The following is a 72,089-nucleotide window of genomic DNA, read 5'->3' as shown; positions in this document are numbered from 1 at the left end:
AAGCGCTGGGGAGGTTACAAGGTAATCGGGAAGTCCCACGGGGGGCTCACAGTCTTAATCCCCATTTTACAGATGAGGTAACTGAGGCCCAGAGAAGTGAAGTGACTTGCCCAAAGTCACTCAGCTGACAAGTGGCGGAGCCGGGATTTGAACCCCTGACCTCTGACTCCAAAGCCCGGGCTCTTTCCACTGAGCCACGCTGCTTTCTCGGGGGGAATGCCCCCCTTCTTTGTGTCCATCAGGCAATGACTCTCCCTACATTCAAAGTCTTATTGGAGGGATATCTCCTCCAGGAGGCCTTCTCTTGCCGCATTTCTTCTTCTCTCACTCCCTTCTCTGTCACCCTGATTTGCTCCCTTTAATAATAATAATAGTATTTGTTAAGCACTTACTATGTGCAACACACTGTTCTAAGCGCTGGGGAGGTTACAAGATGATCAGGTTGTCCCACGTGGGGCTCACGGTTTTAATCCCCATTTTTTACAGATGAGGGAACTGAGGCCCAGAGAATTGAAGTGACTTGCCCAAAGCCACCCAGCTGACAGTTGGCGGAGCCAGGATTTGAACCCATGACTCCAAAGCCCGGGCTCTTTCCACTGAGCCATGCTGCTTCTCATCACCCCTTTATTTATTCTTTATTCACCCCTCCCTCAGTCCCACAGCTCTTATGTCCATAGCCTCAATTTATTTATTTCTATTAAGTCTGTCTCCCCTCCAGATTGAAAGCTCACTGTGTGAAGGGAATGTGTCTACCAACTCTGTATTGTTGTTATATTGTACTCTTCCAAGAGCTTAGTACAGTGCTCTGCACACAGTAAGTGCTCAATTCATTGTCAGTCATATTTATTGAGCGCTTACAGTGTGTAGAGCACTGTACTAAGCGCTTGGGAAGTACAAGTGGGTGACATATAGAGACGGTCCCTACCCAACAGCGGGCTCACGGTCTACAAGGGGGAGACAGACAACAAAACAAAACATGGAGACAGGTGTCAAAATCATCAGAACAAATAGAATTAAAGCTAAATGCACATCATTAACAAAATAAATCGAATAGTAAATATGTACAGGTAAAATAAATAAATAAATCTGTACAAATATATAGAAGTGCCGTGGGGAGGGGAAGGAGGTAGGGTGGAGGGGATGGGGAGGAGGAGAGGAAAAAGGGGGCTCAGTCTGGGAAGGCCTCCTGGAGGAGGTGAGCTCTCAGTAGGGCTTTGAAGGGAGGAAGAGAGTTGGGGGCTAGTTTATCATCCCTAAACAGGAGCTGAGACGCCACTAGTTCTCTGGGCTATTTTTGAGTTACCCATTCATTCATTCAATCGTATTTATTGAGCGCTTACTGTGTGCAGAGCACTGTACTAAGCACTTGGGAAGTACAAGTTGGCAACATATAGAGACGGTCCCTACCCAACAGTGGGCTCACAGTCTAGAAGACCCATCACCATTCACACCCAGAGAGCACATAAAGCTTTGGAGTTTAAAGAGTTCAGTAGTTCAGACAACTCTGGCTGTCTTGTTTTTGTCAGTATTACAATTCCCCTGGGATGATAAAAGGATGTATAGACACCGTGAATGTCTTTCTGAGCCCTAATGCATCAATCAATCCTATTTATTGAGCGCTTACTATGTGTAGAGCATTGTACTAAGCACTTGGGAGAGTATGGTATATTCCCTGCCCACAGTGAGCTTATAGCGGTGGAGAAATCACCCCAAATCAAGAACCTGAGAACAACAGGTTTCAGATGAAAATCAACTACAGTCAGCCAAGCAATCAATCCTATTTTTTGAGCCCTTTCTGTGCGCACAGAATGTACTAAGCGTTGGGCGAGTACAATACAACAGAGTTGGTAGACATTCCCTACACAAAAGGAGCTTGCGGTCTAGAGGTAGGGAATAGAGCGGGATTTATTGATTGCTTTATGTGCAGACAGTTTTAGGTCTATTTCTTGAAAGCTGTTTTCTTGTTTAGAATAGGCACCACGTCAGTGGTCAGTGGTATTTATTGAGTACTTACTGTGTGCAGAGCGTGGTACTTAGAACTTGAACATGAAGAATACCTTCAGTGGTATTTATTGAGTACTTACAGTGTGCAGAGCATTGTACTTAGAACTTGAACATGAAGAATACCCATATCAGTTGGACTCCCAGATGGCTTGGTGGCCAAAAATCCCCAAATCTAGAAACCCCAAATCCCAAGAAATCTAGAATCTGGGACCTGAAAGAATTACTGTGCATCTCCGGGCTTCTACAACTTCAGCTGGCAAAATGGGATTAATCATTTTTCTCTCTACGCCATAGAGAAGTTTGAAAGCGAGAGACTTCTAATCTTGGAGTTTCTTTCAGGTTCACTGGCTAAACTTCTTGCAATTTCCTTTGGTTCACTAGCCAAAAAAGATGACAGTAATTGGGCGAGAGACTTTCTGGCCTTTGAGAATGCCGGTTTCAGTATCCACGGCTCAATGGGACAGTGGTAAAGCTCATGTCACACCTAAATTCTTTCCCAAGTTTTCCTAAAGAGTGACCACAATTGAATTTCCCAGTTTCTCTTGGTCTTCTCCAAAGGCTCCAGTTTCTTTCGGCCCAACTCTTTTAATGGTTTTTGTTAAGCTCTTACTACACGAAGTGACCCAACCGAGGTCACACAGCGGATGAGCGGTGGAGACGGGATTAGAACCCAGGTCCTTCTGGCTCCCAAGCCCATGCTCTATCCACTAGGCTATGCTGCTTCTCAATGATAGTAATGGTCGCTATTAAGCGCTTACTATGTGCCAAGCTCCGTACTAGATGCTGGGATCGAGGCAAGATAATCAGGTTGTATCGTACTCTCCCAAGCACTCAGCAGTACAGTCCTTTGCATATAGTAAGAAATCGACAAACACCACTGATGCTGCTGCTGCTGAGATGGTGATGAGGCTTGGCACAGCCCCTGTCCCATGTGAGTCTCACAGTCTAGGGAGTAGGTAGTAGATGAGGAAGGTGAAGCCCAGGGAAGTGACTTGTCCAAGGTCACACAGCTGGCAAACGGCAGAACCAGAAGTAGAACCCAAGTCCCGTGGCTCCCAGGATCTTGCTCTTTCCACTAGGTCATATTGCTTCCTAGTCACGCACTGGGGTCCATTCATTCATTCATTCAATCGTATTTATTGAGTGCTTACTGTGTGCAGAGTACTGTACTAAGCGCTTGGGAAGTCCAAGTTGGCAACATATAGAGATGGTCCCTACCCAACAGCGGGCTCACAGTCTAGAAGGGGGAGACAGACAACAAAACATCTTAACAAAATAAAATAAATATGTATAAATAAAATAGAGTAATAAATACATACAAACATATATACATATATACAGGTGCTGTGGGGAGGGGAAGGAGGTAAGGCAGGGGGGATGGGAAGGGGGAGGAGGGAGAGAGGAAGGAGGGGGCAGTTCAGAACAACCAAGTGCAGACCTAGAATTTATGCACTTAAGTATCCTCAATCCATCAATCAATCAATCAGTGGTATTTATTGAGCGTTTACTGTGTGCAGAGCACTTAGGAGGGTGCAGTGCAACAGAGTTGATAGCTACATTCCCTGTCCACAAGGAGCTTATTGTCTAAAGATACAGTCTACCCTCCTCCTTAGCATCCATAGCACCCAATCAGTCAATCAGTGATATCTATTGAGTGCTTGCTTTGTGCAGAGCACTGTACTAAGTGCTTGGGAGAGTACAACGGAATTAGCAGACACATTCCCTGCCCATAAGAGCGTACAGTCTTGAAGGGGAGTTTGGCCACTCAATTTATTCTTGGGGATCTTGCACCCAACTTCCTAGAGAGATTCTGAGGGAATATTCCACTTGGCTTCAGAGGTCTTTAGAGAAGCAGCGTGGCTCAAAGGGAAAGAGCCCGGGCTTTGGAGTCAGAGGTCATGGGTTCGAATCCCGGCTCTGCCAATTGTCAGCTGTGTGGCTTCGGGCAAGTCACTTAACTTCTCTGTGCCTCAGTTACCTCATCTGTAAAATGGGGATGAAGACTGTGAGCCCCACGGGGGACAACCTGATTACCTTGAAACCTCCCCAGCGCTTAGAACAGTGCTTTGCACATAGTAAGCGCTTAATAAATGCCATTATTATTATTATTATTATTATTATTATTATTATTATTATTATGTCTGTGGGAAAGGTGATCTTGAGGTAAAACGGAGCATGAACCACTTGGATTGTTTGGGAGAGTGAGGAGATGACAGCAAGAGATGTTCCCTGATGAAGTGAGAGATGGGAGGTAATCCTGGCTATCCCAAGCCTCTCTAGTTACCCCAATAATAATAATGATGGCATTTATTAGGCACTTACTATGTGCAAAGCACTGTTCTAAGCGCTGAGTTAGATACAAGGTCATCAGGTGGTCCCACGGGGGCTCACTGTCTTAAATCCCCAATTTACAGATGAGGTAACTGAGGCATAGAGAAGTGAAGTGACTTGCCCAAAGTCACACAGCTGACAATTGGCGGAGCAGGGATTTGAACTCACAACTTCTGACTCCAAAGCCCAGGCTTTTTCCACTAAGCCACGCTGCTTCCCCAAGCCTCAGCGACCTGATCCCCTCTTTCCTCTCCCATCCGAAGCCAAATATCCCGGTTTCCTACTAATGCATCGGCTGCATTATCCCAATTCTACATTTCTGAGGCGCGGATTATGTCAGCTCCCTTCTTGCCAAGCCAAATAGTCTCCCTTTCCTCTGGGTTTGGAGCTTCTAGCATTGATATAAAGACGCAGTGTTTATTCCCAACCATGCAGACGTTATTGTATTTGCCCCATTTAGCTCGAGTCCGGCCTTTTCTTGGACCCAAGCCTACCCTTCATTGTCCTCAGCCACTGGGAATTCAATACTGCACCGAAGTACCGTGGAAATCCATCTCCGAAGGGAGCGCAAACCGATGAAGGATTTTGAGTTTTCCGTGATTCTGTGGTTGGAATTTTTCAGTCGGCTGCAGAACCCATTATGAAACGTGGTCGGTGAAAGGAATCGGAATCTCTCAATTGGCTTCGAGCAGCCAGGGGTGGATATTTACATGCTCACCGTGGTATCTGGGTTTTATGGCGGGCTGGAGAGGGACACGGATGACTCTTACTACTGCTTCCGCAGCAGGAGGAAAGATGAGAATGAGTTCCAACGCGACGAGACTCTCTGGTGGATGACGGAGAAAAGCTTCAGAACGAGAGAAATGACCGAAGGTTGAAATTGTTGAATTAAGGCTCTCTTCCCCAGACAAAAAAGATCCCAATCGACCGATCGATCAGTGGTATTTACTGGGCACATACTATGTGCAGAGCACTGGACTAAGTGCTTGAAAGAGTAGAATAGCAGAAAAATTAGATCCCCCCCCCCCCTTAATGGTATTTGTTAAGCGCTTTACTATGTGCCAGGCCCTGTACTAAGCGCTGGGGTAAATCCAAGCTAATCAGGTTGGACAAAGTTCGTGTCCATTCATTTATTTATTCAATCGTATTTAATGGGTGCTTACTGTGTGAAGAGCGCTTGGGAGAGTACAACATAACAATAAAAAGACACATTCCCTGCCCACAATGAGCTCACAGTCTAGAGGGGGAGACAGACATTAATAGACATAAAGAAATAAATAAAATACAAAGCTAAACGTAAGTGCCATAGGACTGGAAGGGGAGATGAATAATAATGATGGCATTTATTAAGTGCTTACTATGTGTATATCTGTATATATGTTTGTATGTATTTATTACTCTGTTTTATTTGTACATATTCTATTTATTTTGTTAATATGTTTTGTTCTCTGTCTCCCCCTCCTAGACTGTGAGCCCACTGTTGGGTAGGGACCATCTCTATATGTTGCCAACTTGGACTTCCCAAGCGCTTAGTACAGTGCTCTGCACACAGTAAGCGCTCAATAAATATGATTGAACGAATGAATGAATGTGCAAAGCGGGAGCATTACTATGTGCCAGACACTGTTCTAAGCGCCGAGGTAGATACAACTTAATCAGTTTGGACACGGTCCCTGTCCCACACGGGGCTCACAGCCTTCACCCCCATTTTACAGATGAGGTAACTGAGGTCCAGAGAAGTGAAGAGACTTGCCCAAGGTCACACAGCAGATAAGTGGTAGAGCCAGGGTTAGAACCCAGGTTCTTCTGAATCCCAGGCCCGCACTCTAGTCATTAGGCCATGCTGCTTCCAACCCTAAACATGAGGAAATCTGTCTGGTGGGCATCCATCCAACAGGTCCTTCAAGCCTTCCGACTCCACTGTCTGAGTTGGAATTTACTACAAGACCAGATGAAGCATCAGGTTGTCCCTGCAATAATAATAATAATAATAATAATAATAATAATGGAATTTATTATGCCCTTACTATGTGCAAAGCACTGTTCTAAGCACTGGGTAATGGCACTGCTTACATTCTCACCATCTTACGAAAGCTCTTTCTTCCTCAAGCGTACAGGCTTTCTTAACAGTCTGAATATAATAATGATAATAATAATAATAACAATGGTATTTGTTAAGCACTTACTATGTGCCAAGCACAGTTCTAAGCGCTGGGGTAGATACAAGCTAATCAGGTTGTCCCCTGTGGGCCTCGCAGTCTTAATCCCCATTTTTCCAGATGAGATAACTGAGGCACAGAGAACTGAATTGACTTGCCCAAGGTCACACAGCAGACAGGTGGCAGAGGCGGCATTAGAACCCATGACTTCTGATTCCCAAGCCCGCACTTTTTCCACTTGTTCTCAGTGTCAAGCGCTTAGTACAGTGCTCTGCACACAGTAAGCGCTCAATAAATACGACTGAATGAATATCCCAGTCGATCTTTTTCAGTATTTTGCTGGATTCTTTCTTGAAAACCAATAGCACAGCAGCCCACCCCTCCAGACTAGATTTTTGAATCCCTTGATGTAAACTCTATGACATCTTTCCTGACATTTGGTCTTGGAAAAAAACAACAGAAGAAACCAAAGCAGATTTTCTGGGCCATTGCCAATGAAAATCGCCCTGTATGGATTTTTCCTGCCCTACAGTTTTCACTTCTTTCTGACGGATTCTTAAAATCATAGGTGCTCTCTGTGTCTGAGTCTCCCCCGGCCCCAGTGACTCGTTTGTTAGAGAGCCTGCCCGTTTCTTTAATATCTCATTAGGGGCTTAAATAGACATGACCCTTCTTCCAGCATTACAGCATATGAAGGAAAACTTCCATCCTCCAGCTGAATCCCGAATCCCCCATCCCAAGCCCCAACCACGCTAATTAGGAAGTGCTGGCGGCATCGCTCGGCTTGCTTTTCTGCTGCAGTAAAATGCCCATATGCCTTTGTTGCTCTCATTAGCAACATTTCCTCTTTCTGAGCTCCTAGTCACCCCCCTCCTATCCATAGATTTCCTTCTTGAGCAGACTTTTTCTATTTCCTTAGCTTTCGGATTTGTTTTCATCTCCCTCACTCCCCCTGTGATTTCCCTTTGATTTCTCCTTTTCCCCCTCAGTGTCATCTCAGTTGACGCTTTGTCGACCTAGTGGTTCTCATGCATTGGGAAGCAGCGTGGCTTAGTTGAAAAATAATAATAGTAGTTGTGGTATTTGTTACGCCCTTATGATGTGCCAAGCACTGTACTAAGCGCCAGGGTGATAATAATAATAATAATAATAATAATGGCATTTATTAAGCGCTTACTATGTGCAGAGCACTGTTCTAAGCGCTGGGGAATTTACAAGGTGATCAGGTTGTCCCACGTGGGGCTCACAGTCTTCATCCCCATTTTACAGATGAGGGAACTGAGGCCCAGAGAAGTTAAGTGGCTTGCCCAAAGTCACACAGTTGACAAGTGGTGGAGCAGGGATTTGAACCCATGACCTCTGACTCCAAAGCCCATGCTTTTTCCACTGAGCCACGCTGCTTCTCTTATACAAGTTAATTGGGCTGGACCCAGACAAAGCACTGATCTAGGTGTCAGGGGACGTGCGTTCTAATCCCGGCTTGACCACTTTTCTGCTGTGTGAAGTTGGGCACGTCACTTAGCTTCTCTATGCCTCAGTTTCCTCAGCTGTGAAATGGGGATTCGATACCTGTTCTCCCTCCTTAATTAGACTGTGGGCCCCTTATAAGACCTGATTAACTTGTATCTACCCAGCACATAGAACAGTGCTTCGCACACAGTAAGCACTTATTAATAATGATAATGATGGCATTTATTAAGCACTTACTATGTGAAAAGCACTGTTCTATAAGCACTGGAGAGGTTTCAAGGTGATCAGTTTGTCCGTCGGGGGGCTCACAGTCTTAATCCCCATTTTACAGATCAGGGAACCGAGGCACAGAGAAGTGAAGTGACTTGCCCAAAGTCACCCAGCTGACAACTGGTGGAGCCGGGATTTGAACCCCTGACCTCCGACTCCAAAGCCCGGGCTCTTTCCCCTGAGCCTCCCTGCTTCTCTGCACCATTACTATTATTATTATTATTATTTGATTAGGAGATAATACCCAGAGCCAAAGTGGCTTCCATATTTTAGTTGAGAAAGGCACCTCTGATACGATTAGCCCTGGGCCTCTCTGTGGATATGAGAGAAAAGAGTACCGAATCAACTGAGAAACAAAACCTGCAAGTACCGTATGAACTGAGAGACAAAACCTGCATGAATCATTTCCTGAGAAACATCCTTCTCTCTTTTTGGCCAGCAGTTAACTGGGAGAAATGCCAGTGGGTCTGCAGAAAAAAAGGTTTTCCATCCGTTCTTCCAAGCTGCCTCAGACTGCCTCAAAATGATATGTAATCCGCAGGCCGTATTTCTGATTGGGGAACCATTTGTAAACATCCCTCACGGATTCGTAAATACTATTCGGGCCAAAGTAGGGAGCCAACTCAAAGGGAGCGATTGGAGAATATTCTGCAAAATGGCTGCTCAATCCGACCCATTTCTCAGATGCGGTTGGTAGGCACGAGGAAAGTTAAAATCCGCCACCTGTCTGCCGCGTGACCTTGGTGAAGTCACTTCACTTGTCTGGGCCTCAGTTACCTCATCTGTAAAACAAGGATTAAGACTGTGGGACAGGGACTGTGTCCATCCTAATTAGCTTGTTTCTACCCCAGAGCTTAGTACAGTGCTTGCCACAGAGCACTTAACAAGCACCATAAAAAAAAAATAAAAATTGGAGAGCAGGTTGGGAAGCACTGCCCGGGAGTTGGTTCTGGGTTGCCGAGTCTGGCAATAAAAGGCGACCAGTTTGGAACAATGTTTCTCTTGTACTGGGGGAAAGGATTTTGCTGCTGAATTCCAGTCAGTAAGGCAGAATGGGGTCATTTGGCAGAATATTATCTGCAATTCTCCGACAACTTTCACCACCCTAGCAAAACCTGGCATTGAACAGGGCGATTTATAATTTACGGATTATAAATGAATCCATCATAAGCCCGATGCTGGGCTGTTTCAGGGGTGGATTCCTAGACTTCTTCCCAGGCTCCCCCATCTCCTGGTTGCTTTTCATTCATTTATAGATTCAATCGTATTTATTGAGCTCTTACTGTGTGCAGAGCACTGAACTAAGCACTGGGGAAGTATTTGTATTTGGGAAGTGCTTTGTCATTATACTTGTTTTTGAGGGAGATGGACAAAAATGGGGCACTTTACCCAAACCCCATTTTCTCCCCCTTCCCTCCTCTGCTCACCAAATCCCCGTCCCCCACAATCTCCGTCTCCAGGACATGGCATGGACTGGATTTGGAGGAGTCCCGCACTGTGTACCTGACTCCCAGATGGAGCAGCATGGCATAGTGGCTGGGAGTCAGAAGGTCATGAGTTCTAATCCTGGCTCTGCCACTTGTCTGCTGTGTGGCCTTGGGCAAGCCACTTCACTTCTCTGTGCCTCAGTGACCTCATATGTAAAATGGGGATGATGACTGTGCCCCCTATGCGGGATAGGGACTGTGTCCAACCCGATTTGCTCGTGTCTACCCCAGCGCTTAGTACAGTGCCTGGCACATAGTAAGCACTTAACAAATGCCATAATTATGCTCCCTGGACTGGACTTTCTGTGCTCCTTCCCTGCCCCTCTTTCTCTCACAATCCGTGATGTGGAAAGAAAAGGAAGGAGGAGAAAATAAGAAGGGAGAGAGAGAATAATTGTGGTACTTGTCAAGCACTTACTATGTGCCAAGCACTGTTCTAAGCTCTGGAGTAGATAAAACTTAATCAGGTTGGACACAGTCCCTGTCCCACATGGGGCTCACACTCATCCCCATTTTACAGATGGGATCACAGAGAAGTGAAGTGATTTGTCCAAGCTCACACAGCAGACGTGTAGCGGAGGCAGGATTAGAACCCAGGTCCTTCTGACTCCAGGCCCTTGCTCTATCCACTAAGCCACGGTAGGGATTGGAGGGAGAGGAAGGGAGGGAAGGAGGGAGAGAAGAAGGATGGGGAGAGGAGGAGGAAGGGAGAAAGGTCAGGAAAGAGTGGGAAGGGAGAAAAGTAGACCCGGAACTGAGCTTAAAGGGCGAGTCCACCATTCATTTATTCAATCGTATTTATTGAGCACATACTGTGTGCAGAGCATTGTACTAAGCGCTTGGGAAGTACAAGTCGGCAACCTATAGAGACGGTCCCTACCCAACAATGGGCTCACAGTCTGTACATCTTGCCCATCCAAGCCTTCCGGAGGAAGGAGCCAAACCCAAAACAGAATGAGCTGAGCGGAGACCTTGTTTCTATGACGACTGGTCCTTTTAACCTTCTCTAGAACAAACGGCACCTGGAAATAAAAGCGAATCCATTTTTTAAAGCAAGCGCTGTTAAAACACAGAGACTGAAAATTCGGCAACCAAATTCTGACCTCATCACTCACTGCGGAGGCTCCGAGTTCTGACAACTCGTTGCCACGACGAAGATATTCCCGGGCGGCGAAAGAAACTGTTACACCGACAAATAATACGACTGGACTGGAGAATGACATATTCCCTCACTGCCTTTCCTGTATATATGTATATATGTTTGTACATATTTATTACTCTATTTATTTTACTTGTACATATCTATTCTATTTATTTTATTTTGTTAGTATGTTTGGTTTTGTTCTTTGTCTCCCCCTTTTAGACTGTAAGCCCACTGTTGGGTAGGGACTGTCTCTATATGTTGCCAATTTGTACTTCCCAAGCGCTTAGTACAGTGCTCTGCACATAGTAAGCGCTCAATAAATACGATTGATGATGATGATGATATTATGAGAGTTGTCTTACAGACTGCGGCATTAATAATAGCCACAGACCGGCCTATCTAGCTCCCATCTCGGCCCTCAACGGAAACTTTCTTCTAGACTGTGAGCCCACTGTCGGGTAGGGACTGTCTCTATATGTTGCCAACTTGTCCTTCCCAAGCGCTTAGTACAGTGCTCTGCACACAGTAAGCGCTCAATAAATACGACTGAATGAATGTATCCCTGTGCCTCAGAGAGTAGCGACTGCAAAATCAGAGAAACAGATGAATTCAAGCCCAAACTACAGCCGGAAAAACAGGCCCTGCCGACAGTTGGGTGAGGGGAGATGAGAGCAAGAAATAGAAAGTCACTTAAGACGAGCAAAGATCCTGAGGCAGAGTGTGGTGGGAGATGGAAGGGAAGACAGGAAGAGGGAGATAAGAGGGATACCACTGGCTCTCTCCCTCCTATTTTACCTCACTGATCTCCTACCACCCTGAAGCCGCGTGGCTCAGTGGAAAGAGCCCGGGCTTTGGAGTCAGAGGTCATGGGTTCAAATCCCGGCTCCACCACTTGTCAGCTGTGTTATTCTTTTAGACTGTGAGCCCACTGTTGGGTAGGGACTGTCTCTATATGTTGCCAACTTGTACTTCCCAAGAGCTTAGTACAGTGCTCTGCACACAGTAAGCGCTCAATAAATACGATTGATTGATACTCCGCTTCTCTTACGCCAACCTACGCTCTTCACCTTCATCTACCTCATCACCCATCTTGCGCCCACGTTCTCCCTCAGGACTGACACTCCCTCCCCCTTCATATCTGACAATCGATAATAATGATAATAATAATGGTTCTTGTTTAACTCTATGTGTTGAGCACAGTTCTCGGTGCTGGGGTGGATACATGGAGCTCACAGCCTAAGAGAAGCAGTGTGGCTCATTGGAAAGAGCTCGGGCTTTGGAGTCAGAGGTCATGGGTTCAAATCCCGGCTCTGCCAATTGTCAGCTGTGTGACTTTGGGCAAGTCACTTCTCTGGGCCTCAGTTACCTCATCTGTAAAATGGGGATGAAGACTGTGAGCCCCCTGTGGGACAACCTGATCACCTGGTCATCTCCCCAGCGCTTAGAACAGTGCTTTGCACATAGTAAGCGCTTAATAAATGCTATCAAAAAAAAAAGTAGGAGGGAATAGGATTTAATCCCCATTTTACAGATGAGGAAACTGAGGTACAGAGAAGTTAAGTGACTTGCCCAACGGCACCCAGAAGTCCAGGAGTTGACTCGAGGCGTCGCTTGGATTGATTCTCTCTGTCAACAGCCCTTTCTCAAGCGGTATTGCGATTCAGTAGGTCACGTTATCAGTGATTCTCCTTTAATTCCTGAGGAACTCACTTCTAATTTGAGTCTCCCCGGACTTGTGACTTCTGGGCACTAAGTCAGGTGCTTTGGATTATGGCACTAGCTTTTGGTGGAGTTTGGCCTTCTTTTTAGTACAGCAAATAGTAATTTCCTAAATGGCACCCTATTTACTGAAGGGCGATCCCATTTTGCACCCTATCGTTAAATTTCGAGCAATTTTCAGCGCCACCTAAACCAGGCCTGTGATTACTCTCTTGGCAAGCTTTTCTGATCTAAGATGTAATTGATACTCTGGGAACGTCATGCAGCATTTCCATCTTGTGGGCAAGAATAATGTGGGTTATTTATCTACCCGCTCGTGCCTAATATGACCGATCTGAGCCGGAAGAGGGATTGCCACCAGGGGAGACTGGCTGAAGATTTTCCTCTCTTGCCTCATCATTCAGTCAGTCGTATTTATTGAGCGCTTACTGTGTGCAGAGCCCTGTACTAAGCACTTGGGAAGTACAAGTTGGCAACATATAGAGACGGTCCCTTCCCAACATGTCCACCCTCCTCCATCTCCCTTGGTTTCAAGACGCAGAAGCATTGTGGCCTAGTGGAAAGAACATGAACTCTCCCCCTCCTCCCCCTCTCCATCCCCCCCGCCTTACGTCCTTCCCTTCCCCATAGCACCTGTATATATGTTTGTACGTATCTATTACTCTATTTATTTTACTTGTACATATTTATTCAATTTATTTTATTCTGTTAATATGTTTTGTTTGGTTCTCTGTCTCCCCCTCCTAGACTGTGAGCCCACTGTTGGGTAGGGACCATCTCTATATGTTGCCAACTTGGACTTCCCAAGCACTTAGTACAGTGCTCTGCACACAGTAAGCGCTCAATAAATACGACTGAATGAATGAATGAATATGAGGCTGGGAGTCAGAGAACCTGGGTTCTAATCCTATCTCTGCCACTTGCCTGCTGAGTGCCCCTGGGCAAGTCACTTCACTTCTCTGGGCCTCAACCTCCTCATCTGTAAAATGGGAATGAACATCCATTCTCCCTCCTACTTAGACAGTGATTGTATTACCTAACCTAGCGCTTACTACAGCGCTTAGTGCATATAAAGTGCTTAAAACACAGTTATAATAATAATGATGGCGTTTCTTAAGTGCTCACTATGTGCAAAGCACTGTTCTAAGTGCAGGGGAGTTTACAATCAATCAATTGTATTTACTGAGTGCTTACTGTGTGCAGAGCACTGTACTAAGCGCTTGGGAAGTACAAGTTGGCAACCTATAGAGACAGTCCCTACCCAACAGTGGGCTTACAGTCTAGAAAGGGGAGACAGAGAACAAAACCAAACGTATTAACAAAATAAAATAAATGGAATAGATATGTAAAAGTAAAATAAATAGAGTAATAAATATGTACAAACATATATACAAGGTGATCAGGTTGTCCCACGAGGGGCTCACAGTCTTAATCCCCATTTTACAGATGAGGGAACTGAGGCCCAGAGAAGTTGTGACTTGCCCAAAGTCACACAGCTGACAGTTGGCAGAGCCGGGATTTGAACCGCTGACCTCTGAATCCAGAGCCCGGGCTCTTTCCACCGAGCCACGCCGTTTCCCCAGCAGTTATGATTGTTAACATCAACATCATCATTATTATTATGTTGGTTCTAGAGGCCTGAAACGGCACCAACATTTTTGAGCAATCTTGGAGTGAGAGTCAGACTACATCAGACCCCCCTTCCAGTTTAAACCCCTTTATTTCCTCCGGACGAACGGGTTTCTCCAGGAAGGAACCTCTGAGAATGTCACAGAGTAAAATCCGTCCGGGATCCAATCTAACAGAGTCTGTCGGCTTCTGGAAGCTGCTGTGGCCGACAACGATCTCATTTCAATTAGCAGATCGCCGCGCCCTGACCCAGTTAAAAGCCATGGTACCAGATGGGATGGCTTGACATTTGTAAACTGTCTCTTCCAATTAGAATATGAAACTAAACAGATCCAGCCGGGTCGACCATCTCCTGATATTTTTCTTTTTTTTTTCCTCTCAGAAAATCTGCCACCATCAACCATCAATCGTATTTATTGAGCGCTTACTATGTGCAGAGCACTGCCACCATGGTCAAATGTACAAAGGGTAGTTAGGTTGCAAGCGGCAGGTATCCTGGTGCTTTACACAGCTTGGCACGCTCTGACATTTGGGCTGATTTGTACCATCCTACACATGTACACTAGATTTTCTTTCAGAGGACAGACAACAATCATTTATTGAGCACTTACAATGCACAGAGCACTGTACTAAGCCCTTGAATAGTACAATGCAACTGAGTGGGGAGGCACATTCCCCGCCCACAAAACGAGCTTATAGTCTAGAGTGGGGAGACAGACATTAATAGAAATAAATAAATGGTGGATATGGCTGAGGGAGGGGTGAAAAAAGGGAGCAAATCAGTGTGACGCAGGAGTGGGAAAGGAGGAAATGTGAGTCGGGGAAGGCCTCTTGGAGGAGATGGCCTTTTAGACTATTAGCCCACTCTTTTCGACTGTGAGCCCACTGTTGGGTAGGGACTGTCTCTATATGTTGCCAACTTGTACTTCCCAAGCGCTTAGTACAGTGCTCTGCACACAGTAAGCGTTCAATAAATACGATTGATTGATGTACCTATGTTAAGGCTTCGGGGAGCGGGGCAATTATTGTCTGTCACACTGAGCCCCCTCCTTCCTCTCCCCCTCTCCAACCCCCCCACCTTACCTCCTTCCCCTCCCCACAACACCTGTATATATGTATATATGTTTGTACGTATTTATCACTCTATTTTATTTGTACATATTTATTCTATTTATTTTATTCTGTTAATACGTTTTGTTCTCTGTCTCCTCCTTCTAGACTGTGAGCCCGCTGTTGGGTAGGGACCGTCTCTAGATGTTGCCAACTTGGACTTAGTACAGTGCTCTGCACACAGTAAGTGCTCAATAAATACGATTGAGTGAATGAATGAATGGATATGAAGAGGGAGGGCTTTCCAGGCGAGAGGCAGGTCGTGGGTGAGAGGGCCGTGGCTCTGTGGATGGGATTGAGGTACAGTGAGTAGGTTGGTGGTAGAGAAATGAAGTGTGCGGTCTGGGTTGTAGAAAGAGAGCGGCAAGATGAGGTAGGAGGGGGCAAGGTGATTGAGGACTTGAAAGCGGATGGTAAGGCGTTTCTGTTTGCGGAGGTGGATGGGAATGGTGCTTGGAACATAATAAGCGCTTAACAAATGCCATCATTATTATTATTATGGGCAACCGCTGGAGGTTCTTTAGGAGTGGGGAAACATGGCCTGAACGTCTCTGTAGCAGAATGATCCGGGCAGCAGAGTTTAGCGTGGGCTGGAGTGGGGAGGTCAGCAAGGAAGGCTGTTAGAGTAATCAAGGCAGGATAGAAGTGCTCGGATTAACGGAGAAGATGTGCCTCTGTTTCTCCCTCCTCTCCCTCCATTATCTATTCATTCAATCGTATTTATTGAGCGCTTACTGGGTGCAGAGAGGACAATCTAACAATAAGCAGACACATTCCCTGCCCGGCCGCAGCTCCGCCTTGGTCAGATCTGGCATCTTCTAGACTGTGAGCCCACTGTTGGGTAGGGACCGTCTCTAGATGTTGCCAACTTAGACTTCCAAAGTGCTTAGTACAGTGCTCTGCACACAGTAAGCGCTCAATAAATACGATTGATTGATCTTCTAGACTGTGAGCCCACTGTTGGGTAGGGACCGTCTCTAAATGTTGCCAACTTGGACTTCCCAAGCGCCTAGTACAGTGCTCTGCACACAGTAAGCGCTCAATAAATACGATTGATTGATTGATCTTCTAGACTGTGAGCCCACTGGTGGGTAGGGACCATCTCTAGATGTTGCCAACTTGGACTTCCCAAGCGCTTAGTACAGTGCTCTGCACACAGTAAGCGCTCAATAAATATGATTGATTGATTGATTGATTGATCTTCTAGACTGTGAGCCCACTGTTGGGTAGGGACCGTCTCTATATGTTGCCAACTTGGACTTCCCAAGCGCCTAGTACAGTGCTCTGCACACAGTAAGCGCTCAATAAATACGATTGATTGATTGATCAGAGTTCCCTTTGGGCGGACTGGGTGGCCAGCTGGTCAGCAAAGATTTCCAGGAGAAAAGCTAGGAAGTTTCTCCCTCTCCCACAAGGTCTCTCACCTGAGCAAGGACTGAGGAACTACTACCCCGCAATTAGGCTGTCTTCCATCTAAACGGTTTCTCTTTATTACTGTATTTATTAATTTTACTTGTACATATCTATTCTATTTATTTTATTATGTTAATATGTTTGGTTTTGTTCTCTGTCTCCCCCTTCTAGACTGTGAGCCCGCTGTTGGGTAGGGACCGTCTCTATATGTTGCCAACTTGGACTTCCCAAGCGCTTAGTACAGTGCTCTGCACACAGTAAGCGCTCAATAAATACGATTGATTGATTGATTGATTGATTGGGTACATTGAACAGACGAGCTCCTTTTTGCAACTGCTGCAATTCCCGGAGTAGTGTGACAGCAGCAGTGCCCTGATTTATAACAAACCTAACCGCCTGGAAATTGCGCGATAAACAGATCGAGGTCTTTTTGTTAGTTTTCCAAAAGATACTTCGTATCCGCCTGCCACGTGAGTCGGTGCGGCGTATTTTTCTGAAGGCCATTATTCTCAATATAAAGTAACAGCTGATCCACTGGGTATAATTAAATAGATCGTCTCAACAGGAGCGCGCAAGTCCAATGATAATCCTTTTATATTTTCATTAGGAATTTCAACGCTCCAAAGAGTAACTTTCCATTTCCCCCATCCATCATCTGGGCATTTAGAGGGCATTGTATTCAACTTTTTGAACTCATGATTTGAAATGTATTCAAATTCAATAATCTGAACCTCAAGGGTGGCAAAATAAAACTTTCAAAGTGGGGGAGGAGCAGCGTGGCCTAATGGGAAAAGCACAGGCCTGTGAGTCAGAGGACCTGAATTCTAATCCTGCTTCCACCCTTGGCCTGTTTTGCGACCTTGGGCAGGTCAACTTAATTTCTCTGTGCCTCAGTTTTAATGAATAATAATGGCATTTATTAAGCGCTTACTGTGTGCCAAGCCTCTATATGCTGCTGATTTGTAATAATAATAGTAATTATGATGATGGTATTTAAGTGCTTACTATGTGCCAAGCACTGTTCTAAGCATTGGGGAGGTTACCCAGGTTGTCCCATGAAGGGCTCACAGTTTTAATCCCCATTTTACAGATGAGGGAACTGAGGCCCAGAGAAGTTAAGTGACTTGCCCAGAGTCACACAGCTGACAAGCGGAGGAGCAGGGATTTGAACCCATGACCTCTGACTCCAAAGCCCGGGCTCTTTCCACTGAGCCACGCTGCTTCTCATCTGTAAAATGGGGATTCAACATAGCAAGTGCTTAGTACACTGCTCTGCACACAGTAAGCGCTTAATAAATACGATCGAATGAATGAACATATATTATAAATCATTTATTTATTTATACTGACGTCTGTCTCCCCCTCCATCATCATCAATCGTATTTATTGAGTGCTTACTATGTGCAGAGCACTGTACTAAGCGCTTGGGAAGTACAAATTGGCAACATATAGAGACAGTCCCTACCCAACTGTAAGCTCGTTGTGGGCAGGGAATGTGTCTGCCAACTCTGATGTATTCTCCCAACCGCTTAATATAGGGCTCTGCACACAGTAAGCGTTCAGTAAATACCATCAGCGATGATGATGATGTTCTTCGTACATAGATTATATCCGTGTGGGATTGGGACTGTGTCTGACCTGAATACCTCACCTTGGCTCCAGTGCTTAGTACAGTGTTTGGCCCATTGTAAGTGCTTAACAAATACCACAATTATTATTATTACCATTGTTAATTAGACTTAGGTTGAATTTGTTGTTAAGAAACATTCCGCTGAGTCATTCATTCATTCAGTCGTATTTATTGAGCGCTTACGGTGTGCAGAGCGCTGTACTAAGCGCTTGGGAAGTACAAGTCAGCAACATATAGAGACGGTCCCTACCCGACAACGGGCTCACAGTCTAGAAGGGGGAGATGGGCAACAAAACAAAACGTGGACAGGTGCCAAGTTGTCAGAACAAATAGAATTAAAGCTAAATGCTCATCATCATTAACAAAATAAATAGAATAGTAAATATGTACAAGTTGTTATATAATAATACTAATAATGGCATTTATTAAGTGCTTACTATGTGCAAAGCACTGTTCTAAGCACTGGGGAGGTTTCAAGGTGATCAGTTTGTCCCACGGGGTGCTCACAGTCTTCATCCCCATTTTACAGATGAGGGAACTGAGGCCCAGAGAAGTGAAGTGACTTGCCCAAAGTCACACAGCCGACAAGTGGCGGGGCCGGGATTTGAACCCATGACCTCTGACTCCAAAGCCCGGGCTCTTTCCACTGAGCCACGATGCTTCTCTGTATATGAGTCATATATGAGTCAACACCCCATGTGGACAGGTGTCAAGTCGTCAGAACAAATAGAATTAAAACTAAATGCACATCATTAACAAAATAAATAGAATAGGAAATATATACGTCGTTATATCATCATCAATTGTATTTATTGAGCACTTACTATGTGCAGAGCACTGTACTAAGCGCTTGGGAAGTCCAAGTTGGCAACACATAGAGACAGTCCCTACCCAACAGTGGGCTCACAGTCTAAAAAGGGGAGACAGAGAACAAAACCAAAGATACTAACAACAACAACTCTCTCCTCGACCCCCTCCAGTCTGGCTTCCGTCCCCTTCATTCCACGGAAACTGCGCTCTCAAAGGTCACCAATGACCTCCTGCTTGCCAAATCCAACGGCTCATACTCTGTCCTAATCCTCCTCGACCTCTCAGCTGCCTTTGACACTGTGGACCACCCCCTTCTCCTCAACACGTTATCTGACCTTGGCTTCACTGACTCCGTCCTCTCCTGGTTCTCCTCTTATCTCTCCGGTCGTTCTTTCTCAGTCTCTTTTGCAGGCTCCTCCTCCCCCTCCCATCCTCTTACTGTGGGGGTTCCCCAAGGTTCAGTGCTTGGTCCCCTTCTGTTCTCAATCTACACTCACTCCCTTGGTGACCTCATTCGCTCCCACGGCTTCAACTATCACCTCTACGCTGATGACACCCAGATCTCCATCTCTGCCCCTGCTCTCTCCCCCTCCCTCCAGGCTCGCATCTCCTCCTGCCTTCAGGACATCTCCATCTGGATGTCCGCCCGCCACCTAAAGCTCAACATGTCGAAGACTGAGCTCCTTGTCTTCCCTCCCAAACCTTGTCCTCTCCCTGACTTTCCCATCTCTGTTGACGGCACTACCATCCTTCCCGTCTCACAAGCCCGCAACCTCGGTGTCATCCTCGACTCCGCTCTCTCATTCACCCCTCACATCCAAGCCGTCACCAAAACCTGCCGGTCTCAGCTCCGCAACATTGCCAAGATCCGCCCTTTCCTCTCCATCCAAACTGCTACCCTGCTCATTCAAGCTCTCATCCTATCCCGTCTGGACTACTGCACTAGCCTTCTCTCTGATCTCCCATCCTCGTGTCTCTCTCCACTTCAATCCATACTTCATGCTGCTGCCCGGATTATCTTTGTCCAGAAACGCTCTGGACATATTACTCCCCTCCTCAAAAACCTCCAATGGCTACCGATCAATCTGCGCATCAAGCAGAAACTCCTCACCCTGGGCTTCAAGGCTGTCCATCACCTCGCCCCCTCCTACCTCACCTCCCTTCTCTCCTTCTACTGCCCAGCCCGCACCCTCCGCTCCTCCACCACTAATCTCCTCACTGTACCTCGCTCTCGCCTGTCCCGCCATCGACCCCCGGCCCACGTCATCCCCCGGGCCTGGAATGCCCTCCCTCTGCCCATCCGCCAAGCTAGCTCTCTTCCTCCCTTCAAGGCCCTGCTGAGAGCTCACCTCCTCCAGGAGGCCTTCCCAGACTGAGCCCCTTCTTTCCTCTCCCCTCGTCCCCCTCTCCATCCCCCCGTCTTACCTCCTTCCCTTCCCCACAGCACCTGTATATATGTATATATGGTTGTACATATTTATTACTCTATTTATTTATTTATTTATTTATTTTACTTGTACATTTCTATCCTACTTATTTTATTTTGTTGGTATGTTTGGTTCTGTTCTCTGTCTCCCCCTTTTAGACTGTGAGCCCACTGTTGGGTAGGGACTGTCTCTATGTGATGCCAATTTGTACTTCCCAAGCGCTTAGTACAGTGCTCTGCACATAGTAAGCGCTCAATAAATACGATTGATTGATTGATACTAACAAAATAAAATAAATAGAATAGATATGTACAAGTAAGTCATATATAAGTTAATACCCATGCAGCAAAGGTGTTCTTGGTTTTAAATCACTGTAGCTTGTCCCTGAGATTTTTTTGTTGTTGTTAAGCGCTTACTATGTGCCAGGCACTGTTCTAAGCACCGGAGTAGATATGAGGCAATTAGGTTGAACACAGTCCCTGTCCCACGTGGGGCCAATGCTCGTCATCCTCATTTTACAGATGAGGCAACTGAGGCACAGAGAAGTGAAGTGATCCCTGTCCCACGAGGGGCTCACGGTCGTCATCCTCATTTTACAGATGAGGTAACTGAGGCACAGAGAAGTGAAGTGACTTGCCCAAGATCACACAGCAAACAGGTAGTAGCCGAGGCAGGATTAGAACCCAGGTCCTTTTGAGCCCCAGGCCTGTTCTCTTTTATCCACTTAGGTCATGCACCTTCTTGAGAATTTACCCACATGCTCACTGACAGATTTAATCTGAAAATCAGGCAGATTGTAACCTCCTTCATCCGATACCAGCCCTTCTAATCGTTCTCAGCATCTCCCCCTGTGTAAACAGGTTCCCAAAGCGACTTTTCTATTTCAACCCTGAAAATATAAATCCGTTTGTATTAAAATCTGTGACTATTTTTAATGCTTTTCTGAACTATAGAGTGAAAAATGTGTTCAAACTTTCAGAGTGTAAGTAACAGCTAGACAGTCTGACCAAATCTTATAAATTCACCACAAAAAAACGCCAAAAAACACTTTGGGAGCTGTTTTAGGAATGAGTGTGAGCATATTTTAGAAGGATGGCCCAGTTAATCATACTCACCATCAGGAGCGGAAACAACAAAAATTATTTAGTAAGCGCCCGGCTTTCTGTATTATCCAGTATCATCCACAAAGATAAGGAGATTTGGTGTTCCTGTGCTTCTGTACAGAAAGTCATACAATATATCAATCAATCAATTGCATTTATTGAGCACTTACTGCACTCATTCATTCATTCAATGATATTTATTGAGCGCTTACTGGGTGCAGAGCACTGTACTAAGCGCTTGGGAAGTCCAAGTTGGCAACATATAGAGACGGTCCCTACCCAACAGTGGGCTCACAGTCTAGAAGTCTACCCAAGGCTTAGAAGAGTGCTTGTCGCCTAGTAAGCGCTTAACAAATACAACAGTAATAATTTACTGGAGGCCTTCCCAGACTGAGCCCCCTCCTTCCTCTCCCCCTCCTCCCCCTCTCCATAATATAATAATAATGGCATTTATTAAGCACTTACTATGTGCAAAGCACTGTTCTAAGCGCTGGGGAGGTTACAAGGTGATCAGGTTGTCTCACAGGGGGCTCACAGTCTTCATCCTCATTTTACAGATGAGGTAACTGAGGCACAGAGAAGTAACTTGCCCAAAGTCACACAGCTGACAAGTAATAATAATAATGGCATTTGTTAAGCGCCAAGCATTGCCAGTGTATATTTTTGGGTGATGATGGTGATGATGATGGCATTTATTAAGTGCTTGCTATGTGCAAAGCACTGTTCTAGGTGCTGGGAAGGTTACAAGGTGATCAGGTTGTCTCACAGGGGGCTCACAGTCTTCATCCTCATTTTACAGATGAGGTAACTGAGGCACAGAGAAGTAACTTGCCCAAAGTCACACAGCTGACAAGTAATAATAATAATGGCATTTGTTAAGCGCCAAGCACTGCCAGTGTATATTTTTGGGTGATGATGGTGATGATGATGGCATTTATTAAGCGCTTGCTATGTGCAAAGCACTGTTCTAGGTGCTGGGAAGGTTACAAGGTGATCAGGTTGTCTCACAGGGGGCTCACGGTCTTCATCCTCATTTTACAGATGAGGTCACTGAGGCACAGAGAAGTAACTTGCCCAAAGTCACACAGCTGACAAGTAATAGTGATAATAATGGCATGTGTTAAGCACCAAGCACTGCCAGTGTATATTTTTGGGTGATGATGATGGCATTTATTAAGCGCTTGCTATGTGCAAAGCACTGTTCTAAGTGTTGGGAAGGTTACAAGGTGATCAGGTTGTCTCACAGGAGGCTCACAGTCTTCATCCTCATTTTACAGATGAGGTCACTGAGGCACAGAGAAGTAACTTGCCCAAAGTCACACAGCTGAAAAGTAATAATAATAATAATAATGGCATTTGTTAAGCACCAAGCACTGCCAGTGTATATTTTTGGATGATGATGGTGATGATGATGGCATTTATTAAGCACTTACTATGTACAAAGCACTGTTCTAAGTACTGGGGAGGTTACAAGGTGATCAGGTTGTCTCACATGGGGCTCACAGTCTTCATCCTCATTTTACAGATGAGGCAACTGAGGCACAGAGAAGTAACTTGCCCAAAGTCACACAGCTGACAAGTAATAATAATAATAATGGCATTTGTTAAGCGCCAAGCACTGCCAGTGTATATTTTTGGGTGATGATGGTGATGATGATGGCATTTATTAAGCGCTTACTATGTGAAAAGCACTGCTCTAAGCGCTGGGGAGGTTACAAGGTGATCAGGTTGTCTCACAGGGGGCTCACAGTCTTCATCCTCATTTTACAGATGAGGTAACTGAGGCACAGAGAAGTAACTTGCCCAAAGTCACACAGCTGACAAGTAATAATGATAATAATGGCATTTGTTAAGCGCCAAGCACTGCCAGTGTATATTTTTGGGTGATGATGGTGATGATGATGGCATTTATTAAGCGCTTACTATGTGAAAAGCACTGCTCTAAGCGCTGGGGGGGATACAAGGTGATCAGTTGTCCCCCGTGGGGCTCACAGTCTTCATCCCCATTTTACAGATGAGGTAACTGAGGCCCAGAGAAGTTAAGTGACTCACCCAAAGTCACACAGCAAACCAGGGGGGAGAGTGTTTGTACAGTTTTCCTGGTGCGGATTAATTCATTCCTTTGGTGGGCCTCAGACCTCCCATCAGGCTGATTGGGCAAAATAGACTTTTTCCACGTTTTCTTCAGTATTTGCCTCCAGATCCAGGGCAACAGCTTTTTGGACAGAAGAACCAACCCGGGTGGAATTTTTGAGGAAATGGTGTGTAAAGATTTTGACACCTCTCTACATATTTTGTTGTGTTGTCTGTCTCCCCCTTCTAGACTGTGAGCCTGTTGTTGGGGAGGGACCGTCTCTATATATGTTGCCGACTTATACTTCCCAAGCACTTAGTACAGTGCTCTGCGCATAGTAAGCGCTCCATAAATACGATTGAGTGAACTGAATGAATAAAGAGCTGATAGTACAATTTAAACGGAAGAGAGGGAGAGGGAGAAAGGAGGAAAGAAACAGTGAGGAGAGAAGACAGAAAAAGAGAGAGATAGAAAGAGAAAAAGAGAATATAAGAAAGACAAAGAAAGAAAAGATAAATAGGGAAGGAAGGAAAGAGGGAGAGAGTAGGAGAATAATAATGATAGCTTTTATTAAGCACTTACTATGTGCAAAGCATCATCATCATCAATCGTATTTATTGAGCGCTTACCATGTGCAGAGCACTGTACTAAGCGCTTGGGAAGTACAAATTGGCAACATATAGAGACAGTCCCTACCCAACAGTGGGCTCACAGTCTAAAAGCACTGTTCTAAGTGCTGGGGAGGTTACAAGGTGATGAGGTTGTCCCACGGGGGGCTCACAGTCTTAATCCCCATTTTACAGATGACATAACTGAGGCATAGAGAAGTGACTTGTCCAAAGTCACACAGCTGACTATCAGCGGAGCTGGGATTTGAACCCGTGACCTCTGGCTCCAAAGCCCATGCTCTTTCCACTGAACCATGCTGCTTCTAATACAAATTTATTCGGGAAGGGTGGAGGATAATAATAATAATAACAATAATAATTATTATTATGGTACTTGTAAAGTGCTTACTATGTGCAAAGCACTGTCCTAAGTGCTGGGGAGGTTACAAGGTGATCAGGTTGTCCCACGGGGGGCTAACAGTCTTAATCCCCATTTTGCAGATGACATAACTGAGGCACAGAGAAGTGACTTGCCCAAAGTCACACAGCTGACAATCGGCGGAGCCGGGATTTGAACCCGTGACCTCTGGCTCCAAAGCCCATGCTCTTTCCACTGAGCCACGCTGCTTCTCATACAAATTTAGTCCTGTTTCTTTTCATTTGGGAAGGGTGGATGATAATAATAATAATAACAATAACAATAATTATTATTATTATGGTACTTGTACTATGCGCCAAGCACCGTTCTAAGCACCGGAGTGGATACAAGTTAATCAGGTTGGACGCAGTCCCTGTCCCACGAGGGGCTCACAGTCTTAATCCTCATTTGACATATGAGGGAACTGCAGCCCAGAGACGTGAAGTGACTTGCCCAAGGTCACGCAGCAGACCTGCAGTGGGGTCGGGATTAGAACCCATGACCCTATAACTCCCAGGCCTGTGGTCTATCCACTAAGTCACACTGGTTCGCTGATGGGAGTCAAAATTACCACGCCGCTTACTGTTGGGCAGGGACCGTCTCTATATGTTGCCAACTTGTACTTCCCAAGCGCTTAGTACAGTGCTCTGCACACAGTAAGTGCTCAATAAATACGATTGATTGATTGATTGATTGATTACCTAATGTGCCATCTCACTTACCCTTCCTCTTTGGTGGTTGGGGTCTGAAAACACGTGGAATATTTTTCTCTAGGGCACATGGGACCACGTTATGTCCTTGCATGATAAATTCCCCTTCCCTGCTTCCCGGCACATACCTGCTGTACTTCCCAAGCGCTTAGTACAGTGCTCTGCATACAGTAAGCGCTCAATAAATACGATTGATGATGATGATGACCAGCACATGCCCATCCTTCTTCCTCCCATTCAGTTAACACAGTTCAGGACCGTGATTCCCAAAATTCTCATGACTAATACATTAGTCTCGAGGCTCCACAGATTCCCGACCGAAAATCCTTGCCAGGAGCTCTAAAGGCAAACAGGAAGGACTATATTGAATATTTAATTGAAAAGAGTCTAAACAACGTCTCCCATCCATTAAAAAATAAAAACTTTACAGCGTTTGATGGCTGGTTTTGCATTTACCTTCAGTTTCTTTAGAGTCAACGGGGAAACATTCCATGTTTCAGTTGCAGTGGGGCTCGAAAACTTACTTTCCGCTTGGTTATTTGAGATTTTGCTATTCCTTACTGTTAAAAGAGCCGATGCGGAGTTTTGATCATTTTTTTTTATTTTAATGGTAGTTGTTGAGTGCTTACTATGTGCCAGGAACTGTTCTAAGCGCTGGGGTGGATACAAGCTAATAAAATTGGACATAGTCCCTATCCCAAGTAGGGCTCCCAGCCTTAGTCCCCATTTTGGAGACGAGGTAACTTGAGGCACAGAGAAGTGAAGTGACTTGCGCAAGATCACACAGCTAAGTGGAGGAGCGGAGATTTGAACCCAGGTCCTCTGACTCCCGAGCCCATGCTCAATTCACTAGGCCTTGCTGCTTCTCTTCTCCTTCCCCACCCCTCAATCAGTCATTTATTGAGTATTTATTGAGTGCTTCCTATGTGCAGCGTGGTTCAGTGGAAAGAGCCCGGGCTTTGGAGTCAGAGGTCATGGGTTCAAATCCCAGCTCTGCCAGTTGCCAGCTGTGTGACTTTGGGCAAGTCACTTCACTTCTCTGGGCCTCAGTTCCCTCATCTGTAAAATGGGGATTAAGACTGTGAGCCCCCCGTGGGACAACCTGATCACCTCGTAACCTCCCCAGCGCTTAGAACAGTGCTTTGCACATAGGAAGCGCTTAATAAATGGCATTATTATTATTATTATTATTACTATTATGTGCAGAGCGCTGTATTAAGCGCTTGGGAGAGTACAATATAACAGAGTTGGTAGTCATGTTCCCTGCCCTCCTTCATTCTCTTCTCCAGCAGATATGGCTAACAATCCTCTCCCCCTCCTTCCCCTCCCCATCAGTCAATCAATCAATCAATCAATCAATCATATTTATTGAGCACTTACTGTGTGCAGAGCACTGTACTAAGCGCTTGGGAAGTACAAGTTGGCAACATACAGAGACAGTCCCTACCCAACAGTGGGCTCACAGTCTAGAAGAGTGGGCTCACAGTCCCCATCCCCCCCCACTTTACCTCCTTCCCCTCCCCACAGCACCTGCATATATGTATATATGTTTGTATGTATTTATTACTCTTTATTTTACTTGCACATATTTATTCTATTTATTTTATATTGTTACTATGTTTTGTTTTGTTGTCTGTCTCCCCCTTCTAGACTGTGAGCCCGCAGTTGGGTAGGGACCGTCTCTATATGTTGCCAACTTGGACTTCCCAAGAGCTTAGTACGGTGCTCTGCACACAGTAAGCGCTCAATAAATACGATTGAATGAATGAATGAGTTAATTAATTAGGGCAGGAGATAATTCGCCAATAACAAGGCTAGGAGTTATCACAGCCTCAACCCACTCATTTTGAAGATAAATATTCTGCGGCCTGAAACCCACTCATTGCAGATAACGGCGTTCTTTTTCAGCAATCAGGAGACTTAGATTCGCACTAAGAGGAGGGTCTCAGTTGTGGGTAAATATATCTCGGGACCGCAGACAAAGGAACTTGCTGATCTCAGGTCTTTTCCAAAGATCGAAAAGCAGATGTCTGGATTTTTAGAAACTCCAGAAAGCACGGGAAAACTTCCGACTCTCAGGGGGAACCTGGTTGACGACAACATCGCTTCAGGACGCCGTGGTTTTACCTTGGCGTTTGCGTCCGAACAGGTTGTCTCCCTCCATGCTGGTGTTCATTCGTTCATTCAATCGTATTTATTGAGCGCTTACTGTGTGCAGAGCACTGTAGTAAGCGCTTGGGAAGTACAAGTTGGCAGCATATAGAGACGGTCCCTACCCAACAGTGGGCTCACAGGCTAGAAGGGGGAGACAGGCAACAAAACATATTAACAAAATGAAATAAATAGAATAAATATGTACAAATAAAATAGAGTAATAAATACATACAAACATATATACATATATAGAGAAGCAGAAGGGTTATACATGGGATTCTCATTACCAAACCGGGGCCTTTCAGACCTGAGGAGGAAAAAATTGGATCCATGAGAAGCAGCGTGGTTCAGTGGAAAAAGCCCGAGCTTTGGTGTCAGAGGTCATGGGTTCGAATTCTAGCTCTGCCACTTAGCTGTGTGACTTTGGGCAAGTCACTTCACTTCTCTGGGCCTCAGTTACCTCATCTGGAAAATGGGGATTGATACTGTGAGCCCCCCGTGGGACAACCTGATCACCTGTACCCCCACCAGTGCTTAGAACAGTGCTTTGCACATAGTAAGCGCTTAACAAATACCATCATCATTATTATTATTAAAGATGCCACTTACCCACTGATCGACCTGACTTCTCAGCATGGCTTAGTGGAAAGAGCCCGGACTTGAGAGTCAGAGGTCGTGGGTTCTAATCCTGCCTCTGCCACTTGTCAACTGTGTGACTTTGGGCAAGTCACTTCACTTCTCTGGGCCTCAGTTCCCTCATCTGTAAAATGGGGGTTAAGACTGTGAGCCCCACGTGGGACAACCTGAGAACCTGTATCTCCCCCAGCGCTTAGAACAGGGCTTTGCACATAGTAACATCTTAACAAATAACATTATTATTATTATTATTATTATTATTGTTGTTCTCCTGAGATTGCTTCTCTGGGCCAGAGTTTTACAAAACAATAGGCATAACTATTCCTCACCCCTCACAGGCTGTTGGGAGAACTAATGAGGCGATGTTGCCAAAATTCTGCGAGCTCCTCGGAGAAAGGTAATATACTATATAAAATATTCATTCACTCAATCGTATTTCCAGTTAGGACTTCTTCATTTTATGCAAAAAATGCTTCCATCTCTGCAACGTGGCCTGAAAAGTTGTTAGAAGCTTTTCCACTGAAGATAGCAATCTCAAAGTCATTTTCGGAATTAAGGGATACGTGGAACAAAATCCTCCTCCTCCTTTTTCCCATTAGGTATATTAATATCGGCCATCAAATATTATGGCTATAAAACATGGGGACATTTCACACAAAGAGCAGTTAGAACCCTAGGGCCACTTTTCGTTATGCGGTAGTCTTGGACAACTCTTTGATTCCTCAGGAGGCAAGCTGGCAACAAGAGAAATGAGGGAAAAGAAAATATTATTATCTCTGCCAGCAGAACAATTTATCTATAACTTATCATTTTTAGCCTGCAACAGGATGGAAAATGGTATTTTAGGCTTGAGACAGCTGAGCTCTCTAGGTCCTTTGATTGAAACCTATCAGAAGCGATGCTTACTAACCGCGCCTTATTAGTTATTATTAGACCTTCCTACAGATTAACACAAAAAGCATCTGAAGATGGGGATTTGCAAAAGGATAATACAATAAATCTCCTGGACTTAAGTTTTTCAATTTCTGTAACTGAAAAATCAAGACGGGCACTTCTTGCAAATATTAAGTGGATTTAAGCAAAATCTCTTTTTTCAAGGTAATTGTTCTGATAGTAGATGGCCCACTCTGTTTCTTGATCCCAGGAAAACACGATCATAATTGGATTCAAATACTCGGGATTAACCCAAGAAACATTTTTTATGCAGTATACGCTTCCTAGGGTGATGTTATATTAATTAATGTCTGTCTCCCCCTCTAGACTGTAAGCTCTTTTTTAAAAATATGGGATTTGTTAAGCACTTACTATGTGCCAGGCACTGTACTAAGCTCTTGGGTTGACACAAGCTAATTAGGTTGAACAGTCCCTGTCCCACGTGGGGCTCAGTCTTCTTAATCCCCATTTCACAGATGAGGTAACAGAGGCCCAGGGAAGTGAAGTGACTTCCCCAAGGTCACACAGCAGACAAATTGCAGAGCCGGGATTAGAACCCAGCTCCTTCTAACTTTCCACTAGGCCATGCTGCTTCTCATCGTGAGCAAAGAACAAATTTACAAACTCCGTTATAGTATATTCACTCAAGCACTTAGTACAGTGCTCTGCACACAACGAGCGCTCAACAAGTACCATTGATTGATTGATTCATGTGAGTGTCCTATAAAAGCCCAGAGGTCATTTGGTTCTTTTCTAAAATCCATGCCTCGGTTTTTCCCGCTAATAATTATAATAATAATAATTTTTGGACATTTCACCTGTTCCTTCCTCCGGCTGAGGCTATCTCAGACTGAATCACGCCGATCATCGGTAGTTAGACGCTAAAGATGAATTATACAGTCTCAGCGGCCTCAGAACTAATGAGTAAATGTTCAAGTGATAGACTGTGGTCATTTAATGTATTAATGGGAGTCATTTTTCCTTCCGGGAAAGGGATTTCAATTCCAGTCATTTGAGCTTTTATATCAGTTATATGATTTTATTAAGGTATTCGGAAATAACCAGGGCTTAAGTCATTGGAAGATTTCTTGAAAGAACATGGAAGCCACTGTCTTGACAGTAATCGACTCCTTCTGCGCCACCCCCCAGGCCCAAGACTGTAGCCAAATTGTAGTTTCCAAGAGCATAGTACAGTGTTCTGCACACAGTAAGTGCTCAATAAATACAATTAAATGAATGAACGAATGAATCTTCTCCTCATTTGCAATCTCACATTATTAAGGGAAGTAGGTTTAGAGTGGGATTATATTCTCGGAACTTCTTCTACCCTCCCCAGCATCACAGATCCTCTGGGAATAGAGAGGGGAGAGGGTAAAAAGAAAAGGCAGAATGGAAAAGGGGGGCATTAGTGACCCAGTCAAAACCTGATTTCTTATCCCAGCCCCATTACTTGCATGCCGTGTGACCTTGGGCCAGTCACTTAATGTCTCTGTGCCTCGGTTTCCTCATCTGTGAAATGGAGTTCAATTCCTAGTCTCCCTCCCACTTAGACTTACGAGCCCTCTGCAAGACTGGAACCGGTGTCTGAACTGATTAACTTGTATCGACTCCAGCGCTTAGAACAGTGCTCGTCGCGCCGTAATTCACAAATTAACAAACATCGCGATTAATTGATTCAAGTAACCGGTTGGGCCCAGATAACGTGGGCTCCATTATTGATTAGGGTAGGTCACATTCTGAGTCCGAAAACATCCTTCTTGTTCATTGACTGTTCAAAATCGGCTATAATTATATAGATTCCTTACACTCTAACCCTGAGTCAATTAATCAACCCGGGACTACACACCTGCTATGTATTATTCAAAGTCAGTATGGCATGCACAGATAATTGGGGAGGGAAACTGTCGTTAAAGCTTGTTGTGAGCAGGGACCATATCTCCCAAGCGCTTAGTACAGTGTTCTGCACATAGAAATCACTCAATACCACAGATAGTGATTGATTACAGTGCTATCACTGCTCCCCTGATGGCTGAAATGGCTTAATTTTTCATTCCTATCCATGTCTTAGTTCTTCTACAGCAGATATTCCCGGGATCAGGGAGAGTTGCTTTGTACAGTGGCCTACTGGAAAGAGCACAGGCCCGAGAGTCGAATGTCCTGGGTTCTAATCCCGGCTCTGCCACTTACCAGCTGCGTGACCTTTGGGTAAGTCATTTTACTTCTCCGTGCCTCAGTTCCCGCATCTGCAAAATGGGGACTCAATACCCGTTTTCCCTCCTACTTAAATTATGAGCCCCATAACTGCCTTATACCTATCCCGGCACTTAGTACAGTGCCTGGTACATAATATGCACTTAATTACCAGAATTATCATTATTATCATTAGTATTATTATTGCTGTTGTTGTTATGATGAAGGGAATTTACTGAAGGCCTCCAGAAAGTAATAGCCTGTGAGCCTCATTTGGGAAATTGCTTTAAGCGCACTGTGGGCAGGGAATGTGTCTACCAACTCTGTTGTATAGAAGTCTCCCAAACGCTTAGTACAGTTCTCTGTAATAATAATAATAATAACGATGTTTGTTAAGCGCTTACTATGGGTGAAGCACTGTTCTAAGCGCTGGGAGGGATACACAGTAAGCACTCAATAAATGCCACCGATTGATACGACACAGAGCTATACTTCCTGAAGTAATCAGGTTAGGTTCCGGGAAAATATGATTGTAACACAAGTTGTGTTTTCCCATAGATTGCTCATTTTAAATTTGGATCGGTTTCAGACCTCTGGAAAAACACAAAATTCCTTCATTTGCAAAATATTGTAATGGTAAATGTCACTAAATTATTGTTCTATCTTTAAAATAACTCAAAGCATAAATGAGTCACTTAATTACCAGAATTATCATTAGTATTATTATTGCTGTTGTTGTTATGATGAAGGGAATTTACTGAAGGCCTCCAGAAAGTAATAGCCTGTGAGCCTCAGTTGGGAAATTGCTTTAAGCGCACCGTGGGCAGAGAATGTGTCTACCAACTCTGTTGTATAGAATTCTCCCAAACGCTTAGTACAGTTCTCTGTAATAATAATAATAATAATGATGGTGTTTGTTAAGTGCTTACTATGGGTGAAGCACTGTTCTAAGCGCTGGGAGGGATACACAGTAAGCACTCAATAAATGCCACTGACTGATAAGACATAGAGCTATACTTCCTGAAATAATCAGGTTAGGTTCCGGGAAAATATGATTGTAACACAAGTTGTGTTTTCCCATAGATTGCTCATTTTTAATTTGGATCAGTTTCAGACCTCTGGAAAAACACAAAATTCCTTAATTTGCAAAATATTGTAATGCTAAATGTCGCTAAATTATTGTTCAATCTTTAAAATAACTCAAAGCATAAACGAGGAGTCACTTAATTACCAGAATTATCATTAGTATTATTATTGCTGTTGTTGTTATGATGAAGGGAATTTACTGAAGGCCTCCAGAAAGTAATAGCCTGTGAGCCTCAGTTGGGAAATTGCTTTAAGCGCACTGTGGGCAGGGAATGTGTCTACCAACTCTGTTGTATAGAATTCTCCCAAACGCTTAGTACAGTTCCCTGTAATAATAATAATAATAATAATGATGTTTGTTAATTGCTTACTATGGGCGAAGCACTGTTCTAAGCACTGGGAAGGATACACAGTAAGCACTCAATAAATGCCACCGATTGATAGGACACAGAGCTATACTTCCTGAAGTAATCAGGTTAGGTTCTGGGAAAATATGATTGTAACACAAGTTGAGTTTTCCCATAACTTATTTTAAATTTGGATCAGTTTCAGACCTCTGGAAAAACACAAAATTCCTTCATTTGCAAAATATTGTAATGGTAAATGTCACTAAATTATTGTTCTATCTTTAAAATAACTCAAAGCATAAACGAGGAGTCACTTAATTACCAGAATTATCATTAGTATTATTATTGCTGTTGTTGTTATGATGAAGGGAATTTACTGAAGGCCTCCAGAAAGTAATAGTCTGTGAGTCTCAGTTGGGAAATTGCTTTAAGCGCACCGTGGGCAGGGAATGTGTCTGCCAACTCTGTTGTATAGAATTCTCCCAAACGGTTAGTATAGTTCTCTGTAATAATAATAATAATAATAATGGTGTTTGTTAAGCGCTTTCTATGGGCAAAGCACTGCTCTAAGCACTGGGAGGGATACACAGTAAGCACTCAATAAATGCCACCGATTGCTAGGACACAGAGCTATACTTGCTGAAATAGTCAGGTTAGATTCCGGGAAAATATGATTGTAACACAAGTTGTGTTTTCCCATAGATTGCTCATTTTAAATTTGGATCAGTTTCAGACCTCTGGAAAAACACAAAATTCCTTCATTTGCAAAATATTGTAATGGTAAATGTCGCTAAATTATTGTTCAATCTTTAAAATAACTCAAAGCATAAACGAGGAGTCACTTAATTACCAGAATTATCATTAGTATTATTATTGCTGTTGTTGTTAAGATGAAGGGAATTTACTGAAGGCCTCCAGAAAGTAATAGCCTGTGAGCCTCAGTTGGGAAATTGCTTTAAGTGCACTGTGGGCAGGGAATGTGTCTGCCAACTCTGTTGTATAGAATTCTCCCAAACGCTTAGTACAGTTCTCTGTAATAATAATAATAATAATAATAAAATAATAATAATAATAATAGTGTTTGTTAAGCGCTTTCTATGGGCAAAGCACTGCTCTAAGCACTGGGAGGGATACACAGTAAGCACTCAATAAATGCCACCGATTGCTAGGACACAGAGCTATACTTCCTGAAATAATCAGGTTAGGTTCCGGGAAAATACGATTGTAACACAAGTTGAGTTTTCCCATAGATTGCTCATTTTAAATTTGGATCAGTTTCAGACCTCTGGAAAAACACAAAATTCCTTCATTTGCAAAATATTGTAATGGTAAATGTCACTAAATTATCGTTCAATCTTTAAAATAACTCAAAGCATAAACGAGGAGTTGTAATATGATTGTCTTGGCAGGAGTGCAGAAATAGAAGCCTGTTCTGCTGACTCTGACTTTTTTTTTTAGCTTTAGTGAAGAAAATATCCGAGTTTTATTTTTTTTAATAGTATTTGTTAAGCGTTTACTATGTTCCAGGCAATGCTGGGGTAGATACAAGTTAATCAGGTGGAACTTAGTCCATGTCCCAGATGAGGGAACTGAGGCACCGAGAAGTTAAGTGACTTGCCCAAGGTCACACAGCGGACACGTGGCAGAGCCGGAATAAAAATCCAGATCCTCTGCCTCCAAAGTGTGTATTTTTTCCACTACGCCACGCTGCTTCTCAAGGGAGGACCTTTCCAGCCTCACTCCTCTGAACATCCCTGTCGACCCTCAAACTCCTCTCTCCATAGGAACGTCTTCTTCCATCATCATTCATCACTTTATTTGCTTTCTCCAAAATTGATGTGAGACCTTTTAATCCCAAGACTTTATAGCTGGTGGTGGAAAAACCAAAACCCCCTCATCCATCAGTCAATCAATCGTATTTATTGAGCGCTTACTGTGTGCAGAGCACTGTACTAAGCGCTGTACTCATCCGATTCGGCATCTTACGGTGGTGAGTCGGATTGTCAGAGGTCAAAGAGGTTCCTGTTGGACATTGATTCCTGTGGATGAGCATCAGTTAGTTCACAGACATCATCATCATCATCAATCGTATTTATTGAGCGCTTACTATGTGCAGAGCACTGTACTAAGCGCTTGGGAATCATTCATTTCTAAGTGAAGTCACCCTCCGCAGTGCGACAGCTTGTTTGGGTCTCTTCTCAGGGGTTTCTTCAATGCCTTGCAAACCTAACGGGAACAATAAATACGATTGAATGAATGAAATACTGCTTTAAAAAAAAGGAGAAAGAGGACTTTAACTCCAAGAGGGATTGGGAAAGCTTCTCTTTCTCCCCGAGTCGGAGAGGAGCGTGAGGATCTCTGTGTCTCACCGTCCTCCAAAGGCCGGTTTGGCTTATATACCGAGGTTATGGGATGGGGAAAGGGAGTAAACTGTAAACTTTGTTGTACTCTACCAAGCGTTTAATACAGTGCACACGTTAAGCCCTTTATGAATATGATTGAATAGGTGACTCTGCATTTGGGGGGGGGGGGGGGCATGATAATGGTCACTAACCGCTGATGGTTGTACAATAATCGAGGAAATTGCTTTTGGGCCCCCAAAGAGCATCCATTTACTGTCTTCTGAAATCATGTGAGCCCGTTGTTGGATAGGGACCGTCTCTATGTTGTCAATTTGTACTTCCCAAGCGCTTAGTACAGTGCTCTGCACACAGTAAGAGCTCAATAAATACGATTGAATGAATGAGCAAATCTTCCTCCAGGATTCATTCAGTATTGAAAGCTTAACCTCAGCCCACACTAGGGGAGGGCCGGGAGGAATTTGCTCACCTACAATAATAATAATAATAATGGTAGTTTGTGAAGTGCTTGCTGTGTGTCAGGTTGTCCCACGTGGGGCTCACAGTCTTAATCCCCATTTTACAGATGAGGGAACTGAGGCCCAGAGAAGTGAAGCGACTGGCCCAAAGTCACACAGCTGACAAGTGGCGGAGCCGGGATTAGAACCCACAGCGCCCGACTCCCAAACCCAGGCTCTTGCCACTGAGCTGTGCAAAAAGGAATCAGTTATGATCATCATCATCGTCAATCGTATTTATTGAGCGCTTACTGTGTGCAGAGCACTGTACTAAGTTATGTGTGGAGTCAAACATCAAAGACTTGCAGGTTGTAGCTTTGGGACGGTTTTACCCAGGATATTCCCGCGTTTTGATTACTAATCCCATTCTGCCATCTTTTCACGTGGAAATGGAAGCCTCTGAGCGGCTGCTGAGCAAAGTGCTGGGCTCACCGTTTCGTTCATTCGATCGTATTTATTGAGCGCTTGCTGTGTGCAGAGCGCTGTAGCAAGCGCCTGGGATAGTACAATATAACAATAAGCAGACACATTCCCTGCCCACAGTGACCTTACCATCTAGAGAGGGAGAAACTAAAATAGAAATGAGGAGGAGAGAAAAGAGGGAAAAATCAAGAACAAGACGATTCAGCATTTAGTGCTTGGCACGAGACTTCTAGACTGTGAGCCCGTTGTTGGGTAGGGACACTATGTTGCCGACTTGTACTTCCCAAGCGCTTAGTACAGTGCTCTGCACACAGTAAGCGCTCAATAAATACGATTGAATGAGTGAATGAATAGTAAGCGCTTAACAAATACCATCATTATTATTACTATTGGTGACTTTGTGGGTCATTTCAGGAAGCTACAGGAAACTAGCGGGTCCAAAGGAGATATATCTTATTACTAAGGCATGACCACCTCTTCTCCCTCCTCCCATCCACTACCACCAAAGGTCTAAGTCGAGTTAATCTGAAATTTGCGCGATGGGGTGTTGTGAAACCCTTCAGATCTAATAGCGTTAAAATATTCGCGGTATTTGCGTAGGGTTAATGAATGTCAAGGCAGATTTTAAAACACTGCTCGCTGCCCCCAGAAAGTATTGAGTCCACATATAGAGTTCTCCAGACAGGGAAGTTAAATAGCTGAATCGAATTATCATCTTTCCAACCCTTTCTTCGAGGAAAGTACAACTGTACAAGCAACCCAATTCTCATCCCACGAATCCTCACCAAAGCGCTTAGAACAGTGCTTTGCATCATCATCATCATCATCAATCGTATTTATTGAGCGCTTACTATGTGCAGAGCACTGTACTAAGCGCTTGGGAAGTACAAATTGGCAACATATAGAGACAGTCCCTACCCAACAGTGGGCTCACAGTCTAAAAGGGGGAGACAGAGAACAAAACCAAACATACTAACAAAATAAAATAAATAGAATAGATATGTACAAATAAAATAAATAAATAAATAAATAGAGTAATAAATATGTACAAACATATATACATATATACAAATATATATTTGCACATGGTAAGTGCTTCATAAACGCTGTTATTATTAAAATAGCTAATATTGCGTACTATGTGACACGTAGTGAGGTGGGATTCAAGATCATCAGGTCCCAAATGGGGTTCATAGTCTAAGCAGAAGGAGGAGCGAGTATTCAATTCCCGTTGCAGACGAGAAAACTGAAACACAGAGACTGGCCCAAGGTCAAACAGCAGACAAGGGGTGGAACTAGAATTAGAACCCAGGTCCTGTGACCCCCCCCCGCCACCAGGCCCGGCATCTTTTCATCAGGCCGCGTGGCTTCTCAACTTAAAAAAAAAGAATAGAAGGGGGAAAAAAAGAGAAGCGTACAGATCTTTGAACTGTAAAAACAGGTCTATGATCTTCAAATCACAGGGACAGCGATTGGGTCTTTAAAATGCAATTATATTTGACAAGCACAAACACACAGCGGTCAGTAAATACAGAGACAAATCTGATTAATATATTAATGGCCTGCTGACAAAGGGCTTAGGCTCATACAAACCAAACACGCCAGACACCAAAATAAATGGAAAAACGATTCCATGTGGATCTCGTCCAGAAGGCATCTTAACTATATTTGCTGGCGTCAACAGACTGCAGAAATACAATTTCCTCTCCAATTTCTCAGGGCAATACTGATCGCATAGTTCCACAAAGTATTTGTCATTTAAGCAGCTCAAAAGAAAATTTTGAAAGAAAACGTGGCTGTATACAATAAGCCCGAAGCATCTTCTGCAAGACAAATATCCACATTTGACACAGGCAGGGAACATGTCTGCTAATTCTGTTGTACTTTCCCAATCAATCAATCAATCGTATTTACTGAGCGCTTACTGTGTGCAGAGCACTGTACTAAGCGCTTGCAAAGTACAAGTTGTCAACATATACTAACTATACTAACAAGAGCGTAGTATAGCACTCTGCACTTAGTGAATGCTCAATAAATACCACTGATTGATTGATTTGGCTGTACCCTGCCAATAAGGTGGATATTTTTTCATTACACCTTTTCTCATTATACAGGTGTACGATGACCAAATCTCCAAGATTTTGACTGATCTCTAGGAATCACTCAAGGAGAATTAAAAAAACAACCCATAAAACAGTCCTGAATCATAAAACATAAAAAATAAATGGCAAGTATCATCAATCGTATTTATTGAGCGCTTACTGTGTGCAGAGCACTTTACTAAGCGCTTGGGAAGTCCAAGTTGGCAACATATAGAGACAGTCCCTACCCAACAGTGGGCTCACAGTCTAAAAGTATGCCCGAGGTTTCCGATTTTAATCTGAATTTTTGTTTAAATGGTATTTGTTGAATGTTTACCATGTGCCACACACTTAACTGAACACTGGGTCTACGTCCCACGTGGAGCTCACAGTCTTAATACCCATTTTGCAGAGGAGGTAACTGAGGCACAGAGAAGCGAAGTGGCTTGCCCAAAGTCACATAGTGGGCAAGTGGTGGGACTGGGATTAGAACTCAGGCCTGCGCTCTAACCACTAGACCACGCCGCTGTCTCGATTTCCTGTACAAATCAAGGCAGGGCACTCTGGCGATGCACTTCAGCTCGGCAAAGTTAATCGTTATCCAGGAGAATATCCTATATTACAGATTAAATGAAAGAAGTACAGTGGAGCTAAAAGCCGCTCTGAGCCGGCGTCAGATATCATCAAAATTATGTTACCGTCTACACATCCTTGTTCCGGCTCCATCTCTACTATTCATCATCATCAATCGTATTTACTGAGCGCTTACTGTGTGCAGAGCACTGTACTAAGCGCTTGGGAAATACAAGTACTATTGTCAAGAGATGCTCGATCCGCCCATTAAAACCAAGCCCTCGGTGGGGACTTTTCTAAGCAGGTTGTGAACGTTAAAATCTCATCCAAACCCTACAAGTTTTAGAGAGCCCCTTTCCCACCCTCCTTCCATCAGAAGGTCCAGGCTAAACCGACACATTTTTAGACTTCCGACTCCTGCGGAGATTTCCCAATTTGCCCAGATAGCCTGGGCCGGTGCATTCATTCATTCAATCGTATTTATTGAGCGCTTACTGTGTGCAGAGCACTGTACTAAGCGCTTGGGAAGTCCAAGTTGGCAACACATAGAGACAGTCCCTACCCAACAGCGGGTTTACGGTCTAGAAGGGGGAGACAGAGAACAAAACCAAACATATTAACAAAATAAAATAAATAGAATAAATATGTACAAGTAAAATAAATAAATAGAGTAATAAATACCTAAAAACATATATACAGGTGCTGCGGGGAAGGGAAGGGGGTAAGGTGGTAATGATCTATCCATTAAGTCATTGTTTTGGTGTCTGTCTCCCCCTTCTAGACTGTGAGCCCGTTGTTGGGTAGGGACCGTCTCCATATGTTGCCGACTTGGACTTCCCAAGCGTTTAGTACAGTGCTCTGCACACAGTCAGCGCTCAATAAATACGATTGAATGAATGAATGAATTCTGCTTTTTTAGTCCTACTTACGCAGAACTTTTTTTATTCATTCATTCATTCATTCATTGTCGTATTTATTGAGCGCTTACTGTGTGCAGAGCACTGGACTAAGCGCTTGGGAAGTCCAAGTTGGCAACATCTAGAGACGGTCCCTACCCAACAGTGTATTTATAACTCAATCATCAGGTTATCCTTTCTTTTAGCTACCGGCACAAGATGCAGGCAGTCCTTGACACTTGTTTGCTCTTCCTCGGATTGGAAAGCAGGAAGTCGCTTCTCTTCACGTGCCTGAGGGATCATTACAAGTAGCGTTTGGCCAATTTTTCCAGCACCGACAATTCCCATTCCTTTAGTTTCTCCTCCCAGCTCCCGCTTTCCAACCCTTCAGTCATTTCTTTAATTCTCCCCGCGCCTCTCTTCCAGGTCACTAAAGTGGTGGAGCCCAGAACTTGAGAGAAGGAAGGCCAGCAGGTAAGGGCAACTTTATGGTTTCTATATACTGGAGAAATACGTCACGCTTTATGTCGTCCAGGGAAATTCTGGCTTTCCCCGGAAAAGTCTCAGCTCTGTTCAACTTCCTAACCGTGGTGAATCTAGTAGATTTTGCCCCTTGTCAAATGGTAGAAAAATAAAACAAAAATAGCACGTACTGGTATATTTGCCAATTTGTACTTCCCAAGCGCTTAGTACAGTGCTCTGCACATAGTAAGCGCTCAATAAATACGATTGATTGATTGATTGATTAGATATTTAATTCAGAAAAACCTCTGAAACGTCTATGAGAAGCAGTAAGGCCTAGTGGACAGAGCGCCTAGGTTCTAATCCTGGCAAAGTCACTTCAGTTCTTTGTCCTTCAATTCCCTCATCTACAAAATGGGGATAATAATAATAATAATGGCATTTATTAAGCACTTACTACGTGTAGAGCACTGTTCTAAGCGCTGGGGGGATACAAGGTGATCAAGTTGTCCCACGTGGGGCTCACAGTCTTAATCCCCATTTTACAGATGAGGTGACTGAGGCGCAGAGAAGTTAAGTGACTCGCCCAAGGTCACACAGCAGACATGTGGTGGAGTCGGGATTCGAACCCATGACCCCTGACTCCAAAGCCCGGGCTCTTTCCACTGAGCCACGCTGCTTCTCTGGGGATGATGACTGTGAGCCCCACGTGGGACATAAACTGTGTCCAACCCTATTTGCTTGTGTCCATCCCAGCGTTTAGCACAGCGCCTGGCACGTAGTAAGAGTTTAACAAATACCTTAAAAAAATTCTGAAACAGCGGCCAGTTTTATTTAAAGAAGACAAATCCCATTTACACCCAAAACACAGTAAGAGCTTAACAAATACCTTAAAAGAAAACTCTGGAAAAGCGGCAAGTTTTATTTAAAAAAGAAAAATCCCATTTATACCCAGACGTTCCTCCCAGGGTACGGGGCGCTTCTGATAGTTTGGGATCGCCAGGAAACAGTCTTGAGTCAACGACCCGGGAATGGTCTTGAGGCCGGTCAGAAGTTTTCCTCGTCGTCAACGCTCAGGGTACCACGCTGGTGGCCTTTCTCAGGGCCAGGTAGCCCGTGACCACGTCGGAGGGGAGCATCCGGATGTAGGAGAATTCCTCGATCGTACTGAACCTCAGCTTGCTCTGGGGATCCGTGTAGTTGGCCTGGAAGAGAGGGGCACGCACGTGATCCGCTTTAATCCGTCGATCGGTGGTATTAAGCGCTTAGTACAGTGCTCTGCACGAAGTAAGCGCTCAATAAATACGACTGATGATGATTTATTGGGCACTGTCTACGTACGGAGTACGACACAGCGGAATTAGCGGGTACGTTCCCTGCCCGTAGAGAAACACTGTGGAAAGGGGATCCTGAGACATGAATTAATCCTAATAATTAATCTTGGAGGGAATGGGGAGAGAGATAGAGGGAGGGAGAGGTAGGGAGACGGGAATAAGGAAAGGGGTAGGGAGGAAGGAGGGAGTTTGGAAGGAGAAGTAGGGAAGAAGGAATGGGGAAGCGGGAGTGAGGCCGGAGAGGTAGGGATGAGGGAATTGGGAGGGAGAGCTAGAGAGGATGGAGAGGGAGACGGAGGTTGGGAGAAGGGAGCGAGGGAGGTAAGGAAGATGGAGTCTGGAGAAGGAAGCTCCTTGAGGGTAGGGATTATGTCTCCTAATCAGTCGGTCAATGATGATGATGATGATGATGATGGCATTTGTTAAGCGCTTACTACGTGCAAAGCACTGTTCTAAGCGCTGGGGGGATACAATGTGATCCAGTTGTCCCACGTGGGGTTCCCAGTCTTAATCCCCATTTTTACAGATGAGGGAACTGAGGCTCAGAGAAGTTAAGTGACTTGCCCAAGGTCACACAGCGGACTTGTGGTGGAGCCGGGGTTCGAACCCCTGACCTCGGACTCCAAAGCCCGGGCTCTTTCCACTGAGCCGCGCTGCTTCCCTATGCTTCTCAGTGCTATTTATTGAACGCTTACCGTGTACAGGACGCTGGACTAAACACTTGGGAGAGGACAGTAGAACAGAGTCGGTAGATGGGAGAGTTCAACACGACAGAGTAGGGAGACATGATCCCTGCCCACGGTGAGCTTACAGTCTAGAGGGGGAGACAGGCATTAATATGAATAATGGATCTGCTCCAAAATTAGATATATACATAAAATTTCAGATATGAACATAAGTACTAACTTTATTGTATTCTCCCAAGTGCTCCGTAAAATCAATCGAATTTACTAAGCATTTACTGTGTGTCGAGCGCTGTACTAAGCGCATTTGAGAGTACAATATAACAGAGAGGGTAGAAACATTTCTTTCCCACAGTGAGTTTACAGTCTAGAAGGGGAGACCGACATTAATGGAAATAAATTACAGAAGCGCACATAAGGGCTGAGGGGCTTGGGTGCGGGGCTGAGGGGAGGTGAATAAGGGGAATAAATCAGGATCAATCAATCAATTGTATTTATTGAGCGCTTACTGTGTGCAGAGCACTGTACTAAGTGCTTGGGAAGTACAAGTTGGCAACATATAGAGACAGTCCCTACGCAACAGTGGGCTCACAGTCTAAAAAGGAGAAGCAGAAGGGTAACTTTATTGTATTCTCCCAAGTGCTCAGTAAAATCAATCGCATTTACTAAGCGCTTACTGTGTGTCGAGTGCTGTACTAAGCGCATGTGAGAGTACAATATAACAGAGAGGGTAGATACCTTTCTTTCCCACAGTGAGTTTACAGTCTAGAAGGGGAGACTGACATTAATGGAAATAAATTACAGATGTGCACATAATCAATCAATCGTATTTATTGAGTGCTTACTGTGTGCAGAGCACTGTACTAAGCGCTTGGGAAGTACAAGTTGGCAACATATAGAGACGGTCCCTACCCAACAGTGGGCTCACAGTCTAAAAGGGGGAGACAGAGAACAAAACCTATAAGGGCTGAGGGGCTTGGGTGCGGGGCCGGGGGGAGGTAAAAAGGGGAATAAATCAGGATGAAGCAGAAGGGATATGTACTAACTTTATTGTATTCTCCCAAGTGCTCAGTAAAATCAATCTCATTTACCGAGCGCTTACTGTGTGTAGAGTGCTGTACTAAGCGCATGTGAGAGTGCAATATAACAGAGGGGCTTGGGTGCGGGGCGGGGGGGAGGTGAATAAGGGGAATAAATCAGGATGAAGTAGAAGGGAGTGGAGGAAGAGGAAAACAGGGCTTAGTGGGGAAAGGCCTCTTGGAAGAAGGCTTTTCGAAGGTCTTCTAGACTGTGAGCCCACTGTTGGGTAGGGACCGTCTCTATATGTTGCCAACTTGTACTTCCCAAGCGCTTAGTACAGTGCTCTGCACACAGTAAGTGCTCAATAAATACAATTGATAGATTGATTGAAGGTGGAGAGAATAATTGCCTGTCAGATATGGCCTGCCAATTGTCAGCTGTGTGACTTTGGGCATCTCTGTGCCTCAGTTCCCTCATCTGTAAAATGAGGATTAATCAATCAATCAATCGTATTTATTGAGCGCTTGGGAAGTACAAGTTGGCAACATATAGAGACAGTCCCTACCCAACAGTGGGCTCACAGTCTAAAAGGGGGGAATGTGAGCACCCCGTGGGACAACCTGATCACCTTGTAACCTCCCCAGCGCTTAGGACAGTGCTTTGCACAGGGTAAGCGCTTAATAAATGCCATCATTGTAATTGTTATTATAAAGAGGGAGGGCTTTCCAGGCCAGAAGCACAACGTGGGTGAGAGGCTGGCAGCGAGACGGACAAGATGTAGGGCATTTAGATGAGTAGATGGGCATTTAGAGGAGCGAAATGTGTGGGTTGGCTGGGAGGTGAAATAGGCGGGGGCAAGGTGACTGAGTGGTTTAAAGCGATCTTGTGCCCAGCACTCAATAATACTACTCAGGGATTAATTTGTTAGATGAAGTCACCTAAGAAGTCATTGTAGCCCTGATGCTCCTAGCGAGAGGGAACTAAATTGGCCATTTTGAGGAGATTCCCAAGGGCCACTGTGATACGAGAAGCAGCGTGGCTCAGTGGAAAGAGCCTGAGCTTTGGAGTCAGAGGTCAGGGGTTCAAATTCCGGCTCCGCCAACTGTCAGCTGTGTCTTTGGGCAGCAGCGGGCTCACTTCCTCCAGGAGGCCTTCCCAGACTGAGCCCCTTCCTTCCTCTCCATCCCCCCCATCTTACCTCCTTCCCTTCCCCACAGCACCTGTATATATGTTTGTACATATTTATTACTCTATTTTACTTGTACATATCTATTCTTTTTATTTTATTTTGTTAGTATGTTTGGTTTTGTTCTCTGTCTCCCCCTTTTAGACTGTGAGCCCACTGCTGGGTAGGGACTGTCTCTAGATGTTGCCAATTTGTACTTCCCAAGCGCTTAGTACAGTACTCTGCACATAGTAAGCGCTCAATAAATACGATTGATGATGATGATGAAGTCACTTCACTTCTCTGGGCCTCAGTGACCTCATCTGTAAAATGGGGGATTAAAACTGTGAGCCCCCCGTGGGACAATGTCATCACCTTGTAACCTCCCCAGTGCTTAGAACGGTGCTTTGCACATAGTACGTGCTTAATAAATGCAATTATTATTATTATTATCTATCTCACGAGCCCTCCATAATGATCGGCTGGAGGTAAATTTGCCCGGCCTGGACTTGGACAGAAAAGGGTAGTGGTTAGCTCTTTGTGAACCACACTATTTTCATTCAATCATATTTATTGAGCATTTACTGTGTGCAGAGCACTGTACTAAGTGCTTGGGAAGTACAAGTTGGCAACATATAGAGACAGTCCCTACCCAACAGTGGGCTCACAGTCACTTCATGGTCCTCTGTCTCATCCCCCACCTTCCCTTTTCTTTTCTTTTTTTTTTCTTTTATTCCTCTTGGATCCCTCCAAGAAATACATCCTCCCCTGGGCAATAGAAGATCCAAGACTCTAGTTTAACTAAATAGGCATATGGCATTCTTTCGATCCGCTCCTTCTAAAAACAAATAAAAATAAAGATGGAAAGAATGGGTGGGGGGGGAAGCTTAAAGGGGACTATGTACTTACAATAAGTCCTGAAATATCAGAGTATTTCTTTGCAGGTTTGAAAGACAGCGGGGCATCAATGCTGAAGTCTAGGAGAATGTCAATAGAATAAAACAATATAATTTAGCGTTCAAATAGGACTTAGGTTTAGGCACAAGAAATGACTTACTTAAATTCACTAACCCTCTAAAGGTTTGCAAAGAATGGAAAGAGGCCCTGGGTACAAATGAGCCCAGCAATAAATTATTTGGGTAATTAATTAATTATCCCCAAGTGCCCAAAAGACCAGAATTAGGTGTTCCACTTTATCCAGAGAGTTGGTCTCTGGGAATAAGCAGCGTGGCTTAGTCATCATCATCAATTGTATTTATTGAGCGCTTACTATGTGCAGAGCACTGTACTAAGTGCTTGGGAAGTACAAACTGGATTTACAGCCCGGGCTTGGGAGTCAGAGGACGTGGGTTCTAATCCCGGCTCCGCCACCTGTCTGCTGTGTGACCTTGGGCAAGCCACTTAACTTCTCTGTGCCTCAGTTGCCTCATCGTAAAATGGGGATTAAGCCTGTGAGCCCCACGTGGAACAACCTGATTTCCTTGAATCCATCCCAGTGCTTAAAAAACAGTGCTTGGCACATAGTAAGCGCTTGACAACAAATACCAGGACTATTAAATAACATTTAGAAACAGAAGGAAGAATCGGGAAGATCTTCTTCCTTCGTGCTCCAGGAGCTGCTTTGTGCAAATGGTACAAAAGCGACAGGGGAAACAGAGTCAGGTCCAGAACTATTTTTTTTTTTTTTCTTAGAGGACTGGTATTTGTTAAATGCTTCCTAAGTGCCAACACTGTTCCAAGTGCTGGGGTGGAAACAAGCTAATTAGGTTGGACACGGTTCCTGGCCCGCATGGAATTCACGGTCCAACAAGGAAGGAGACCAACGGAGCTGAGGCCCAGAGCAGTTAAGTGACTTGCCCAGGGTCCCGCAGCAGGCACGCGGCAGAACCAGGATTAAATCCCAGGTCCGTCCTCTTTCCACTAGGATCACGCTGCTTCCGTTCTTTTTGAAACAAATCCACTGTGTAACGGAAATAGCATCATCTAGCCGGTTGCAGTCATAACGCTTAGTAGTCTGTGTAACTAAAATATTAACAGTAACACACACAAAACCAAACCAAAACAAAAAAACAACTCCACGGTGTGTTATTTCAGGGTTGGCAGTGAACTCAGCTCCTCTCCCTCCAACCCTGGACAGACACGTCCGTGCATCCGATACACACACCCAATACGTGGATAAATATTAATCTCACGCAGCGCCGTAGTAAAAAAAAAAAATGATTATGCCGCCCCGCTTGTCTGCTTTCAAGCTGGAGTGCATTTACTTGGGAAAGCGTGTTGCTTTTAAAGGAAGCTATTTGTGTGGATTTTATTATTTATAAATTCACGCAAGGCGTGTAAGCCGCTTACAGCTCGGATCGTCCAGTTGCCATGGTAATGCCCTTTCAGAAGCGAGAATGTGTTTCAGATTCTTCCAGGTTCTGTTCTTCTTGCCAGCTGTTACTCCCCCAATGCCAGAATGCTGAAATTAAAACACCGGGTGAGAAATGTCCGTTCGGGCTGCTATTTTAGAACGTGACACTTTCCCTTCGTTGTCATTTGTGGATGTATTTCTCCTCCTGCCATAAACCGTTTCTTACCCAGGCTTATCTCACTGACAGGAGAAGGCACTGTACACTTTCATTTTAATAGCTACAAAAGCCTTTTTTTTTAAAAAAAAAATAGCGTTTATTAAGCTCTTACAATGTGCCAGGCACTGTAGTAAGCACTGGGGTAGATACAGGTATAATAATAATGGCATTTATTAAGCTCTTACAATGTGCCAGGCACTGTACTAAGCACTGGGGTAGATACAGGTATAATAATAATGGCATTTATTAAGCGCTTACTATGTGCAAAGCACTGTTCTAAGCACTGGGGAGGTTACAAGGTGATCAGGTTGTCCCTCGGGGGGCTCACAGTCTTAATCCCCATTTTCCAGATGAGGGAACTGAGGCCCAGAGGAGCTAAGTGACTTGCCCAAAGTCACCCAGCTGACAGTTGGCGGAGCCGGGGTTTGAACCCATGACCTCGGACTCCAAAGTCCGTGCTGTTTCCACTGAGGCACGCTGCTATCAATCAATCAATCAATCAATCAATCGTATTTATTGAGTGCTTACTGTGTGCAGAGCACTGTACTAAGCGCTTGGGAAGTACAAGTTGGCAACATATAGAGATGGTCCCTATCCAACAGTGGGCTCACAGTCTAGAAGGGGGAGACAGAGAACAAAACCAAACATATTAACAAAATAAAATAAATAGAATAGATATGTACGAGTAAAATAAATAGAGTAATAAATATGTACAAACATATACGCTGCTATCAATCAATCAATCGTATTTATTGAGCGCTTACTGTGTGCAGAGCACTGTACTAAGCGCTTGGGAAGTCCAAGTTGGCAACATATAGAGACGGTCCCTATCCAACAGTGGGCTCACAGTCTAGAAGGGGGAGACAGAGAACAAAACCAAACATATTAACAAAATAAAATAAATAGAATGGATATGTACAAGTAAAATAAATAGAGTAATAAATATGTACAAACATATACGCTGCTATCAATCAATCAATCAATCGTATTTATTGAGCGCTTACTGTGTGCAGAGCACTGTACTAAGCGCTTGGGAAGTCCAAGTTGGCAACATATAGAGACGGTCCCTACCCAACAGTGGGCTCACAGTCTAGAAGGGGGAGACAGAGAACAAAACCAAACATATTAACAAAATAAAATAAATAGAATAGATATGTACAAGTAAAATAGAGTAATAAATACGTACAAACATATATATGTATATCCAGGTGCTGTGGGGAAGGGAAGGAGGTAGGACGGGGGGATGGAGAGGGGGACGAGGGGGAGAGGAAGGAGGAGGCTCAGTCTGGGAAGGCCTCCTGGAGGAGGTGAGCTCTCAGTAGGGCCTTGAAGGGAGGAAGAGATCAAATTCCCGTTTTACGGATGAGGAATCTGAGGCCCAGAGAAGTTAAGCGACTTGCCCAAAGTCACAGAGCCAGTCCGCGGCGGAGCCGGGATTAGAACCCAGGTCCTCCAGGCCCGCGTTCTTTCCACCAGGCCGTGCAGCTTGTCGTGATCTGGCAGGGCTCCTGGAAATTGCATTTTTCCTTCCGATGACAAGGGATGGAAAGCGTGTGGCTGAATGCGAGCTGGCGCTGTCATTTTTCATTTCGAAAGTCACCTGAGGGAAGATGGGTTGCTGCCATTATAATCACAGCAAACTCATTTTTGGGCACGATTACTGCCGAGCCATTTCTCAAAGTCATCGGGACCCGCCAAATGCCACAGGACTAATCAATCCATCAGGGGTATTTATTGAGCTCTTCCCCTTCTAGACTGTGAGCCCGTTGTCGGGTAGGGACACCAGCGCTTAAGAACAGTGCTTTGCACATAGTAAGTGCTTAACAAATGCCATCATTATTATTATTATTGTCTCTATATGTTACCGATTTGTACTTCCCAAGCGCTTAATACAGTGCTCTGCACACAGTAATCGCTCAGTAAATATGACTGAATGAATGAACGTGCCAAGTACTGTACCGAGCCCTTGGGAGAGTACAATACAGCAGAGATGGTAGACCTGCCCTCTGCCCACAAAGAGCTTAGAGTCAAATACAGAGTAAATGAACAGGTAACTAATAAAATTCTATAGAGAATAAAATTCTCTATAGAGAACATAAAATTCTTCTACAGAGAAGCAGCGTGGCTCAGTGGAAAGAGCCCGGGCTTTGGAGTCAGAGGTCATGGGTTCAAATCCCACCTCCGCCAACTGTCAGCTGGGTGACTTTGGGCAAGTCACAGCTTCTCTGGGCCTCAGTTACCTCGTCTGTAAAATGGGGATGAAGACTGTGAGCCCCCCATGGGACAACCTGATCATCTTGTAACCTCCCCAGCGCTTCGAACAGTGCTTTGCACACAGTAAGCGCTTAATAAATGCCATCATTATTCTTATAAACACGGCATTATCTGACATTAAATAGAAGTGAAGCTTAATCGCTCTATCAAGTCAATCAAACTATTCAAACTATTCACTTAAGGCAAGGAAAACCTTGGCTGCCATCCCGAAGGGAGAAAACTGTCAGAAATGCCGCCGTTAAAAAATTCGAGATTGCTATTGTGAAAAGCCCCAGAAGAAGGGCTTTACGGTGGGAGATTGCTGTATAATTCTTTTTTTAAATCCCCCTCGTCCCCCTCTCCATCCCCCCCATCTTACCTCCTTCCCTTCCCCACAGAACCTGTGTAGATGTTTGTACATATTTATTACTCTATTTATTTATTTATTTTACTTGTACATATCTATTCTATTTATTTTATTTTGGTAGTATGTTTGGTTTTGTTCTCCGTCTCCCCCTTTTACACTGTGAGCCCACTGTTGGGTAGGGACTGTCTCTATATGTTGCCAACTTGGACTTCCCAAGCGCTTAGTACAGTGCTCTGCACACCGTAAGCGCTCAATAAATATGATTGGTGATGATAAACGCGTAGATGCTGGGACAAAATGTATGTTTAATCAGTGGGTGGAGGTTGTGGGTCTCTTCTTTCTGTGGCTACGAGTGGGGGGATCTCTGAGTGTGGTGTGTGGGTTTGGGTAAGTTATCATCATCATCATCATCAATCGTATTTATTGAGCGCTTACTAGGTGCAGAGCACTGTACTAAGCGCTTGGGAAGTACAAATTGGCAACATATAGAGACAGTCGCTACCCAACAGTGGGCTCACAGTCTAAAAGGGGGAGACATAGCACAAAACCAAACATACTAACAAAATAAAATAAATAGAACAGATATGTAATAAGTTATGTCTGTGTGTGGGAGGTGTGGGCCAATGTGTGTGAGGACTGTGTCACACCCCGCCCTCACTTTTGAGTCAGAAAGAGGGGGGAAAAGGGCTTTTATGAGCAGCAGGGCTACGACAGCCAGGGACTTACCAAGGACGGGCCCGTGCGGGGCGGGGGGCTGGGGGGGACGCTCTGCCCTGTGACCTCGGACGAGTCAACAAATATTCTATTTATTTTATTTTGTTAGTATGTTTGGTCTTGTTCTCTGTCTCCCCCTTTTAGACTGTGAGCCCGCTGTTGGGTAGGGACTGTCTCTAGATGTTGCCAATTTGTACTTCCCAAGCGCTTAGTACAGTGCTCTGCACATAGTAAGCGCTCAATAAATACGATTGATGATGATGATGATGAAGTCACTTCACTTCTCCCTGCCTCAGTTCCCTCGTCTGGAAAACGGGGATGAAAAGGGACCGTCTCTCTATGTTTCCAACTTGTACTTCCCAAGCGCTTAGTACAGGGTCCTGCACACAGTAAGCGCTCAGTAAATACGATTGAATGAATGACTCCCCACAGCACCTATGTATCTATCTAATTTATTGTTTTAACTATTTGTATTAATGTCTGTCTCCCCCACTAGACCGTGAGCTCGTTGTTGGGTAGGGACTGTCTCTATATGCTTCCAACTTGTACTTCCCAAGCGCTTAGTACAGTGCTCTGCACACAGTAAGCGCTCAATAAATACGATTGAATGAATGACTCCCCACAGCACCTATGTATCTATCTGTAATTTATTGTTTTATCTGTTTGTATTAATGTCTGTCTCCCCCATTAGACCGTGAGCTCGTTGTTGGGTAGGGACCGTCTCTATATGTTTCCAACTTGTACTTCCCAAGCGCTTAGTACAGTGCTCTGCACACAGTAAGCGCTCAGTAAATACGACTGAATGAATGACTCCCCACAGCACCTATGTATCTATCTGTAATTTACTGTTTTATCTGTTTGTATTAATGTCTGTCTCCCCCACTAGACCGTGAGCTCGTTGTTGGGTAGGGACCGTCTCCATATGCTTCCAACTTGTACTTCCCAAGCGCTTAGTACAGTGCTCTGCACACAGTAAGTGCTCAATAAATACGATTGAATGAATGACTCCCCACAGCACCTATGTATCTATCTGTAATTTATTGTTTTATCTGTTTGTATTAATGTCTGTCTCCCCCACTAGACTGTGAGCTCGTTGTTGGGTAGGGACCGTCTCTATATGCTTCCAACTTGTACTTCCCAAGCGCTTAGTACAGTGCTCTGCACACAGTAAGTGCTCAATAAATACGATTGAATGAATGACTCCCCACAGCACCTATGTATCTATCTGTAATTTATTGTTTTATCTATTTGTATTAATGTCTGTCTCCCCCTCTAGACCGTGAGCTCGTTGTTGGGTAGGGACCGTCTCTATATGCTTCCAACTTGTACTTCCCAAGCGCTTAGTACAGTGCTCTGCACACAGTAAGCGCTCAATAAATACGATTGAATGAATGACTCCCCACAGCACCTATGTATCTATCTGTAATTTATTGTTTTATCTGTTTGTATTAATGTCTGTCTCCCCCACTAGACCGTGAGCTCGTTGTTGGGTAGGGACCGTCTCTATATGCTTCCAACTTGTACTTCCCAAGCGCTTAGTACAGTGCTCTGCACACAGTAAGCGCTCAATAAATACGATTGAATGAATGACTCCCCACAGCACCTATGTATCTATCTGTAATTTATTGTTTTATCTATTTGTATTAATGTCTCTAGACCGTGGGCTCGTTGTTGGGTAGGGACCATCTCTATATGCTTCCAACTTGTACTTCCCAAGCGCTTAGTACAGTGCTCTGCACACAGTAAGCGCTCAATAAATACGATTGAATGAATGACTCCCCACAGCACCTATGTATCTATCTGTAATTTATTGTTTTATCTGTTTGTATTAATGTCTGTCTCCCCCACTAGACCGTGAGCTCGTTGTTGGGTAGGGACCGTCTCTGTATGCTTCCAACTTGTACTTCCCAAGCGCTTAGTACAGTGCTCTGCACACAGTAAGCGCTCAATAAATAAATACGATTGATTGATTGATTGGCAGAAAAAGCGCTCTTGCTGTGAGCCCGTTGCTGGGCAGGGACCGTCTCTATATGTTGCCAACTTGTACTTCCCCAGCGCTCAGTACAGTGCTCTGCACACAGTAAGCGCCCGATAAATACGACTGAATGAATGTAAGCACGTAATACCAAAATAAAAATAAATAAAAAGCAAGGGATTTCAAGTCTCTCACAGAGATTATTGAGCCAGAGGTAATATAAGCCCATGAGATTCCCACCCCTTCCTGGCTGGTTTTTCTCCTGCCTTGAAAACTCCTTCATCTCAAAAAAAATCAAATAAAAATCCAAGGCAGAATAATTACAATTCCTACCCTATGCCATCAGTTGCTAAACGGTCTGAAAAGCCCCATGTTCCTTTAGGCTCGCCAAACTCCGTTCTAGCGGGAGGTCGACCTACATAAAACCGCCACCCTCGTTTTCACTTGGCTATTTACTAAACCGTGTGGATGAACCTGGGTGTGTGGGAATTTCCCTGAAGCCAAGAGCCCTTGCCACCGGGCCCACCCACAACCCTCTTTTGCAGAGAAACTCAACTGCAGATGAGCATTTTAGACTGGGAGCCCACTGTTGGGTAGGGACCGTCTCTATATGTTGCCAACTTGGACTTCCCAAGCGCTTAGTACAGTGCTCTGCACACAGTAAGCGCTCAATAAATAAATACGATTGATTGATTGGCAGAAAAAGCACTCTTGCTGTGAGCCCGTTGCTGGGCAGGGACCGTCTCTATATGTTGCCAACTTGTACTTCCCCAGCGCTCAGTACAGTGCTCTGCACACAGTAAGCGCCCGATAAATACGACTGAATGAATGTAAGCACGTAATACCAAAATAAAAATAAATAAAAAGCAAGGGATTTCAAGTCTCTCACAGAGATTATTGAGCCAGAGGTAATATAAGCCCATGAGATTCCCACCCCTTCCTGGCTGGTTTTTCTCCTGCCTTGAAAACTCCTTCATCTCAAAAAAAAAATCAAATAAAAATCCAAGGCAGAATAATTACAATTCCTACCCTACGCCATCAGTTGCTAAACGGTCTGAAAAGCCCCACGTTCCTTTAGGCTCGCCAAACTCCGTTCTAGCGGGAGGTCGACCTACATAAAACCGTCACCCTCGTTTTCACTTGGCTATTTACTAAACCGTGTGGATGAACGCTGGGTGTGTGGGAATTTCCCTAAAGCCAAGAGCCCTTGCCACCGGGCCCACCCACAACCCTCTTTTGCAGAGAAACTCAACTGCAGATGAGCATTTTAGACTGGGAGCCCACTGTTGGGTAGGGACCGTCCCTATATGTTGCCAACTTGGACTTCCCAAGCGCTTAGTACAGTGCTCTGCACGCAGCAAGCGCTCAATAAATACGATTGATGATGATGATGATGAGCAAGGATTACGTTTCCCCAAAAGAGCTCGGGGGAAGGCTGGGGACTGAAGGGTGTGGGTGAGAAGATTTCGGTTTCAAATGCCAAAAATCAATCAATCAATCGATCGTATTTATTGAGCGCTTACTGTGCGCAGAGCACTGCACTAAGCGCTTGGGAAGTCCAAGTTGGCAACATATAGAGACGGTCCCTACCCAACAGTGGGCTCACAGTCTAGAAAGAAAGAAAGACTTGCTCTCGATCATCATCATCATCAATCGTATTTATTGAGCGCTTACTATGTGCAGAGCACTGTACTAAGCGCTTGGGAAATACAAATTGGCAACATATAGAGACAGTCCCTACCCAACACTCGTATTTTCTGAGCACTTACTGTGTGAAAGCTCGTCTTCTAGACTGTAAGGTCGTTGTGGGCAGGGAATGCATCTGTTTATTGTTATATTGTACTCTCCCAAGCGCTCTGCACACAGTAAGCGCTCAATAAATACGGCTGAATGAAAGAATGAATGATGGCAGAGCACTGGATTTGGGAGAGTACAACAGAGTTGGTGTCGTCCACAATAATAATGATGATGATGGCATTTGTTAAGCGCTTACTATGTGCAAAGCACTGTTCTAAGCGCTGGGGAGAATCGGGTTGTCCCAAGTGGGGCTCACAGTCTTAACCCCCATTTTCCAGGTGAGGGAACTGAGGCCCAGAGAAGTGAAGTGACTTGGCCAAAGTCACCCAGCTGACAAGTGGCAGAGCTGGGATTAGAAACCATAATAATAATAATAATAATGTTGGTATTTGTTAAGCGCTTACTATGTGCAAAGCACTGTTCTAAGCGCTGGGGTAGATACAAGGTAATCAGGCCCCACGTGGGACTCACAGTCTTCATCCCCATTTTCCAGATGAGGGAACTGAGGCCCAGAGAAGTGAAGTGACTTGCCCAAAGTCACCCAGCTGACAAGTGGCAGAGCTGGGATTAGAAACCATAATAATAATAATAATAATAATAATGTTGGTATTTGTTAAGCGCTTACTATGTGCAAAGCACTGTTCTAAGCGCTGGGGTAGATACAAGGTAATCAGGTCCCACGTGGGACTCACAGTCTTCATCCCCATTTTCCAGATGAGGGAACTGAGGCCCAGAGAAGTGAAGTGACTTGGCCAAAGTCACCCAGCTGACAAGTGGCAGAGCTGGGATTAGAAACCATAATAATAATAATAATGTTGGTATTTGTTAAGTGCTTACTATGTGCAAAGCACTGTTCTAAGCGCTGGGGTAGATACAAGGTAATCAGGCCCCACGTGGGACTCACAGTCTTCATCCCCATTTTCCAGATGAGGGAACTGAGGCCCAGAGAAGTGAAGTGACTTGCCCAAAGTCACACAGCTGACAAGTGGCAGAGCCGGGATTTGAACCCACGACCTCTGACTCCAAAGCCCGGGCTCTTTCCACTGAGCCACGCTGCTTCTCTAACAACTACAGTGCTTTGCACATAGTAAGCGTTTAATAAATGCCATCGTTCTTATTAACAACGAGCTTACAGTCTAGAGGGGGAGGCAGACATCATCATCAATCGTATTTATTGAGCGCTTACTGTGTGCGGAGCACTGTACTAAGCGCTTGGGAGGTACAAGTTGGCAACATATAGAGACAATCCCTACCCAACGGTGGGGTCACAGTCTAAAAGATAAATATGTACAAACGTATATACATATATACAATGTTCTAAGCGCTGGGGGGGATACAGTGTGATCAAGTTGATCAGTGTGATCAACATATTTATTACTCTATTTATTTATTTATTTATTTATTTTACTTGTACATTTCTATCCTACTTATTTTATTTTGTTGGTATGTTTGGTTCTGTTCTCTGTCTCCCCCTTTTAGACTGTGAGCCCGCTGTTGGGTAGGGACTGTCTCTATGTGATGCCAATTTGTACTTCCCAAGCGCTTAGTACAGTGCTCTGCACATAGTAAGCGCTCAATAAATACGGTTGATTGATTGATTGATTGATTGATCAAGTTGTCCCACGTGGGGCTCACGGCCTTAATCCCCATTTTTACAGACGAGGGAACTGAGGCTCAGAGAAGTTAAGTGACTTGCCCAAGGTCACCCAGCAGACTTGTGGTGGAGGTGGGATTCGAACCCACCACCTCTGACTCCAGAGCCCGGGCTCTTTCTGCTGAGACGTGAATATAAATAAATCACGGATCTGTACGTACATGCTGTGGGGCTGAGGGTGAAGAGAGGGAGCAGATCCGAGTTCAGGGGTGCTGCAGACGGGAGCGGGAGAAGAAATATCTCCAAATAAACGGAAGCAACGTCTTCAAAATGGGGGAGAGCAAGGAGGCTCCAGTGGGAATAAATTCGAAGTCAAGACCTCAGAACCGGTGGTTTTATTAAGCGGCAAATGGAGATACCGCTCGGAATTCCCTTCCAGGATTGATGGGCTAGTTTGTGCAGGATAGTTTGATGACTTTTAGACTGTGAGCCCACTGTTGGGTAGGGACTGTCTCTATACGTTGCCAACTTGTACTTCCCAAGCGCTTAGTACAGTGCTCTGCACATAGTAAGCGCTCAATAAATACGATTGATGATGACTTTTTTTTCTGGGAGATAATTCATTCATTTATTCAATCGTATTTATTGAGCGCTTACTGTGTGCAGAGCACTGGACTAAGCGCTTGGGAAGTACAAGTTGGCAACATGTAGAGACGGTCCCGACCCAACAAGTGGGCTCACAGTCTAGAAGGTCTGTAGGAGTCGAACTCAGCCTGACTTAGATTCTCCATTTATTTTATTTTGGTTTTGTTCTCCGTCTCCCCCTTTTAGACTGTGAGCCCACTGTTGGGTAGGGACCGTCTCTATATGTTGCCAACTTGGACTTCCCAAGCGCTTAGTACAGTGCTCTGCACACAGTAAGCGCTCAATAAATACGACTGATTGATTATCATCCCGATTATCACCTGGGTAACAGATCTGCAGCACTTTTTCTTCTTGTGCCCCTCAACGGTATTACTGTGTGCAGAGCACTGTACTGAGCGCTTGGGAGAGTACTATACAACAGAGTTGGTATAAGTGATCCCCGCCCACAGGGACCCTACAGTCTATAGGGGGAGATGGACATAAAAATTGATCCAGGAGAGGGAAAATAGGAGAGTATAGGAATATTTACAGAAGGGTCTTGTCGGTATGCTTTGTGCTTTAATGATAATAATAATGATGGAATTTATTACGCACTTATTATGTGCAAAGCCCTGTTCTAAGCGCTGGGGAGGTGACCAGGTGATTAGGTTGTCCCGCTTGGGGCTCACAGTCTTAATCCCCATTTTACAGATGAGGTAACTGAGGCACAGAGAAGTTAAGTGAGTTGCCCAAAGTGACGCAGCTGATGAGTGGTGGACCCGGGATTTGAACATATAATAATAATAATAATAATAATAATGGCATTTATTAAGCACTTACTATGTGTTAAGCGCTGGGGAGGTGACAAGGTGATCAGGTTGTCCCACGTGGGGGCTCACAGTCTTAATCCCCATTTTACAGATGAGGGAACTGCGGCACAGGGAAGTGAAGTGACTTGCCCAAAGTCGCACAGCTGACGAGTGGAGGAGCTGGGATTTGAACCCGTGACCTCTGGCTCCCAAGCCCGGGCTCTTTCCACTGAGCCACGCTGCTTCTCTAAGGGCCTTTAAGTGTCTATCAGTAAATCGATCGTATTTATTGAGTGCTTATGGTGTACAAAGCACTGTATTAAGCACTTGGGACGATGTAACAATAAACAGCCATATTTCCTGCCCACAACGAGCTAACAGTCTAGAGGGGGTGACAGACATTAATATAAATAAATTACGGATATATACGTAAGTGCTGTGGGGCTGGGAGAACGCTAGAGAGCTCATTAGCGTGCTCAATTGTAAAGTATTAAATACTTAATAACGCTTAATAATAAAACAATCGCTCACCACAAAGTTTGGGTCCTTAAATGGCAGAGGTTTAGCCGTCGCTTCGACCGGGCCGGCGCTGGAATCCATCGGGACCGTCTTGGTCTCGCTCACGGACTCGATGCTGAGGCCCTGAAAACAAAACCGTGATAGATGTTTCCACTGACTTTATGTCAAGCACTGTACTAACCGCTGGCAGAGAAGCGAGATAAGCCAATTGGACAGATTCCCTGTCCCGCATGGGGCTTAGAGTCGAAGGTGGAGATGGGTGGTGTGGATAGTTGATCTCCATTTCCCAGGGGAGGAAACTGAGGCACAGAGAAGTTTAGGGATTCACCCAAGGTCACACAGCTGGAATTACAACGCAGGCTTCCTAGCTCCTTGGCCTGTGATTCATTCATTCATTCATTCATTCATTCATTCAGTTGTATTTATTGAGCGCTTACTGTGTGCAGAGCACTGTACTAAGCGCTTAGGAAGCCCAAGTCGGCAGCATATAGAGACGGTCCCTACCCAACAATGGGCTCGCAGTCTAGAAGGGGGAGACAGAGAACAAAACAAAACATGTGGACGGGTGTCAAGTCAGAACAAATAGAATTATAGCTAAATGTACATCATTAACAAAATTAATAGAATAGTAAATCTGTACAAGTAAAATAGAGTGATAAATCTGTACAAACGTATATCCAGGTGCTGTGGGGAGGGGAAGGAGGTAGGGCGGGGGGATGGGGAGGTGGAGAGGAAAAAGGGGGCTCAGTCTGGGAAGGCCTCCTGGAGGAGGTGGGCTCTCAATAATAATAATAGCATTTATTAAGCGCTTACTATTCTCAGTAATAATAATAATAGCACTTATTAAGTGCTTACTCTGTGCAAAGCACTGTTCTAAGCGCTGGGGGAGATATAAGGTGATCAGGTTGTTCCACGGGGGGCTCACAGTCTTCATCCCCATTTTCCAGATGAGGTAACTGAGGCCCAGAGAAGTGAAGCGACTTGCCCAAAGTCACCCAGCTGACAAGTGGCGGAGCCGGGATTTGAACCCGTGACCTCTGCCTCCAAAGCCCGGGCCCTTTCCACTGAGCCACGCTGCTTCTCTAGGGCTTGGAAGGGAGGAAGACAATTCGTACCTTGAAATTTTGCACTTGAATTTGCATCCTTCATTCACCCCGACCCCCAGCATTTATTTATATATCCATAATTGATTTGATTGTGTCTTTAATGTAAGTCCACAGTAGGAATAAGTACTAAGATATGGGTGGCTTGATGTAAGAGAAGAGAGAAGCAGCGTGGCTCAGTGGAAAGAGCCGGGCTTCGGAGTCAGAGGTCACGGGTTCAAATCCCGGCTCCACCACTTGTCAGCTGGGTGACTTTGGGCAAGTCACTTCACTTCTCTGGGCCTCAGTTCCCTCATCTGCAAAATGGGGATGAAGACTGTGAGCCCCCCGTGGTACAACCTGATCACCTTGTGACCTCCCCGGCGCTTAGAACAGTGCTTTGCACATAGTAAGTGCTTAATAAATGCCATTATTATTATAAGAGGAATAGTCAGTCCATCATGGAAGCTTTTGAGGAGCGGAAAGATGTGCGGAACAATTTCTGAAACATGATTCCGTCAGGTGCATGGAAGAAAGGAGAGGCTAGAGACAGAGAGATTGAAAAGGAGACTGCTTTCAAGTTTTTACTCCTTTAAAAGGGGCTTGTAATAATAATAATAATATTAATAATAACAATAATAATAATAATAATGGCATTTATTAAGCGCTTACTATGTGCAAAGCACTGTTCTAAGCGCCAGGGAGGTTACAAGGTGATCAGGTTGTCCCACGGGGGGCTCACAGTCTTAATCCCCATTTTACAGATGAGGAAACTGAGGCCCAGAGAAGTGAAGCGACTTGCCCAAAGTCACACAGCTGGTAATTGGCAGAGCCAGGATTTGAACCCACGACCTCTGACTCCAAAGCCCGGGCTCTTTCCACTGAGCCACGCTGCTTCTCTAATTGTAGAGATTCTCTTATTGTAATCAATAAGATGCAGAAAGGGAGCGACAGATAATACAAAGCAATCTGCTTTTTATGCCATTTTACAATTTCATGAAACCAACCCCAAACATCCCCAATCTTTTTTTTTTTACCACACCCCCCAGCTCAAATCCTCTAGGGTAGTGAAACTGCATCTAATTTGGTAAGATCTGGGACCCAATGTAATTCTTAATTTGGTATCTGGGACACCAAAGTAGGGCCCGTCTGGGGAGGTGAAAGGGAATGGAGTTTATAATCTAGGTCATTCAGGAAAAGCGCGTGGGGACAAAAAAAAAAAAAATCCAAAACACTTTTACCTGAATTTATGCAGGTAAAAATGACCAGTTTTTGTTTTCTTATACTTCTGTCGGAAGAGCCATGGTTACAGGAAGTTTAAAGGAAGTTTTCAATCCAGCGCTTAGAACAGTGCTATTTATTTTATTTTATTTGTTTGTTTATTTATTTATTTATTTGTTTGTTTGTTTATTTTGCTTGTACATATCTATTCTATTTATTTTATTTTGTTAGTATGTTTGGTTTTGTTCTCTGTCTCCCCCTTTTAGACTGTGAGCCCACTGTTGGGTAGGGACTGTCTCTGTGTGTTGCCAACTTGCACTTCCCAAGCGTTTAGTACAGTGCTCTGCACACAGTAAGCGCTCGATAAATACGATTGATGATGATGAACAGTGCTTTGCACATAGTAGGCGCTTAACAAATGCCATCGTTATTATTATTAATAGTTACACAGCTTCTTTCAACCTTAGCCTTGATTCAATATGGAAACAGAACTTTCTAAGAGAGGGAGGGCAGGGAAAAGGGAGATTATGGGTGTTAAGAGTTCAAGTTTTGGTATCCATCTTCCCTACAAAATGTACTTTTACCACAAGAAAACTATAATAAATAAGTAGTTTTAGTGTATATCAAGCACATGGGGAAATACCACTGAGATTTTAAAATTACCTAAAGGGTAAACAACTTCCTACAGCGCTTTAAAATCAATAACCATCTTCCTTTCATATCCCACTCACAAACCCTTGTGATTTAGGAAGAGGTTTCGAAAAAGATTTTCGTGCTAAAGCACCTATGATAGTCTACATTGTTGCTAAGCAGTACATGCCTTTTTTGGGTAAAATAGAACCTCACTAATTTATACCAAGTTTGAATTTCTGAATTTTTTGAATTTTTGAATGATATCCTACGTTGTTGCTAAGCAGTACATGCCTTTTTTGGATAAAATAGAACCTCACTAATTTATACCAAGTTTGAATTTCTGAATTCTGAATTTTTGAATTTTTGAATTACCTAAAGGGTAAACAACTTCCTACAGCGCTTTAAAATCAATAACCATCTTCCTTTCATATCCCACTCACAAACCCTTGTGATTTAGGAAGAGGTTTTGAAAAAGATTTTCGTGCTAAAGCATCTATAATATCCTACATTGTTGCTAAGCAGTACATGCCTTTTTTGGATAAAATAGAACCTCACTAATTTATACCAAGTTTGAATTTCTGAATTTTGAATTTTTGAATTTTAAAATTACCTGAAGGGTAAACAACTTCCTACAGCGCTTTAAAATCAATAATCATCTTCCTTTCATATTCCACTCACAAACCCTTGTGATTTAGGAAGAGGTTTTGAAAAAGATTTTCGTGCTAAGGCACCTATGATATCCTACGTTGTTGCTAAGCAGTACATGCCTTTTTTGGATAAAATAGAACCTCACTAATTTATACCAAGTATGAATTTCTGAATTTTTTGAATTTTTGAATGATATCCTACGTTGTTGCTAAGCAGTACATGCCTTTTTTGGACAAAATAGAACCTCACTAATTTATACCAAGTTTGAATTTCTGAATTTTGAATTTTTGAATTTTAAAATTACCTGAAGGGTAAACAACTTCCTACAGCGCTTTAAAATCAATAATCATCTTCCTTTCATATCCCACTCACAAACCCTTGTGATTTAGGAAGAGGTTTCGAAACAGATTTTCGTGCTAAAGCATCTATGATATCCTACATTGTTGCTAAGCAGTACATGCCTATTTTGGATAAAGTAGAACCTCACTAATTTATACCAAGTTTGAATTTCTGAATTTTTTGAATTTTAAAATTACCTAAAGGGTAAAGAACTTCCTACAGCGCTTTAAAATCAATAACCATCTTCCTTTCACATCCCACTCACAAACCCTTGTGATTTAGGAAGAGGTTTTGAAAAAGATTTTCGTGCTAAAGCATCTATGGTATCCTACGTTGTTGCTAAGCAGTACATGCCTTTTTTGGATAAAATAGAACCTCCCTAATTTATACCAAGTTTGAATTGTAGTGCTGTTTTAACTAGTGTGGATTAGTACGGTTTAACTACAGTTTTTAAATAACATTATTCTGTTTGCTGTCTGATTATACGGAGAGTTCGGGCTTAGTTTCCCGGTGTCTGCCTACATCTTTCTCTACCGTCTCTTTCGATCCACCTAAACAGCTGGAGATTTAGGAAATGTTTTATGTTTCTCCCACACTCAGCATCAGTTTAACAGACGTCACTAGCCACAATATTGACCAATCCTTCCTTTTTAGTTCAAAGTGCACCTCTCCCTGGCAATCCTACAAAGACAAGGGGAGAAATAGGTTCCAAATTAATGAGGTTCAATGGATCGCCCTTCTCAGCGACAGGGGAAAGGATTATTAATATGAAATTATGGATCAATCACCGGTATTTCATTCAATCATATTTATTGAGCGCTTACTGTCTGCAGACAGCTGTACTAAGCGCTTAATGGTATTTACCGAGTGCTGACTTACTGCAGAACAATGGGACTGTATCCACCCTGTTTAGCTACCCCAGTGCTTAGCACATAGTACGCCCTTAAAAAATACCGTAATATGTCCCCGCTCGATCATAAGCTTCTTGAAAACTAAAATAAATAAATGATGGCATTTATAAAGTGCTTACTATGTGCACTGTTCTGAGCGCTGAGGCGGTTACAAGGTGATCGGGTTGTCCCACAGGAGGCTCACAGTCTTCATCCCCATTTTACAGATGAGGTCACTGAGGCCCAGAGAAGTGAAGTGACTTGCCCAGAGTCACACGGCTGACAGTTGGCGGGGCCGGGATTTGAACCCCTGACCTCTGGCTCCAAAGCCCGGGCTCTTTCCGCTGAGCCATGAAAGCAGGGATTGTCTCCCCCAACTGAATTGGAGAGTATAATATAATTATATGATTATATGATTATGACTATGATTATAATTATATGATAATTATATTATTATATAATATAATATAGTATATTATATGTAATATAACATAGTATATATTGTATTATTATAATATTAATTATAATAATGTAATTATAATATTAACACTTGGTTCAGTGTTTTGCCCACAGTAAATGCTCAGTAAATACCACTGATGCCTGGCAATATTATCTATACTGCTACACCCTGGTTAAATGGGCTAACCTGGTTACATCTCCTCCAGGAGGCCTTCCCAGACTGAGCCCCTTCCTTCCTCTCCCCCTCGTCCCCCTCTCCATCCCCCCCATCTTACCTCCTTCCCTTCCCCACAGCACCTGTGTATATGTATATATGTTTGTACAGATTTATTACTCTATTTATTTTACTTCTACATACCTATTCTATTTATTTGATTTTGTTAGTATGTTTGGTTTTGTTCTCTGTCTCCCCCTTTTAGACTGTGAGCCCACTGTTGGGTAGGGACTGTCTCTATATGTTGCCAATTTGTAATTCCCAAGCGCTTAGTACAGTGCTCTGCACATAGTAAGCGCTCAATAAATACGATTGATGATGATGATGATCTGGTTAACTCTAGACTGTAAACCCATCGTGGGCAGGGACTGTCTTTATTGCTGAACTGTACTTCCCAAGCGCTTAGTCCAGTGCTCTGCACACAGTAAGCGCTCAATATATACGATGGAATGAATGAACACTCCTAATTGGCCCTGGAAAGGAAGGCAAAAAAAAGCGCTAAAAATGAAGACGCGTGATGAAACCCACAATGCAGAACCAGCTGCAAATGTCAGTAATGAAACATTTTGAGTAAGATGTTTAGTGTGAACATAAATGTTGCCCACTTGTACTTCCCAAGCGCTTAGTCCAGTGCTCTGCACACAGTAAGCGCTCAATATATACAATGGAATGAATGAACACTCCTAATTGGCCCTGGAAAGGAAGGCAAAAAAAGCGCTAAAAATGAAGAAGCGTGTTAAAACCCACAATGCAGAACCAGCTGCAAATGTCATTAATGAAACATTTTGAGTAAGATGTTTAGGGTGAACGTATATGTTGCCCACTTGTACTTTCCAAGCGCTTAGTCCACTGCTCTGCACACAGTAAGCGCTCAATATATACAATGGAATGAATGAACACTCCTAATTGGCCCTGGAAAGGAAGGCAAAAAAAGCGCTAAAAATGAAGAAGCGTGTTAAAACCCACAATGCAGAACCAGCTGCAAATGTCATTAATGAAACATTTTGAGTAAGATGTTTAGTGTGAACGTATATGTTGCCAACTTGTACTTCCCAAGCGCTTAGTCCAGTGCTCTGCACACAGTAAGTGCACAATAAATACGACTGAATGAATGAATGAATGAACGTATGGAAATAATAATAATAATAATGGCATTTGTTAAGCGCTTACTATGTGCAGACCACTGTTCTAATCGCTGGATAGAACTATCATTTTCAAAACGTTAGCTGAGCCCCCTTTTTCCTCTCCTTCTCCCCCCGGCCCTACCTCCTTCCCCTCCCCACAGCACCTGTATATACGTTTGTGCAGATTTATTACTCTATTTATTTTACTTGTCCATATTTACTATTCTATTTATTTTGTTAATGATGTGCATCTAGCTTTACTTCTATTTATTCTGATGACCTGCCACCTGTCCACATGTTTTGTTTTGTCGCCTGTCTCCCCCTTCTAGACTGTGAGCCCGCTATCGGGTAGGGACCGTCTCTATCCGTTGCCGACTTGTACTTCCCAAGCGCTTAGTCCAGTGCTCTGCACGCAGTGAGAGCTTAATCGTCAATCATCAATCGTATTTATTTAGCGCTTACTATGTGCAGAGCACTGTAATAAATAAATATGATTGAACGAATGAATAGTGCTTGACACAGTAAGCGCTTTTAGACTGTGAGCCCACTGTTGGGTAGGGACTGTCTCTATGTGTTGCCAATTTGTACTTCCCAAGCGCTTAGTACAGTGCTCTGCACATAGTAAGCGCTCAATAAATACGATTGATTGATTGATTGATTAACAAATACCATCGTTATCATTAAAGATGATATCGTTATCATTAGAGAAGCGGCGTGGCTCCGTGGAAAGAGCCCGGGCTTTGGAGTCGGAGGTCAGGGGTTCGAATCCCTTGTCAGCTGTGTGACTTTGGGCAAGTCACTTCATCATCATCATCATCAATTGTGTTTAGTGAGCGCTTACTGTGTGCAGAGCACTGGACTAAGCGCTTGCGAAGTACAATTTGGCAACACCTAGAGACAGTCCCTACCCAACAGTGGGCTCACAGTCTAAAAGACTTCACTTCTCCGGGCCTCAGTTCCCTCGTCTGCAAAATGGGGATTGACTCTGAGCCCCCTGTGGGATAACCTGATCACCTTGTAACCTCCCCAGCGCTTAGAACAGTGCTTTGCACATAGTAAGCGCTTAATAAATGCCATTATTATTATTATTATTAAAGCGGTGATGGAAAGAGAGAGTCAATGCCTTCCTGGAGGAGCAAGAGGAGCTTACCAAAGTAAGCCAGACTCACGTTCACATCTGTTTTTTATGGGTTGACTTCCCAATCTAAGCCGGGACTGTCACGCTACGACGGACGGCTTATAAAGAGCACCTAAATAACATTTCAGCAGAATAGACTTCGAGGGCTCTTGATGAGAGGGCAACGTTTTCCATCCACGCTCCTGTCACCGCTTCGGCTTCACATGGTTATTACCCTGGTGCCTCGGGTGACAGGATCCTGCCAAAATGCAGAAAATACTAATTACTGCAGTCCCTGGGATAAGGCCTGAAAGGCCCGAAAGCAAAGCTCGATGATTAAAGTGTGGGAATTTCAAATTGGAAGTGGGGCCAAAGAGAGGGTGAGATTTTAATTCTGTTTCCAGCCAAACGAAACTTGGAGGAAAGAGCGATCTGATGGCTTCTTTCCTCTCCTTGCTTCCAGCGCTTGGAACAGTGCTTTGCACATAGTAAGTGCTTAACGGAGAAGCAGCGTGGCTCAGTGGAAAAGAGCCCGGGCTTTGGAGTCAGAGGTCGTGGGTTCAAATCCCGGCTCGGCCAATTGTCAGCTGGGTGACTTTGGGCAAGTCACTTCACTCCTCTGGGCCTCAGTTCCCTCATCTGGAAAATGGGGATGAAGACTGTGAGCCCCCCGTGGGGCAACCGGGTCACCTTGTAACCTCCCCGGCGCTTAGAACAGTGCTTTGCACATAGTAAGCGCTTAATAAATAGCATTAAAAAAATTTTAATAAATGCCATTATTATTATTATTCCATAAGACACTCATTCATTCATTCAGTCAATCGTATTTATTGAGCGCTTACTGTGTGCACAGCACTGTACTAAGCGCTTGGGAAGTCCAAGTTGGCAACCTATAGGGACGGTCCCTACGCAACAACGGGCTCACAGTCTAGAAGGGGGAGACAGACGACAAAATAAAACATGTACACTCCTTTCCAGACCCCCTTAATTTGGTCTTGGCACTCATCCCGCCTCTGCCACTTGTCAGTCGGGTGACCTTGGGCAAGTCACTTCACTTCTCTGTGCCTCAGTTACCTCATCTGGAAAATGGGGGTGAAGACGGTGAGCCCCATGCGGGGAAGTGGTTGAAAACACCAACAGATTTTAACACGTTAAATGCATTTTTCTAGTTCAAAATGGACAGCCACTTTCCTGGACAACATTTCCAAGTAGCATGTACTTGAAGGAAATAATTTTCACCAACAGATATTCAATTTTAACACGTTAAATGTACTTTTCTAGTTCAAAGTGGACAGCCACTTTCCTGGACAACATTTCCAAGTAGCATGTACTTGAAGGAAATAATTTTCTCAAAAAAAAAAAAACCCCAAAATAAAGGTGATCAGAAACAGATGGATTTCTATGCCAAGGCAGCCTAAGAAAGCTGAATTCACTCTCTAGAAGCCACAAATCTCCTTCTGACCTCCCCGAAAAGGATATATTACTTTTAGATTTCATTTGATGGATTAGGGTTATTTTCAGTTTCTGTATGACGGCGAATAGTTTTCTTTCCTGGAAATAACTTAAGAAATAATCGGGAAATGACTGGAATACATATATTCTTCTACCAGCTCTGAACCTAGTAAACTCCTAAATGGGGAACGAAAAAGGAAAAGGCATATACACAGCCCTGTGACTGATCAAATTTCACTTTACTCTCTGCTAGAGTTTTTCAAGAGCGTTCAAAAAAATAATTTAACCCAACTAGGCTTGAGCTGAAAACATGGCAACAAATTGTGCTAACAACATCAGAAATCGACAACATTAGAAACAACCGAGAAGCAGCGTGGGTCAGTGGAAAGAGCCCGGGCTTTGGAGTCAGAGGTCGTGGGTTCAAATCCCGGCTCCGCCAGTTGTCAGCTGTGTGACTTTGGGCAAGTCACTTCTCTGTGCCTCAGTTACCTCATCTGGAAAATGGGGATTAAGACTGTGAGCCCCCCTTGGGACAACCTGATCACCTTGTAACCTCCCCAGCGCTTAGAACAGTGCTTTGTATATAGTAAGCACTTAACAAATGCTTTATTATTATTATTATTATTAGATGACTGGTAGATAAGCCAAGGGGTCTTAATCAAATATTTGTTGCTTTCTCTACGTAATGGACATCTATAGTTCATATGAAGTTCAAGTGACTTAATAATAATAATAATGATGGCATTTATTAAGCACTTACTATGTGAAAAGCACTGTTCTAAGCGCTGGGGAGGTTACAAGGTGATCAGGTAATGTTCCACGAGCAGCTTGGCTCAGTGGAAAGAGCCCGGGCTTTGGAGTCAGAGGTCATGGGTTCGAATCCCTGCTCCGCCACATGTCTGCTGTGTGACCTTGGGCAAGTCACTTAACTTCTCTGAGCCTCAGTTCCCTCATCTGTAAAATGGGGATTAAGACTGAGCCCCACGTGGGACAACCTGATCACCTTGTATCCCCCCCCCCCCTCAGTGCTTAGAACAGTGCTTTGCACATAGTAAGCACTTAACAAATGCCATCATCGTCATCATCATCACAGTCTTCATCCCCATTTTCCAGATGAGGGAACTGAAGCACAGAGAGGTGAAGTGACTTGCCCAAGGTCACGCAGTAGACACGTGACAGAGCCGGGATTAGAACCCAGATCCTTCTGTCTCCCGGGCCTGTGCTCTATCCACAAAGTCACGCGGCCTCTACGGCCGCTGCGTTGACCCTGAACTCGATATTCCTGTTACGATCTCACCAGGGTCCTATTTCAGAGCGCTCCGGGTTATTTCCGCCACTCAACCTAATTATAGAAGTATTCTTTGTGCACGGAAATACAACCGTGCCCATTATAATTGTATATATGTTTGTACATATTTATTACTCTATTTTACTTGTACATATCTATTCTATTCATTTTATTTTGTTAGTATGTTTGGTTTTGTTCTCTGTCTCCCCCTTTTAGGCTGTGAGCCCACTGTTGGGTAGGGACCGTCTCTATATGTTGCCAATTTGTACTTCCCAAGCGCTTAGTACAGTGTTCTGCACATAGTATGCGCTCAATAAATACGATTGATGATGATGATGATGATGATTATAATTCCGAAAGGGAGCGTGCTAGCGCTCTGTTAACGTGGCTATCACAAGAGGCCGGGGGTTAGGTAAACTCAAATTTGTACAAATGCCAGACGTGAGGGGTCTTTCCTGAAATCTGCCGGATGGGAGTTTTCCCTCTATGAAGCCACTGGAGGAACGGGGAACCACACAATATTCCTTTCTTCCAGTGGGAAAGAGAAAACATGGAGAGAAGAAAATCGGACCGCGACTTAGATTGTGAGCCCCACGTGGGTCTGTGAGTTTATCCACCCTGATTGATTAATGATATAATAATAATAATAATAATGGCATTTGTTACTAGTTTATTTGCTAACTACTAGTTTGTTAACTAACTTATTTGTTAACTAACTTATTTGTTACTTAAGCGTTTACTAGGTGTGAAGCGCTGTTCGGGATCCAAGGTGATCAGGTTGTCCCCCGTGGGGCTCACAGTCTTCATCCCCATTTTACAGATGAGGTCACTGAGGCCCAGAGGAGTGAAGTGACTTGCCCAAAGTCACCCAGCTGACAATTGGCGGAGCCGGGATTTGAACCCATGACCTCTGCCTCCAAAGCCCGGGCTCTTTCCACTGAGCCACGCTGCCTCTCTAAGCAGTTTAAGCAGACTAAACAGATTAAGACTGTGAGCCCCCCGTGGGACAACCTGATCACCTTGTAACCTCCCCAGAGCTTAGAACAGTGCTTTGCACATAGTAAGCGCTTAATAAATGCCATTATTATTATTATCATTGGGGTACACCCTTTGTTTAAAGGTCATGGGTTCTAATTCCAACTCGTCTGCTGTGTGACCTTGGGTAAATCACTTCACTTCTCTGTGCTTCAGCTACTTCTTCTGTAAATTGGGGATTGAGACTGTAAACCCCAGGTGGGTCTGTGTCCAACACGATTTGCTTGTATCCACCCCAGTGCTTACTACAGTGCCTGGCACATAGTAAGTGCTTAATAAATGCCATAAATGTTGTTGTTATTCTCAATGTCGGTCTCCTCCTCTAGACTGTAAGCTCGTTGTGGGCAGGGAATATGTCTGTTAAATATGAAGACATGCAGCATGGCCTAATGGCAACAACTTTATTCATTCATTCATTCAATCATATTTATTGAGCCTTACTGTGTGCAGAGCACTGTACTAAGCGCTTGGGAAGTACAAGTTGGCAACATAGAGAGACGGCCCCTACCCAACAACGGGCTCACAGTCTAGAAGGGGGAGACAGACAACAAAACAGAACAAGTAGACAGGTGTCCATACCATCAAAATAAAGAGAATTATAGATATATACACATGGGAAGCAGCGTGGCTCAGTGGAAAGAGCCCGGGCTTGGGAGTCAGCGGTCATGGGTTCAAATCCGGCCTCCGCCAACTGTCAACTGTGTGACTTTGGGCAAGTCACTTCACTTCTCTGGGCCTCAGTGACCTCATCTGGAAAATGGGGATGAAGACTGTGGGCTTGGGAATCAGAGGTCATGGGTTCAAATCCGGCCTCTGCCAACTGTCAACTGTGTGACTTTGGGCAAGTCACTTCACTTCTCTGGGCCTCAGTGACCTCATCTGGAAAATGGGGATGAAGACTGTGAGCCCCTCGCGGGACAACCTGATCACCTTGTAACCTCCCCAGCGCTTAGACCAGTGCTTTGCACATAGTAAGCTCTTAACAAATACCATCATTATTATTATGGGAGTCAGAGGACGTGGGTTCTTAGTCCGGATCCGCCACTTGTCTGCTGTGTGACCTTGGACAAGTCATTTAACTTCTCTGGGCCTCAGTTCCCTCATCTGTAAAATGGGGATAAAGACTGTGGGCCAACCTGATTACCCTGGACCTACCTCAGGGCTTAAAGCACTTTTTGGCACATAGTAAGTGCTTGGCACATACTGTCATTATTGTTATTATTATTATTGCTGTGCTGTACTCTCCACAGTACAGGGGTCTGCACACCGTAGGCGCTCAGTATATACAACTGACTTTATTGAGCTTCTGCTGCGCACTCCTAAACCCACTGAGCGCATGCGCCAACACAGGCAGGCGCCCTTTCCCTCCACTGCGCATGCGCGAAAAGCCTCCCAGCCCGATCCACCCCCGCGTAAGTGTCAAACCCCTGTCAGGCCGGCCCTCCACTGCGCATGCTCCCAACCCCTCCCGTCCCGGGCTTCCACTGCGCATGCACCCGTCCCAGCCCGCCCCGTAGTTGCGTATGCTCCAACGCAGGCCGGCTCCCATCCACTGCGCTTGCGCCATACTCCTCCCAGCCCGGGCCTCCACTGCGCATGCTCCAAGCCCCTCCGGCCCCGGCCTTCCACTGCGCCTGCTCCCCATCCGTCCCCGCCATTGCGCACGCTCCCCACCCGTCCCAGCCCGCCCCGTCATTGCGCATGCTCCAACGCAGGCCGGCTCCTCTGCCCCCCCCCCCTCCGCTGCGCACGCGCCGAACTGCTCCCAACCCGGCCCTCCCCTGCGTGGGCCTCAAATCCCGGCCAGCCCGGTCCTCCACTGCGCATGCTCCCCACCGATCCCAGCCCGCCCCGTCATTGCGCATGCTCCAGCGCAGGCCGGCTCCCCTCTCCCCTCCCCTGCGCACGCGCCAAACTCTCCCCTGCGTGTGTGTCAAACCCCTGCCAGCCCGACCCTCCACTGCGCATGCTCCAAACCCCTCCCGCCCCAGCCCTCCCCGCCATTGCGCATGCTCCAAACCCCTCCCGCCCCAGCCCTCCCCGCCATTGCGCATGCTCCCCACCCGTCCCAGGCCGTGCCGTCATTGCGCATGCTCCAGCGCAGGCCGGCTCCCCTCTCCCCTCCCCTGCGCCTTAAACCCCGGCCTTCCACTGCGCATGCTCCAAACCCCTCCCGCCCCCGCCGCGCCATTGCGCATGCTCCAGGCCCCTTCCAGGCCTTGTCGTACCTGCCCGTAGGCGGAAGCGGCCCCTTTTCTCTTCTTGCTGCCGGCGGCCGATCCGCTGCCGTTGTTGGCGGGGCTGGCCGGGCGTTTTTTCCCGTGTCGGGCGGCCCCGGGGGTGCAGACGGTGGCCCCGAGGGGCAGGGAGGCCGCCATCGCTGCCCGCGGCCCCGCGCTCCGGCGCGGCGGACTCCGGAGGGAACTGTCCCTCGGCGGCCGCCGTAGCCGCACTGCGCATGCGCGGCCCGGCCCGCTGTGCCCTGAGGGCGCAGGGGAAAGGGTCTGCCCAAGGTCGCTCAGCAGACCGGAAGTGGGGGGGGGCAGGAGAGGCGGGATTCGAACCCAAAACCCCAGAGAAGCAGCGAGGCTCGGGGGAAAGGCCACGAGGTCATGGGTTCGAATCCCCGCCCTGCCAGCTGTGTGACTTTGGGCAAGTCACTTCACCTCTCTGGGCCTCAGTTCATTCATTCATTCAGTCTGTATTTATTGAGCGCTTACTGTGTTCATTCATTCAATCGTATTTATTGAGCGCTTACTGTGCGCAGAGCACTGTCTCCCCCTTTTAGACTGTGAGCCCACTGGTGGGTAGGGACTGTCTCTATGTGTTGCCAACTTGTACTTCCCAAGCGCTTAGTACAGTGCTCTGCACACAGTCAGCGCTCAATAAATACGATTGATTGATTGATTGCACACAGTAAGTGCTCAATAAATACAATTGATTGATTAAGTGCTTGGGAAGTACAAGGTGGCAACAGTTCCCTCATCATCTTCTAGACTGTGAGCCCAC

At 44.7% G+C, this 72,089-nt stretch overlaps 1 protein-coding gene across 1 annotated transcript; it reads right to left on the bottom strand.

The window, feature by feature from the left end:
• Positions 1-40,964: 40,964 nt before the first annotated feature.
• INO80C (INO80 complex subunit C) lies at positions 40,965-71,500 on the bottom strand. The gene is made up of 5 exons (XM_038770350.1): positions 71,309-71,500; positions 57,591-57,701; positions 46,706-46,817; positions 45,266-45,333; positions 40,965-41,359 (listed from the first exon to the last, which is right to left on the bottom strand). Exons 1-5 carry the CDS (start codon positions 71,456-71,458, stop codon positions 41,228-41,230), a joined length of 573 nt encoding a protein of 190 aa, XP_038626278.1. The 5' UTR covers positions 71,459-71,500; the 3' UTR covers positions 40,965-41,227.
• Positions 71,501-72,089: the final 589 nt, after the last annotated feature.

Source organism: Tachyglossus aculeatus, chromosome X3 (assembly GCF_015852505.1).
Source record: "Tachyglossus aculeatus isolate mTacAcu1 chromosome X3, mTacAcu1.pri, whole genome shotgun sequence".
NCBI classification, from domain to species: Eukaryota; Metazoa; Chordata; class Mammalia; order Monotremata; family Tachyglossidae; genus Tachyglossus; species Tachyglossus aculeatus.
This window is presented reverse-complemented; position numbering and strand designations above follow the sequence as displayed.

Excerpts from the sequence above, each read along its gene's own strand:
- INO80C (XM_038770350.1), bottom strand. The coding sequence starts at position 71,458 with ATGGCGGCCTCCCTGCCCCTCGGGGCCACCGTCTGCACCCCCGGGGCC. Across the intron at positions 57,702-71,308 it reads CCGCTTCCGCCTACGGGCAG|GGCCTCAGCATCGAGTCCGT; the intron begins GTACGACAAGGC and ends TTTTGTTTTCAG. Across the intron at positions 41,360-45,265 it reads CTGATATTTCAGGACTTATT|GCCAACTACACGGATCCCCA; the intron begins GTAAGTACATAG and ends CCTCTCTTCCAG.